Genomic DNA, 64,241 nt, shown 5'->3' on the forward strand with positions numbered 1-64,241 from the left:
TTAAACACTTTTTCTTAGAATCACTTTGTCTTTGAGTGTGTAGATTCTCTAGGGTTCTAGTTGGGATTGTAAGTTGGTTCTCTCAAGGAGATTGATTGGGCTTAATCAAGGCTCTAAAGGAAGTGAATAATCTCATTCCACCTCCAAATGGCATGGGGGTCTTTATAACCGTTCTTGAAGTCAAAGGGGGTTCGTTTGCCGGACGTAGCATTGAAGACTTGAGTGAAGAGATCGAAGGAGTGCACGGGCAATTCAAGGATCCGAAGATTCAAGGAACACCAAATTCAAGGGGTACTTGAAGTTTGGGGGAGATTTGTTTTACATAGGAGTTGAAGAATTAGGGCTTTAATTTGAAGGAACTCTTGCAAACATTGTAATCAACTTTTCATATATAGTGGATGACCTTGGTGAAGGCGTACTTCATCAAGAAGAGTAGACGTAGCCCTTAGATAGGACGAACAAGGGTGAACTACTATAAATCTTGGTGTTCTCTCTCTCTCTCTCTCTCTCTCTCTCTATCTCTCTCTACTTTCATTATAGCACTTTAGTATTTGAATAATTAATTAGTGAATTGCTAGCTTTGATCTAAGTGGTGTTTTCTCAATAGATTAATCTAAATCCGTTTGATTTAGGTTAAAACAATTTCTCTTGGATCAATTAATTGCAATACCAATTCAATTATTCAAATTCATATGTTTTGTTTTTCCAATTGATAATTAGGTTTATTGTCATATAGGTTTGGTTTGAAATTGTACATCATTTTGTATCTTGTTTAAGGATTGCTAATAATTGATTGTGCTCAAAGATTTGTATCGTGAATCTCTCAATTCTAAGATAAAATCTTATTCCACATATATTTGGTTCATTGTTTGTGAATCCTCTAGAAAATTTCAAATAGTCAATTTGATAAAATCGATTTTAACAAATCTTCGAAAAGTTTTTCAAACACGCTATTCATCCCCCCTTTAGCTTGGTAACTACCTAGCCATATAGACCAACAATGTAGGTCTTGACGATCGCTAGGAGTTCGTTGTAACTCCCCGGGCGATCAAGGCGGACAGCTTTCTTCACGTATGTGCCTTCGCGCCGACCCCTTGTGATGAGGTACTTTTTAATAGTCTCATCAGCACCTCGTACTTGAACAACTTCTTTGTTGAACCTCTCAATGTAGTCTCTGAGAGGCTTGCTCTTGCCCTGTACTATGGCCACGAGGGAAGCCACTATTTTAGGATGGGTCCTCAAAGCCGTGAAATGGGTGGTAAACTCGTAACAGAGGCCACTCCACGAATCGATAGAGTTTCTCCTACGTTACAATTCCTCGCCTCAGGGTAGTGACGAAGAGCTTACACTTGACTGCACCTCGTACCGACCGGTAGATGAGGACAACCTCAATGTTTATGTGCTCGTCTAGATTCGTGGTTCCGTCATACGAGCCCATCTGGGGTGGCTTTTCCAATCCGCATGGATTATGAGTTTCGCGGATGCGCCGTTGTTATACCCTAATTTTGGACCTAAAAAATACTAGCTCAATTCTTCTTTTCTTGCATTTTAAGTCATTTGAAATTGTCTCTGATCAATTGCATCTTTCTCTGCATCTTATTTCAATATTATTTGCAAAATTCATGAAAAAGGGCATTTTAGTCATTTCCTATGTTAAAATTTCTTTCAATCTTTGGAAAAATTGTTTGAGTCTTTTCAACTGGTTTGGATAAGTCCTTATTTCAATTCTATGTCAAAATCCATTTCAAAAATTGCATTTTAAGTCATTTTGAGTCAGTTTAGCCCCTAGGGGCATTTTAGTCTTTTCATATGTTAAAACCCTGTTTAATTTCTAAAATTTGTCTCTGAGTCTTTTAATTTTGCTTGCATAAACTCTTGCTTTAATTCCATGTCAAAAACCATTTCAAAATTGCATTTGAGTCGTTTTGAGTCGTTTTAGTCCCTAGGGGCATTTTGGTCATTTCACACAAAATTCTGACAGAGAGAGGTTACTTTAAAGTGCCTCATTTAAGTAATTGGTTCGTTTTAGTCCGTTTTGTCATTTTTAATTGTCTCACTTTTCGTTATTTTCAAAATTACATTTTTTTTACCAATTTTATTTTAATTACTTTTTGGTCCTTTTTGTCATTTTGTATTTTAGTCCATTTGTTAGTCCAAATAATTTTCAGGTGCCACATGTCCCACTCCAATTGGCCCAAGGCTTACCACATCACCTATAAAAGTCAAGGTCTTGGTCAAAAAGTCACACACCAATTATTTTCAATCACTTTCCACAAAATACACAAAAATAAAAAAAATCAATTTCTCTTCTCTCTCTTTTCTTTCCCAACCGTAACCACCTATCACCACCAAAACAAACTTTCTCATCCTTCACCTTCATCCCTAACAACTTTCCACCACCACTCTCTTCCACTCTAACAACTTTCCATCACCATTTCCTCCACCACAACAAACTCTTACCACCACTCAACCACCACAAACCACCATAACCACCGTAACCACCACATTCATCACTTCAACCTCACAAAACCACCACAAAAACCATCATCATCCGCAAACAACACAAATACAAAATTCATCATGATCTCACAACAATCAAAACCGATTCTATCACTCAAATACAACACAATTTCGTTTTCTCTTCTTCCCACGCCATAACTTCATTGTTTCACGAATCCATCACTACGACAACCGAATCCAATTCACGAAGCAATCACGGTCCAGAATTCGCACCATCACCAAACCAGAAACTGATTCCAGAATCAATCTCAAAGCTGTTTCAGAACGGATTCGCGAAAGAGAAGAAGGTTGAAGCGAGAACGAAGGAACCGCATTGTTTCAGCAAGGATTTTCCAGAAGCTGATTCAATTCAAAGAACAAGAACGGAACAGAAGCTGATTCAATTCAAAGAACAAGAACGGAATCGAAGCTGTAAACACGCTTCAACCAAGCCGGATTCAAAGTGAAGAAGAAGTTGAGGTAATTTCCTTCCTCTTTTTTCCATTTAATGTGTGAATTGAAGCTTTTGTTGGAAAATCCGAATTGAAAAATGAATGGGAGAAGAAGATAGTAAAGAGAGAAGAATGAACGTGATATTTGCTCCTGTGTGTTTAATTTATATGCCTTTGTTCCTGTGCGCTCATGCCTACGTCCTTACGGTGTCCCTTCGTATGATCTGGCCAGTGAATCTTGGATCTGGTCCAGTTGGGTTGATCCAACGATCTCTGTGCCTCCTGAGGACCCGTTTTTCCGTTTTGAACTGGGCTTGGGCCTTGACTGCTTGCAATTTTCGTTTTTAGTGAATTTTGTGCTATTTCCACACCGCAAATTGATTTTTACACCCCTGTGCACTCAAAAACGTTTTAAAAAATTCCATAAAAATTCATAGTACTTTCTTGATAATTTTGTGGTGTTTTTATGATAATCTTGTACTAAAAAACTTGGAAAAATAATGTGTTAATTTCTTGTGTTAGCTTTGAAGATTTTATGTTAAAAAGGCTTGTGAGGATTGCTTGGTTTCAATCCCAATGCTTTATATGTGTTTGTGATCCATGATGTGTGACTTTGTGATATTTTTTCTACTGTTTAAATGTGTATGCTACTACATGTGAATATTTTTGTGCTTTATTACTTGTTTTACAAGTTTAGTGTGTGAATAAATAATGTGAAATAAACCTAACTTTTGTCCTAAATCCTTGACATGCTACACTCCTTTAATCCTCCTTGTGAAAACTGATTTGACACTCTTTGGGAACTTGTTGAAACATGAGGATTATCGGTCTTGTTCAAGCCTTGCATTGGTGATGAATTCTTAGGCCTATTTCACATTATTTTTGCTTGTTTCTATGTCAATTCTTTTACTTTTGATATAATAGCTTTTACTTGCTCTATATCTTATGCTACTAACATTTTCATCTCATGTTTCATAAGCATATTTCATCCTTCAATTTTAAGTTTCATTCCTTGCACTTTAATTCTCATACCAATACTTAGAATGTAATACCTAGAAATTCTTGTACTTTACTTTTATGCAATTTTAATTTCTTGCAAGACCATAGAATGTAAACTAGGGCATGATGTAATAAGGACAATGGACTCTAATGATGTACACCGACACAAGCACCGACACATGCACACACATCACATAGATAGCTTTAGATGTATGCTTAGGATATGCATGTTAGATGTATGTTTAGAATTGCATGTTTAGATGAATGCTTAGGATTTATACTTAGAAAAATTGTTTTTTCCAAAAAACTTAAACAATATCACTCAAATCATTTTTCACAATAAACCTTGGGATCAAAATCCCATTGTATTTTTCCTTTCATTTTCTTAATCAAAATTTCAATGAATTTTAATCATACTTTGACTTTCTTTTGCAAAATAACTAATCCCACCTCACATTTTTCCAATCTTATGCCCTTGAGGCCTGATGAAGTAGTTTTACATCAAAAACAAGATAAGTATTTGTATCGTCTCCACAGGGATTAGTGCGACATCAAGGATATTTCAACATCAAATATCATTCCAAGTATTAAGAGTGATTGTTTGTTTTAATTGTAATTAGCTAAACTAAATTGCAAAAAGTAAAAGGTTGAGATTAATAAGGATTGAAACTTGTTAGGAGTAGAGTTCCTTAACCAAGCGTCACACATAACCTAACGATCCATACGAATTCTAGCTTTATAACCAATATTATCACAATCAATTCTAGACTATCCTTCGTGTCCAAAGCGATATAATTGACTCTAAGGTATCGTTTAAACATTCGTGTCCAAATCCCTTAAACGATCACAAAGACGATCGAATAACTTAATCGACCGTGTCCAGCCTGACTAAGTGTCCGAAAGCATTAAACTCTTGATTATGGTGATTATCAAAGATAAACAAACTTGTCAAGAATGACATAACCTAAGATATATTGCTACTCTAGCTCTAGATTCAAGAGTTTGTGTCCAAATCATCTTGAATCTCATTGAAAGCATTAACAACAAGAATAACAACAATAATGAATATAAATTGCTAGAACCATATGTAAGCTTAAATCAAAGGATTACATGTTAGCAAGGATCAAGTACCTCTCATCCCAACAAAGGATATTTAGCTACACATCATCATGGAAGCCTTGCAAGGATGGATTGAAAAGGAAGGAATCATTACACCTTGTGATGTCTCACAAAGGAAGAAGAATCCAACTTCCAAAATCACTCTCACTCTATATGCTCTACCCTATTTTCTCTCTTAGCATCTATAAAAATATCTAATGGAATAGTATATTCTAACAGAGAGGAAAACTTCTATTTTAAAGGGCTGAGTTTTTACACCTACGCTAATAGCGAAATATACGCTATTAGCGTGGTAGGTCGGCCTAAGTTCTGGCCAATTGCAGTGTGCCACGCTAGTCCTTGCCCTGTTTCTTCACCCTTGGTACGCTAATAGCGTAGTCCTCTGGAACCTCTACGCTAATAGCGTCATTTACGCTAATAGCGTATATCTTCAAACCCAGATTCTGCTTCGCTCCAGGTACGCTAATGGCGTACCTCTCTGGACCGAATTCTCTAATAGCGTGGAACACGCTAATAGCGAATTCTTCAAAACCAGCCTTTGCTAATTTGCACTTTTTCATGATTTTTGGTCTTTGCTCAGTGTCTTGAAGCTAATTCCTGCACAAAAGGATAGAGTAAGATATATAAAGCGTAATAAGGCATTTAACGCTTATTTCTCGGCTTTTCCTACAATAACTTGCAGAACAAGTAACAAAAAGTGCTTAAAATATAACATGAAATTAACACTTTTTAGCACTTATCAAACTCTCCCCAACTTAACTCTTTGTTTGTCCTCAAACAAAAGATTGAAAATCAAACAAGTTAATAACAAGACACAAGTACAAAAGGCTTTGAAAATATTTTCAGATGAATGATTTAAAAGTGAATGCACGGGCAAGTCTAAGTTTCCAACTAATCTAAAATTCTACTAAAAATATGAGATGAGTCCTAAGTACAAAGTTCATGTCAAATATTTCAAGACAATAATACATTTATTCACGAACCACACCTAACACACTTCTTTGAAAGTAGATAAACAATTGAAATCAAATGAATGAGGATTATGAACACACATCCGGCAATCAAGTTAACATTCCAATCAAGTTATGTGTCCATCCAAATATCATTTCAAAAGGCATAAAAACATGGATCAAAAGGTCTTTGAGGGTTATAACTTGGCTTGGCTGCAAAATAAATGTCATATGTGGGGCAATTGAAATCAAAAAGCCTAACAAAGAGGAACATTCCTTTAATCAACTATTAAATTCCACAATCTTCCCTACCAATCATTACAAACCCTTGGTGTTTACACATGAAGCACTTTGATCTTGACAACTTATTCTATATTTTTTTTTATTTTTCTTTCTTTTTCTCTTTTTTTTTTCTTTTCCTTTTCATGTACACATTTTCTTTTTATTTTTGTGTTTACAACACCATGTTGTCTTGATCAAAGATAAAATTACGCCATTATACTTGACAAAAGATTTACATCTACCTTCTCTCCCCAACTTGAATCAAAATACACCCTATTTGAATGTTCCCTTACTCTAAGGCAAAAAGACAAATAACAATGAAAATTTAGGGTTCAACAATTAAAAACATATCAGAGTCTTAAAATGCGTCAAAAATGAACTGGATATTGAAAAGTTTAAAGGCAAATTCATCAAGCATTGTACTTATGAATTGACAGTTCATAATTGAGGACTCCGATTCATTTGGCTCAAGTGGGTTAGCAAATACTCGCTCTTCTCACAAGGTAGGCTATTTATGGTCAAGTATGTTTCACTCATTAACAAAAAATATGCCTTAATCACTTCAATGCTTTCACACAATTTAAAACAATTATTGGATTTAACATAAAACAACCGAGTTAAACAATGAATCCGGTCTCCTTGCATATGTACAAACACTTGAGGTTTCCTCACTTTTAGGCTAGAACTAAGTAGTTCACAAACAAATACATTATTGCGAAGAACTAAATGACATGAAATTTACACAAATTACTCGTTTCATATTCGAGTAAAAACCTAGAAAAACTGGAAACTTGTACCTTGGCTTTGCGCTTTTGATCACAACTATGAATCATTATCAATCATCTGAGAATTGAAATTTAAGCAAGAGTGATACAAAAGAAACTTCCACAATAAAATGAAGTACTAAATTAACCAAAAGTGCTAACACATAATTTTAACTAACAAAAGACAACTATATACAATACTAATATGAATACTAACATCACGATACTAATTAAAAACAAAAGTCATCCCACACCATTATCCAAAAAAAATGATTAAAACTGCCCAAACTGCAGCTACTCGCAGTTGCGAGCTAAGAGGCAGTCAAAATTGGTCAAAGACCAAATTGCTCGCAGTTGCGAGCTGTTTCACTCGCCATTGCGAGTTGAGACAGTTCAGAATTCTGCTTTCTGCTATTGGATGCTTTGATGCATGCACATGACTTCTAAACTTATTATGCATTAAAAACAGTAAATCAACTTACAAAATTGGGTTGCCTCCCAACAAGCGCTTGTTTAACGTCGTTAGCTCGACGCCTTTTTCGTTAGGGTGGCCAAAATGAGACGGACAACACATCATCTTTTGAAACCCTACACTTTGGGAGGAATTCCATGAACTTTAAGTACAGATGATGTGGAGTCCATGTCCTCCTTAACTTTGATTTATTGAACAAGGTGCTAATTTCATCAATGACCCGATCGATTTCTACCTTGCTCACTTTCTTCCCCCTTGCTTCCACTAAGTCTTCCTTGATTAGTAACCGTTCCTTTATCTCTACCACCTCTATCACTTCTCCATTATCAACAATTTTGGCCTCCTCAGAATCTGACCGTTCTTGAGGAAGTTCTATTTCAAGTGGCGGCTCTATTATATCTTCCTCAAGTTCAACAACACCTTCTCCAACAATCTCTCCGTCATGAGTGGATTGAATGTTGAATTGATTCTCCATGATTTGTGCTTGCATCAACTCCAACTGTAATGATAAATTCTTCAATCTCTGGTTGGTATTTTGCATGTTTATCATGGATTGTTGCATGAAGATGTTCAAAGTATTTTCTATCATCGAAAATCTCTCATCTTCATAAGAACGTTGCTGATACTGTTGATAGGATTCATACTCGGGTGGAGTATAGAAGTTGCTATAACCATGATCAGCCATGATTTTGTCTAGGTGATGATCCTGAAACGGAAATAACTAACAAGAACTTTTCTTTGTTTATCAAAGAGGGGTTAGTACAAACAACTATCAAATAAAGAAAATATTTGCGGAATATGTACAAATACTTAAAATGATAAATCAATCGTACAATCTATGATATCTAAACACCAATCCCCGGCAACGGCGCCATTTTGATGAAGTAGTTTTACATCAAAAACAAGATAAGTATTTGTATCGTCTCCACAGGGATTAGTGCGACATCAAGGATATTTCAACATCAAATATCATTCCAAGTATTAAGAGTGATTGTTTGTTTGAATTGTAATTAGCTAAACTAAATTGCAAAAAGTAAAAGGTTGAGATTAATAAGGATTGAAACTTGTTAGGAGTAGAGTTCCTTAACCAAGCGTCACACATAACCTAACGATCCATACGAATTCTAGCTTTATAACCAATATTATCACAATCAATTCTAGACTATCCTTCGTGTCCAAAGCGATATAATTGACTCTAAGGTATCGTTTAAACATTCGTGTCCAAATCCCTTAAACGATCACAAAGACGATCGGATAACTTAATCGACCGTGTCCAGCCTGACTAAGTGTCCGAAAGCATTAAACTCTTGATTATGGTGATTATCAAAGATAAACAAACTTGTCAAGAATGACATAACCTAAGATATATTGCTACTCTAGCTCTAGATTCAAGAGTTTGTGTCCAAATCATCTTGAATCTCATTGAAAGCATTAACAACAAGAATAACAACAATAATGAATATAAATTACTAGAACCATATGTAAGCTTAAATCAAAGGATTACATGTTAGCAAGGATCAAGTACCTCTCATCCCAACAAAGGATATTTAGCTACACATCATCATGGAAGCCTTGCAAGGATGGATTGAAAAGGAAGGAATCATTACACCTTGTGATGTCTCACAAAGGAAGAAGAATCCAACTTCCAAAATCACTCTCACTCTATATGCTCTACCCTATTTTCTCTCTTAGCATCTATAAAAATATCTAATGGAATTGTATATTCTAAAAGAGAGGAAAACTTCTATTTTAAAGGGCTGAGTTTTTACACCTACGCTAATAGCGAAATATACGCTATTAGCGTGGTAGGTCGGCCTAAGTTCTGGCCAATTGCAGTGTGCCACGCTGGTCCTTGCCCTGTTTCTTCACCCTTCGTACGCTAATAGCGTAGTCCTCTGGAACCTTTACGCTAATAGCGTCATTTAAGCTAATAGCGTATATTTTCAAACCCAGATTCTGCTTCGCTCCAGGTACGCTAATGGCGTACCTCTCTGGACCGAATTCTCTAATAGCGTGGAACACGCTAATAGCGAATTCTTCAAAACCAGCCTTTGCTAATTTGCACTTTTTCATGATTTTTGGTCTTTGCTCAGTGTCTTGAGGCTAATTCCTGCACAAAAGGATAGAGTAAGATATATAAAGCGTAATAAGGCATTTAACGCTTATTTCTCGGCTTTTCCTACAATAACTTGCAGAACAAGTAACAAAAAGTGCTTAAAATATAACATGAAATTAACACTTTTTAGCACTTATCAAGGCCTCTCAATCTCCATTCTTCAAAATCCCATTTTCAAACTTAAAATCAACCAACAAAAACAAAAACATTTTTGGAAGAGAACTACGGTGGATTTGATCCCTTAAAAGGGTACGTAGGCAAGGAACCAATATTCCTTCAATTCAAATAAAACAAAAATTCAAACGCTTTCTTCTCCCTCCAATTCTTCACTCAGTAAACTCTTAGGTGTAAACTTCATTTTTTCAAATAGCATTTAAAAATAAAGCGCGCGCGTAGAAAATAAAGACGGTTCTTATAGGATACTATAGTCGTTATGGGTGCCTAACACCTTCCCGTAGCGAAAACAACTCCCGGACCTCGATTCTCAAGGGTTTTGCTTATTTTTTCCCTTCCCAAGAAAAAATGAGATATCAACGGTTAAAAAGGTTCAAACGTAATCAATGTTTGACACCCGAAAACCAAGATAAAACAGCCGTGTGAAGGGGCCGTAAGCATTACCACTGCTTCGAGCATCGCGATCATCGTCGGAGCTGGAAGAAGAGGAGACCAAGAGCGTCTGCTCCGCCTTGGAGGGGACCTTCTTGGAGGAGATCGTCTTGGCGGGGATCGTCTCAGGGACCTCCTTCTTGGTGTCCGTCGACCTCGGTTCGGAGATCTCACGCTGAGACAGCGTCTGGGAGATCTGGACCTGGACGGGCGAGGGCTCATTCCCCTTCTTTTACAGGGATAGAGTGTTGCGGAGGTGGATCAGCTGCTTCTTTGATTGCTCAAGCTCATCAATGCGTCAGGTTTGCTCCTTAACTTACGTCGTTTGATGTTTAACCGTGCGGAGTAGGTAGCTGATCCATGACTCCATTGAAGGTGAATTGTTAGCCACCTCGTCAGGTCGTGGAGGACCAAAAGGTGGCTGCTCCTACATCAGAACCGCTGGATGAGAACTCGTTGGTGTGGTTCCCCTCTGTGGGCTAGGATCAGGAGAAGGAGAGGTCGTTTGTCCGTCGCGGTGTTAGACTTGGCTCTGGAGACGTAATGGAACATCGTTGGCAGCCATGGTTTTTTGTATGAAAGCTTTGGTTTTTTGGAAGTAAAAAACGGGGATAGCTTGTTATTTCCCACAAACGGTGCCATTGATTGTACCTGATCAAAAGGTGGTTGTCGGTGCTTCTTTAATGCGGTTGTTGAAGGTGGTGGAATACTTAAGTGGAGTACTGGAACGGCAGGGGGGAGGGGTGTACTTGCAAGCACTTCGACGCTCAAGTCAGTAGAGTTTTAGAATGAGGGTGTAGAAGTGAAAGAGATTTTACCTTGGAGGCTGCGATGAGCCTGCTATTTATAGAGGTGGGTGAATGCATAATCGTTGTAATGGCACACGTGTGTCTAGCGGTTACGAAATCGAGGAAAACGTAACCGCCGTTGATATATTCGCGAGGACGTAGGAAAGAGACGTTACAGTCCGTTTGAATTGGTCTTGGTTGTTCCGTGCACCCCCCCCCCCCCCCCCCCCCCCCCCCGCGGGGAAGGTGTATGTTGCAAGTAAACCGCCAAATGCAGCTTTTGAGCTTGATTTGTTATTGGGTCTAAGCAGTTGGACCTAGGTCTCTGACCGCTTCAGAACAAATAGTACCCTTAAAAAAATAAAACATTAATACTATAGTATTGGATGTACAATATATCGAGGGCCAAGGCACTTGTGCCTTGCCTTGCCTTGGTTGCCTCCCGCAAAGTGCAGCCTGCATGAAGTATTAAACATATTTCTTCCATCCCATAATATTTGTTGCATTTTATTATTTGACACATTAAAAAAAATGATAAAAACAATGAAGATATTTGTGATTTTATTAGTTCATCTTTATTATCTATTGGTATATTCTCATTACAATAAATCAAAGTGAAGAATAATAACTGGAGTATGGCGTTAATTGTATTAGTTGTCGAAAAAAAAAAATAAGGGAAATGATAACTTGTGCCCTCAAGGCACAAGTTAAGAAACCAAAGATAGAAATATTTTGTTGGAAATTGTGCATTCAATATTCTAGAAATTTAAAATCTTATCTTTTCAAAACAAAATTTATGATTTAATTCCACTTTTAGATTCTTAACTTGTGCCCTTAGGGCACAAATTAATACTACCCAAAACATAAAGGTTCATTGGTAGCAATTTTGAAGTGTGAAAAATATTGGATCGTATGTTTTTTATTTCTGTACTCAAAAAGAACAAGTAGACTAGTAATTACGACATATAGGAATGTGTACATGGACCATTATCATTTACCAACCCTATTCTACACAAAAACATTTACCAACCCTATATAACCTGTGTCTGTGTGATAATAAAAGAACCGACAAGCAATTTATTTGGTGTTCTACCTTTTACCATCAATCCAAAGTATATAGGCAGGGGTTTTTATATCACGACCATCATTTGCTAGAAATAGCTTGGTCCCTTATATTGAGAATGGCTAGAATAGATGGCCTTTCTAATATGCCTAATGGACGTGTATGGTACAACCCATTAACGCATGTACCTTAGGTCCCATTCTATATTTCATTACGTGTTTCAATACTTCTACAATTTCTCTAAATTCTCCATTTAAAAAAAAAAAAAATTTCTCTAAATTATACTCCTCCGTCTTTTTATTAATTTTCATTTTGGTCTTAAAAAAAAATTATTGCTTTCTTCATTTTAAATAAGAGATTTAGTTGATTGTTTCATATCTAATGTACAATTTTGACATTTAATATTTTTAATGATATATTGGTAAAAATTTTAAAAAAAGTTGATATTTTAAAAATATTTATCGTGATAAATCAAACATCATCTCATATACTCCCTCCGTCTCTAAATAATAGTCGTTTAAGGTTTGTGCAGAATTATTAAGGAAATGATTAATTGTGTTGATTCCAATGGTAAAATTAATATTATTTACTAAAATACCCTTATTAATTGTAGTTAGTGGAGTAGTTAAGTTTGATGAAATTTAATAAACAAAGGTATAATAATGGAAAACGATAATTCTTTCTTTCATGTAAATCGAACGATGCTTTGTTACCAAATGATAGATAACTCAAGTTTCGGAGACAAGGGTTCTTTTTTTTAAGAAACCGAAATGGTTATACTCCCTCCGTCCCTTAATGTAACCACCTATTTGATTTTATTTTTGTCCCTAAATGTATCCCCCTTTTCAAATTACTAGATGCATTTATTACTTTTTTCCTAAACATACCCCTGATTAATACTACTAACTTGTCTTGAAATATGAATAGTCAAATTTAATACACATACAAACAAAGGACAATTTGGTAATATTAATACACAAAACAGACACATTAATTACACTGACAACTTTTCTTAAGAAATGTAAAAAATGCAAAGAGGGGTTACATTAAGGGACGGAGGGAGTATTAACGGAAAAATGGATGAACCAAACTAAGCACAATACGTGCATACCAAGGTGTCAAAGAGCCTAATTACAAAACAAAAATGCAAATAAGTGAAAGCCAACGACTGTTACCCGGGTGAATAACGAAGACAAAAAGATGAGTTACTCCACCATGCAAAATCGAAACAACGTTGCACAGGATGTCAAAGTCTGAGAAGTTTGACTCCATCTCCTCATTTTCTAGGGGAAGGTTTTCATTGATATTTTACAAAGGAAGAAATATTCTCTCTTTAACTGGCCTTCTAGCCACTTCAATAGATATTTCCTTGTCCTTGCCTTTGGTAGTGACTTCAAAATTGTTTCAGGGCCGGCCCTAGGCATAGGCCGGGGGTGCGACGGCCTAGGGCCCTTGCCGGTAAGGGGGCCCTAAATTTTTTTTTACGACAGAGGGTGTGTATATCAAAGTTTAGTAAAAGGCCCAAACATGTTGAAAGGCTGTGCTGAAGCCTGTTAATGTGTATGACCCTTTTGACTTTAGACTTTGAAGAAAATTTAATATGTTCGACTCACTTGTCTAGTCAAAAATATGGACTTAGAGAGATTTGTTGTTTCAAAGGTTATAGTTCGACAGGCAAGAAAGGGGTCGAAAGAAGATTGGTTCCAGATAAAAACCAAACAACGGTTGCTTTCAAAGGATGCTATTTGAATTTCAATTTAAGAGGTGTCTATAGCCGTTAGTAGCAGTTAGTTTCGAATGTCTCTGTTTAGTTAGTTTTCTAGTATAAATATCAGTTTCTCATAGGAAAAACGGGTTACAATTCAACCATACAGAACACTTACACTCAAATTATCTGCATCTAGAGAGAAACAAGTAACAAGTCAGAATGTATGAATCTGTGTACCAATTTACATTCAATCAATGCAATTTATGTTTATCCATTTAAATTTCTTTGCAATTTACTTGTTCTTTTGAAGCAATATGCTCAAAATATAGTCATTCCCTCTGAATGTGTAGAGAAAATAATTTTAAACAAAATAAGAGGGGAGTGATATTTTTATGGCAGATAATTATAGAAAGTATGTAGAGGAACATTTTAAATTTGATTCTAAAATGTTACTCCCTCCGTTTCAAAATACATGTCCAATTTTTGCAATGTGCACTATTCACTTGACTTACTTTGACCATACTTTTTTACTAATGTATAAATACAAATATTAGCATGTAGGATGTTGTTTGATTTGTCTCGACATATATTTTCAAAATATTAAATTTTTATAATTTTTTACTTTAGATAATTAAAGATATTAACGGTCAAAATTGTGCATTGGCATATGTGAAGTGGTTGACTTGGACATGTATTTTGAAACGGAGGGAGTATTAACATGCCAATTAGAATCATTTTAGAAGCATATAGTATGATATAAGATTATTTAAAAGTGTTAGCAAATGGGTATAAAAAAAAAATTATCTACTACTACTACCTCCGTCCCAATTTAATTGACACAATTTTGTTTTTCACACATATTAAGAAAAATGTATAAATAAAAGGGAAAGTGGAATATATTGTATTGGGAATGATAATAGTAGTATTATTTAGTGTTATATTGTATTGGGAATGATGAAAGTTGTATTGAAAATTGAAATGGGTCAGTTATTTTGGGACACTTTTTTTTAGAAAATGGGTCAGTTATTCCGGGACGGAGGGAGTATTATTTATCTATAACATTAAAAAGAAAACGGAAAATGGATATCAACTCAGGAAATGAATATTGTGATTAACTAAGATTTTGTGGGAAACATTTTGTAAAAACTTCAATGCTTTTTGAGTGCGGTTGCGGAAAATGGATATCAACCTAAAGAGAGAAGTATCCACTATAGATAAAATCCACAAATACCAAATTCGCATATACAAAATACATAATATACAAAATTGTTTTAAAACAAAATTTATGTCAAAGATTTTAAAAAATAAAAAAACTGGAAATCAAAGCCACTAAATCACAAAAGCATCAACAACATATAGAAAAACTCACAGCAGACAAAACATATACAAACATCTATTTGAATATCAGCCAAAAAACTGACAAATTTTTGACATGGTTGATAATCAACATATATAACGCCCAATCTATAGTATATATATAAAGTAAGGTTTTTTTATGCCACGTGTCACTTGCACATTCATTCTCAATATTTTTATTATTTTTTCTATTTTTAAAAACCAATATTCTATTTAACATAAATATCTCAATAAACTTTTGATCTTATGCACTCAATATTTTCTTTAAATTTTTATTGAATTTCTAATATTTTATGTAGCAGAAATATCTCAACAAACTACACATAATACTTTCAACAAAGTTTACATATACATTCTTATTTTATGATTAAAAGACTCCAATTTGTTTATTTGTTTTTAGGAAAAAAAACTTCAATTAGTTATTACTAATCTTTTAGAACTATATCATTCAATTAGTTTTTAAGTTTGAGGGAAGAAAATGTATATATATATATATGGAAAATGTTAACAAGTGCCCTTGGGGCACTTGTTAAGAAGTTTAGAAAGGAAATTTTATCTTGGAAATGATGTATTCAACACATTGAAAGTTTAAAAAGTAACTTTATCTACATAAAACTTGTAAATTATTTCTATATTTGAATCCTTAACTAGTGCCCTAAGGGCATTGGTTAACAACACCCTATATATATATATATATATATATATATATATATATATATATATATATATATATCAACCACTTTCTTCTCTTTCAATCGATTTTTCTCTCTCATACGCATGGGTCACGAAACAAACCCATGACCACATGTTTAAAGGGACCCAAAACTCTTACCACTTGGACTAATTCATTATTGATTTTGTTACACTTTTTATTTTTGAATTGGACATTCATCTCATCATTTATATTTATTTTTATGATATTATAAAATTGTAAATTTAAATAAATTCAATCTAATATACTGACACGTGTATTCATGCACACAAACTTATAAAACTTATTTAATATCTAACCCGGGCAACGCCGGGTCTCTAAACTAGTTCTTATAATATGTGAAGGAAAATATCGGAAAAAAAAAACAACTGAAATCTCGACTTTGCCTATAAGAAGATAAGAAGTGAGAGTAAAAGATAAAATTTTAAAAAGATTAGAGGGTGTCCTTGTGAGCTTAGTTCAGTTGGTAATGCATAATATATGCAAGGTCCGGGTTCAAACCCCGGACACCACCAAAAAAAAAAAAATAGAGGGTCATGCCTACTCGGTGGTACATGTCAACCGCTACTGTACTGTTTACTTGGCGTTGAGCCGTCTTGTTGTGCTATTTCCGTCACAACCTTTACTCTCCTTTGCTTTTAGTCTCAATTTCCCTCTCCACTCTTTGTTGTGTGGCTCTCATATGTGCTCCTTTTTCCTTTTTTTTCATTGCTTTTCCTTTTTTCTATTGATGATGAATGGAGAAAATAAACAAATGAGATAACAATAACATTATTACAAAAATTGATATAACACAGGACAGAGAGAACCCACTAATCTTATCCATAGGTATATGTATCATGCTATTTGCTCTCAAAGATGTGCATGTTTTCGAAAACAACACTTTTTATTCAGAAAAGAAAAGGGATAAAGTTAAAAAACTTGATTTGAAGGAATTATAACAGATGAATTAGAAGGAAAACGGGGAGATAAACCGAGACATGACAATGGAAAAACACAAATAATTAAATTGGTAAATTAGTATTCTACCACATGTTTAATTTGCTTTAAAAGCATCTTCCATTGATTAAATGATTAAAAAATAACTTGAATATGTTGTGCTCCCTGAATGCACCCTAAATAGGAATAATTAAAGAGGATAAAATAACAAAAAGTAGATTGAGAGAGACACCATAACATTTAGGTCCAGCATTCTTATATGTAAACTATGCCAAATTTATCCATAATCAGCCACCAAAAAGAAATGGACAGGCATACTAAAAAGTATTAATCGCACAATCAAAGCCAAATTGGATAAATATAAGTACAAATTACAACATCTAAATTACTTAGTTTAAAAAAAAAAAAATCAGGAAGTGAAATGAGAAGGTAAAATCTATAAAGAGTGAGAGAGAAGAAATAAGATTGTTTATAAAAGTGTTTGATTGGTTTGAATCAAAGTTAACTGAATTAATATAGATACAGTTGTGCTGGGATTGAATTTCATTAAATATTCCTCAAACGTTTCCTCTTAATCGATGGTATATTTTTTATGCATCAGATATAACTCCACCTTTTCCTTAGTGTACATCTCTGGCTAAGGTTAACGATGTGAGATAACATATTAACAACTGACTTCTAGTGCACGACAGCAAAACACACGATCGTTTTTATGCCATATGACCGAGAAGTTATACAAGAATATAGACCGACCCAGGATTTGTCGTGCGATATCACCTATACATAATCTAAACTATGTTCCTTCCTTAGATAGCCAGCCTTACTTGGGTCTGACTAAATCAAAAGATCAATTGTGACACAATACATCGGTGACAAAGCATTAAAAATAGATTTAGATTAAAATTATATTAAAAACATCAATCATATACAACTTGCTATATTAAGAGCACTACATAAATTCCTAGCTATTTACATCCAATCCCAACATAAGAGAGAGCTTAGTTGCCCATGGGTTGCATGACAAACATAGGAGATTTGTTAAATGTCAGAGAAGCATCAACAAGCTTGTCTCCAAGCTTCTCAAGCCCTATGATGGCTTCAGATGCTCTATGCCCTTGTTCTCTTTGTAGTATTATGGGTTTACAATTGATTACATTTACAAATGACATACACCTATATTTATAGAGGTTCTGAAATTTTAGATTCACTAAGCGCGAAAGTGTTTGCTTAGCGAATCGAGGTTGCTTCAAAGGGAGGGAAAAACCAGATGTCTTAAGATATTTTTCTTAAACCACCTTTGCTCGCTAAGCAAGACTTTTGTGCTTAGAGAACCGCCTTTAGATTTTCCATATAGAATCGTCTGCTTAAGCTCACTTTCACCTCAGCATGCATGCTTAGCAAATCGTGCTTGTCTCCATAAGTATTTATAAGCCTCTGGCATAACTCGGTTGTGTGTGCTTGCTTTCGTTTACTCCAAATTGGTGCAATCATTGTCTTAAGATAATTATTGAGACATGACAAATTTAATCAATTTTTTTTTCATTCTTATAAAATAGTGATAATTTTATCCTTGAATTTCAATGATCTATTAATTTTATATGTTTTGATAGCATATCATTAGAGGCTCACAAAGTCAAAATGAGAAAATGGAGAAATTTTATTTAATCAATTAGATTCAAAATTGTGTAGACTTAGTGAAGAACAAAAGGTCGCAAGAATAGAGGCAGACATCCTCTAATGGTAGTCATCTTTTGTAGAAGTCATTCTCTAATTATCGTAAGAATGTAATATCAAAGTGAGTATCATTCTATTTTCATAATAATTTTGTTTTATGTGTTATTATTTGTTGTGTAGAAAATTTTTGTTGCATGCTGCCTTTTCTTTGATTTATTTACATTTGATCTTCCATGTAAACTTTTGTTTGTTTAATTTTTTTTTTCACAACCTTACATCATTTGTTTCATCTTCACACAAAACTCATTTTAAACCCTTAGCGATTAGGAAAAATGATAAACAAATTTTTCTAGCTTTGTTGAATCTTCATCTTTCTGAATGACCATCTTTTTAAATCATATCTTCAGTGAGAGCCCTAGCTTCTTAGAAAACATGTGTCATTTTCAAGAAATGAACAAACATTCAAAGAATCTAAACTCGTGACTCATGAATTTTGTGGAAAACAAGATCCATTATGTATAGAAGAGTTCAAGACTAAATGGAGGCCAACTAGTCGAATGGAAAAGGGGATTACTTCCACATCCTATGATGAAATGATTCATGTTTGACTATTTAAAGAGTGATAGGTAGGATCTTAAGTGAGGATTTTCCAATTTTTAAGGATTTTATGCACTATTAAACTGTTAAGGAATAAGTTCCAAGTAAATCCTTTGCTATAACGTTGAGTCTTGCAAAAATTTAGAAGAAAAATCTCCTTTAACTCCTTGGAGATAAAATGAAGATTAAACTTTGTCTTAGATAATCTGAAGAAGACAGTAGCACCTACATTCCTTCAATCGATGGGATATATATCCCTAGATATGTAACAACATAATGTTCAAATACATTTTTGATAGTGTGACTCTTTGAAGAAAGTTACTAAGAAGAAGAAGAAGAAGAAGAAGAAGAAGAAGAAGAAGAAGAAGAAGAGGAGGAGGAAGAAGAAGAAGGAGGTGGAGGAAGAAGAAGAAGAAGAAGAAGAAGAAGAAGAAGAAGAAGAAGAAGAAGAAGAAGAAGAAGAAGAATGATGATGATGATGATGATGATGATGATGATGATGATGATGATGATGATGATAATAATAATAATAATAATAATAATAATAATAATAATAATAATAAGGAATAATTTTTTGTAAAACATCGGTATGAAAATATTAAGGAATAATTTTTTGTGACCCTATGGTAAAAATAATTTCATTCATCCTCACATTAACCTAAGTGATCATCCTCTAGTAAATCTTCATATTGTCATTGGAGAAATGATCCTCTGATGTAGCTTAGAGGATAGCGATTTATTTCCCTTTGGATTAGTATAATATCAACACTTTGACGAGGAAATGATCTTCTGATCAATAGTTCTTTAAGTAGCAAAGACTTACTTCCTTCTACTGAGATGTTCACTTTGAATGAAAATTATTTTTTCTTCAGAAACACGTATTTTAACCTTGATGTGGCAGTGTTGTCTTGATTGATCTCAAAATTATTACTTGTGGTAATCATTAAAGATTTCTTTATGTAGTTGTTCTCTTATACTTTATGTGAATCAGATATAATGCATTTCAAGTCAAACGATACTTTAATACTTCTAATTATTAGCAATATCACTCACATTTGAGAACAAGCATGTTAAACTTTATGAACTTTATCACTCAAAACTTATATTCAAAACGAACTATGTTGGAAATTTAGATTATAAATAATAAATCAATTTCTAAACTTAAATTCTTGATGAAATAGATTCAACATTATAAATAAAATTGAATTATTCACTTATTGATAGAATGAGTGATTTTAAATCTCAATATTGTGACTTTTTCTAGGTGAATTTAGGAATCTCATTCATCACTTTATTGTTTTAGAAGCAAAAAATTTCCCTCAAGATAAATAAGGTGGTTTTAACTGATTCTCGCTTTCAAAAATATTAGTAATTATTATCTTCTAAGTGAAGATTGATTTGTTAGATCACATATTCCTTTGATAGTTATGTGAAACACTTTCCTATGAGAATAGTCATATATTTGAATTATTATTCATTTACCTTTGAAAAATGCAAGTGTGACTTGAAACGACAATAATTTGCAAGCTAATTGACTCCAATACATGTGAACAGGGTCAACCCTAGACATAGGCTCGGGGTGCGACGACCTAGGACTCAGCCCTGTAAGGGGTCAAAAAAAAAATTGTGTAGAGATAAGGTGTATATTGTAAGGGTTCATTGTATTAGCGCATATATAGTAAAACTTATGAAAATGCCCCAAACACTAACAGATTTAATCCTAGCAGCCCTTCACTTTTTTTTTTTTTTGTAAAACAACTTCAAAATGCCCCAACCACTTACAGACTTAAGCCCAACAATCTTCCAAAAAAAAATTGGTATTTTTTTTCACTCTGTCACTTCTCAAGCGCCTTCAAATTGATCATTTTATTCGATTTGAATTTTATAATTCGAAGCTTATTAACTGTATTTCGGATATTATAATCTGAATTGTGATTAACTAGTTTTTTCAAAACAGTGACATAAATTAAAATGACAAATTTAAAGATACATAATTCAAATTGTCAAGAATTGAACACATTTTTTTATTTGATTAAGAATTCATGATACATTAACATAATATTTATTACAGCAAATTATTTGATCAAGAATTCACAAGAATCAACTGTTTTGTTATTGTTGTTTATATGACTATTACTTCTTTGGAAAATAGATTTGAAGACATTTGAAATGATTTTACATCTCAAAATGCTCGAAGAAACTGCAATCTTATGACTTCCCAATTAAAGTGAATTTTTTTATTTTTGATATTTTTTAAATCAATTGTAAAATCTCAATTGTAAGCTATATATCCTAGTTTTATTAGGACTAGTTTCTTTGAGATACGTTTGATATGTCTACATATAGTTTTATTTAGCTTTGTTAGGTTTGACGGCCACCCCCCCCCCCCCCCCCCCCCCCCCCCCCCCAAAAAAAAAAAAAAAAAACTTTTTTTTGTTTTGTTACTCTTTTGAATTAATAATACTTAATATGTTTTGACACAAGATGTTTTGGAATGTCAACATAGGTTAGATTTTAAAATATCGTATTAAGGTAACTTGATATTAAATATTAGAACTTAGTCTCTAGATGTTGGTTACTTCTTATATATTATAGTTTAGGTATTAGATCTTAGGGTGTATGCATCGTATGCATTGCACCAAAAACAACCACGTACGCACATAACAGCCAAAGCATAACTCTGCAAACATAAGACATAAACAAAACAATCGTACATTTTAAAAGGAAATTAACATTGTTTTCTTTGACTATATAGTTCGTGTATGCATCGTATGCATTGCACAAAGTCTCAACATCACATTGTATAGTGTTTGAATCATGTATATTACATAGTGTAAGCATCATCTGCATTGCATACTGTATGTATTGATCCACTTTTATGTATTAGATGTGAACAAGACTTATTAAAATCATTTTTATATTTTTTTTGTTAGGTCCAACAATACTGTTAAGAGTTATTGTCATTTTAAGTGGTATATACTAAATAATTCCTTCAAAATATAAAAATGTCCTATATTGTTTCATCTTTTAACTCTGATACGAAATACATACTATAGATATACGAATAAATCTACATTAACAATTAATCATAATCAAGTATCATATTGCATTATTTTATTATTGATTAATAAGTTTTTTTTCGATAAGGCCAAGAGAAAGGTTAGGCATCCGGGAGAATCTGAAGCATCCCAACTAGGCTGACACCCAACAGAAGCCCCCATCCTCTACCGCCTTTCAAATACGTAATATTATTAAAAAAAGGGAATATTTACAGAAAGGGGGGACTAGGCCAAAACCCTCAAAAGAAAAAAATAAATATATACAGAAAAGAAGGACCCGGAATAGCTAAGGAAATCTATAATTAGGCATCCCATTCTTGTCCCTTGCAAAAACCGCCAACAAAGAAGAAGGCAACATAGTGAACCACATAGTATACTGGTATCGCATGACCCAAAGCTTCCAAATAATAATATCCATCTAAGTCTTTCTGCAGCACCGGATCTACCGAAGCACCATCCGGAGCCACAATACTACTGACATCTAATGTTTTTTCTTTGATGAGAGATAAAATATGTTCTAGGTTCTCCTCCAAATCATTTCTAACTATCTCATCAGATACATTCTCAAGTTGTATGCTAAAAGTATTATTATTAATAGCAGGGCTATGAGAAATAGGAGTTACCATAGTTGTCTGTGTTTCTACCGGGATGTCATCTGTGGTCAATAATTTCGTCCCCATGGGATAGGGACGCTGCACCAGGCTCCAATGTAGCCTCCAAAGATGCGGCCTCAAGTGTTTTTTGAACTAGAATATCTAAATTCATGGATTGGTGTTGCGGACGTGGGACAGTTTCCGTTTCCTCCTCCAAAGGTGCAGCCTCAATTATTTTTTGAACAGGAACATCTGAATTCGTGGACGGTTGTGGGACTGCTTCTATTTCCTCATCAACAGTTATCAGTTCTGAATCATTTTCTTTCGAGGAGTTAAAAGCTACAGAGGAACCAATGCCCGAAGGATTATCTTTTGTTGGTACCCAAGTAACCTTCTTTGCGGGGACTTTCTTCTTCCCATGCGCAATCTGATCCTTAGGTGTCATTGTTTCCTTTCTAGGATAAAGTCGTCTACAAGTAGTGACATCGTGGCCTACATTCCGACAGTGAGAACAAAAATCTGGTAACCATTCATAGGCCACTTCCACCGTAAAGGAATACCCTTCCCTTTCGACCACAATTTCATGAAAGAGCTTGCGAGAGAAATCCATGTCAACCAGAATACGTGCATAATGACCGAACAAGCACTTGGACGTCGCATTGTCGATCAAAAGAGGTGTACCAACCGCACTCGCAATCTCACGGAGTGTCTGCTCCATCCAATACTCCTGAGGCAATTCGAGCAATCGAATTCACACCTAAGCATGTGTGTTGCGCTGAGTATGCATATTAAAATCTTTGGACCACTCAAAAAACCTAAGGACACCCGGCTTCAAGTTCACCGTACCCGCAGCCCAGACCGGGCGCATATCCATCTCTGTTGCAAAGAAAAACTCGTAATACCCTCTTCCTAAAGACAACATATTCCATGCTCCTGTTGTCTTCCAAAGTTTCTTTAGTTTCCACTAAATTTCTTTGGTCGCATAAGGCTTGTCGCCTTTGTTCAAAACAAGCCTACCTCGCAAATTAGTCTTACAAAAAGTCGTTCCTTTTTCATAAATATCTTCCGTAATCTTGATGCTAACTCTTTCACCTCGAATCAAAGGTTGAGGTAAATTGTCGTTGGAAGCAGCCTTGGTCGAAGCTGTCAAAGCCTGTGCAAATGAAATCACCAGAGAAGCAACTGGTGGGGGTGGTGTGACAACCCTCGCAACTTTTGGGGGCGCTGCCGGAACGAACATCTCAGCCTGCCAGTCGAACATGGCAGCTGGGATCAAAACACGATCAGATGAGTTCAGTTGTGTTGAGAATCTTTTGTCACAAAACAGTGGATTGTGAAGAAACCCACACGATGCCAATTGGAAGAAAATCAATTGTGCACCGATTATAAGCCACCAAAATGGAACCAATAATTAAATTCAAGCACCGATCAGAATTGTAAAGCATAGAAGATCACAACATGAATTCAATTGAGTGATGGAGAATAATAGTAAGAGCTTCACGAGAGATACTATCAAGAATCACCAATTACCTACCACACGTAATCAAAGATGACAACAAGTGGATTGTTATATCATACACAATTGAACGAATCAGGAGAGGTGAAGGATTTCGTCGGCGCTCATGCTAGTGAACAAACAATTTCGTCGGCCTTCAAGTTACCAAATAATTTTACCAATCAATTGTAACATTCTTAACCTCCAAATGTCAGTTTTTAAGAAAACTTTTCAAACAATTTAGAATCTAAAATATAAACAACAAAATCAAAATCCTCATAATCAAATTAAACCCATAATAACAATAATTAGAATAATAAATTCAAGATCCGATTTCACATGGACTAAAGTCACTTGAATTAACATGAAATTAAATATATGTCTCAACATCCAAAATAAATTTTAAAGAGAGTAAATGAGGAATAAGCCTCCAACTCAATGATCTCAAAATAAAGTCACTAACTACTACACTTCTTCGTCCTCCTGAGAAATCACTGTGTATAAAATAAGTAACAAAAGAGAACAAACAAATAAGGTGTTAGTACATTCAGATATGTGTTTACTATTTAAAATTAAAGTATATGAATTAGAATTCATAATAATCACATAGAAATAATAAAAACACTCATAATCAGATATATTTTCTCTTGTTATATAATTCAAATGATTCAATACTCATCATGTTGTACATCATATGTATTTGATACTTTTCCCTAATCATTCAATAAAACTTAACTAACAATCCTACTTATCCAGTATTTTGGGGGATTTTTTACTTTATTTGAATTTTTCCTATATTGGCCCTGTTTGGATTAACTTATTTTAGAGCTTATGCAAAGCAGCTTATGCAAATAAATATACCTTTATTTATTATTTATAAGTTTGTTAATGTAGTTTATGAAACAACAATTTATGAAGGTACAATTTTCGTTAGTGAGAACATATGGATTAAGATAAAAAAAACTTATTTATTTGCATAAGCTCTTTTTCATAAGCTCAATCCAAACGGGGTAATTTTCCAACATTGGATGATAACGTAAAACTACTTATGGATTTTCAAACATGAATTCCAACATAACCTGATTCAATATTCATGACCATGTCAAAATGATCATGCACATATAATATGTTCTTTTGTATTCCTTAGTGTATATAATCACATGCTGGTACTAAACTCATCTTACTCATGTCAGGTACCTTCTCAACATTTATATAGTAACATATATGAGGTTATATGATATGTATGAGACAAATGGAGTGCAATAACATTACCCAATCCAAACATATAAACACAAATATCATAACCATACATAATTCATAATTAAATTATAAGCATAAATCACAAGTAAGTAAATGTGATACACACAACATGCCTTAGGTTTTCTCATTCATCTAAGCCTATTAACTACCCATGATTATGACAATCTCTTAATTTTCTTAATGAAGGTTTCTCACAATGTAAGAGTCAAAGAATCTTAATTAACTTAGTGATTCTAATACCTTCAAACACAATTGAACAATGATGGAGGGTTTTGCCACCAATAGAAGAAGCATCATCAAGCTTTGCAAAAAGAGACAAATAAACTTAATAATTTTCAAAAGAAAAAGTCTCTTAAAGTACCAACAATGTCAGCGTGAAAAGATTTTTCATCCCTTTTGATTGAAAAAAAAACAGAAATGTTATAAAAATAGATAAAGTAGTTGCTACAAATTACATAAATCTATTATCTATGGACTATATAAGTATAATCATTCCCAATTACAATATTATACTCATAAATGGAACAATATATGCATTTTTATTCATAAATAGTTAATAGTTTCTCAAGAAAGCACAATTCATATAAATTACCAAAAATAAGTAACAATTGAGTTAAATAGAAAATAAAAGTATGCTAAATAGGATAAAAAAAAAGACGTAATTGGTAAAAGACCTTATAAGGTTCTTCATCAAAGTGGATAGAGATGAAATAGCAGCTTCAGTGCGACCAAATAGCACTCCATATAGCCTTGCATGCTTGCCAAATGGGAAGACAGCAATGGTCATTTTGATCAATTTCAACCGGTTCAGAAGTAGACTCCATTACATTCGGTTCAACCCGACCCTCATGTTGGCCTTCAGCAGAATTTCCCTCATCAGATCTCTTGTGGGATTCTTGAATTCCTTTTTTAAGAGAACGTAATGCCCGATTTTCAGAGATTGTTGCAAGTCTACGAACTGGGCGAGTTTGACGTCGATTCATTTCAAAGATAGCGGTTTAGGTTTTGGATTTTGAGAATTGTTTAGTTCAGATCAAGGAGGACAAAGATTTAGATTTGGTGACCAAATAAATATAGTAGAGAGATTGAATTTGTAAGGGTTAGGAATGATGGAGCTTACAAAAAAAACGAGAAAAGAAAACGGAGGTTTGTTCTAAAAATATAAAAATTGTCCATTACTAATGTAATTTTTTCAACTATAACCGTTGACTTTAAAATATTTTATTAAAGTTTAAACTTTTAAAAAATATCACGTCAAACGCTTTAATTATTAATTTAGTTTCATATTTCTAGAATTTTGAAAAACAATTAAATAAATAACACAGCACTCAAAAAACTTGGTTCATGTGCATTATCTATTAACTAGCGAAAATACAGACACTCACGTGTCCGTCTTTCGGTTATTTTTATTGCGCTAACGTTTGAAAATTATGAACAATGTTTTTTTTATGAAATTTTGATTTTGATTAAAACTAACAAAAAAATTTAAATGTTTGTTGCTTTCAAGTTATAAAAAAATCAAACTAACCATGATTATATATTTCAACGACACCGACAATAATACAAAAAAAATATAATCTAAATTCTTTTTTCAATGACACCAACAACAATTTTATTATAGAAAAAGTTGTTTAAGGGTATAATTGGAATGATGAAAAAGTAAGTATAAATATACCCATCTAGTTTGTTACACTTTTTAAATGATAACGGTAAAAAAAAACAAAAAAAATAATATTCATATCATGTTTGTTACATTTGTTTCAATGTTTAAATTTATTCTTATCTATTTGTTACATGTGTTATGTAACACCCATACTAAACGTATCTAGAAAGTTTAGTATGTGCATTATCTTTAGTACTAGATACATTAAAATTTACAACATAAAGCCTTCGAATGAATAATATATACAACAAATCACGTTCGTACATTTAGCCATACAATACTTATATCGAAAACATAGTAATACATTCTTGAATCCGTAAGAAATATCTTGCAGCGGGTATGAACGAGTCCTTGCTGATTATCCATTCGGCCACAAGCTTACTACATTCTGCCAAACCAACCTGCTGATCTGAAACAAAAGGATTGGGATGAGAAATAATGTCTTAGTGAGTTCTACCTACTCCTAGGCTATAGGTAACCTCGGGGGAAAACCTAGTGTCACCACGTGTCTACAATACAACCATTCGGTTGATTATACGTGTGTGGAACATGCATACCTAGACGGTCGTGCATACTAGGGCCGTCATAAGTTTCTTCGTATCATAGGCTATAATTCTTGTCTTATTTTCGACATATCATGGCGGTCAAGGGAACCTAAGACCGCTTCGTCAAGATACGATAAACACATCAAGACCTAGTCATAAACCATTCATGACATGATCCTGAACTGGACGATCGGGGAGATACTAAGATCGTCGACAGTATATCTTCATAAACTTATCCTTGCACTTAAGCTTACAAATGTCTCACAACATATCATAATCATCATTGTATTCATAGCCATTCATTATGTTAGAGGTTAGCGTGTAACAAACAACATTATTTTGGTTCATTTTACGGAGTGTATCGGGTGGAGTAACCCCGAGTACAATCCCTTACTTTACCGATTAATTCCTAGCTAAGGTACATCGGACTCCCTCAGTGTCGTGCGGGCCTACCTTGCGGAGTGTATCCCGTCCCCCTTGGCGTGAACCTCTAGTATCCCCCTTGGCGTGGATAACGGAAAGACACGACACCTAAATCTTGTTTAAAGTCTTATTCATGCGTAAATGTCTTATACTTATACTTGCTTGCTTGTTTACCACGGGTCTGTAACCTACCCGATTAGCGATAAAAATACTTACTTACTTATACTTATCAATTCATGGCTTGATATACTTAGGGTTCATGTTAACATTCTAGTTCTCGACGGTCTACGTCGAGGCTCTATGGTTTTTACCCATTCTTAGTTTATCGCTTCCGGAATAACATATTCTCTCATAAGTGCCATTGTTGTTGAAAAATGATTATATGTCTCATGGATTTTCCGTTAAAAGCTCAATTGTGATGGTACATTAGGTTATTAGAGATTGAGGGTTTTCTTTAAGTTAATCAAGGTTAAACAAGTGGTTTCGGATGGCATGACAGGGCCTCAAAGCAAGCTAGCAGTGAAATAAAGTTTGCCAACTCGCCAGAATTTCGCTATCAGCAAAATGGCTCTGTGATGGCCATGCTGAATTCTGGAAATTTCTCTATTAGCCAAATAATTTCGCTAATAGCCAACTGGTTCTGGGAAATTTTGCTATTAGCCAAATAATTTCGCTATCAGCGAGTTTCTTCGTACCAGAAGTGCAGAAAATACAATTGTTGATGTTTTACCTCAATTCTAAGCAATTTAATGTACCATAATCATCCAGAATACATGAAAACTAAAAGAAATGAAATGCATGGCTTTACAAACATGTCTCAAGCAACAATTGAAATCACAAGGGTATTAAAATAAGCATGCATAAGCTAATAATCATCAAGTTTCCGCGCATAACACAACCATTCAAGGGGAGGAATTCTATCTAGAGAACTCACTTAATTGATTCTGCAACAATCACAACATGAGCTTGATTTCCATGCATGCAATCCTAACCCTAGCTTGCTCCAATTTGTATCCAATGTTCTTAGTTTACCAAGACCAAACCCCAACATCATCAATCTTGCCCTTGTGATGAAAAGAGTGAAATCAAACTAGGTCCAAGCTTCCATTTGCTTATAAGCTCATGAGGGAACATAGTGTATAAACTTGTCATGGAAGGAGGAAGATTTAGGAAGGATTGGTGGAGAGAAAGAGAGAGAGGCGTGAGGCATAGAGAGAAGGGAGAGCAATTCTTATTCATCCAACCTAGAGAGAGGAAATCCATACCAAATGATAGTTTTGGGACAAGTAACATTTATATACCCCATACGTGTAAGTACCAAATCGCCCCTTGTCTTAAACGTTCTTAACCTGACACTGACAATTACACCCGTTCTTAACTGACATTGCGTGATAATATCTTCCGTCGTACCTATCTTCCACATACACTTGTCCTCAGACACGTTCGACTGATAAATCTCCAATAACTGATGAGTGGGATATCTCTATTATATATATTTGCGCTATTTTTTTTTTAAAGTACACGTGGCAACCTATTGCTGAAAGGCGCATTTAATGTTATTTTTCATGTACATTTAATGTTATTCTCATGAACACGTAAGGTATGGTGGAGTTTATAATAGGAAAAAAAACAAACAAAATTGGAATCCAAATTAGGTAACCGAAAATGTTGTGCAAAAAGTCAGAATTTGAAATTTTTGTTTAATGCACCAATGTTTTCTTTTATGTTCACAATAAATATGAAAAAGTTTATAATAGAAACGACAATCATAATTTGATGAATTATCCTAAAATGTTATCTCTATTTTATAAGAGTATTTAATGCACATGATTTCAACCAAAAGTGATCAGAATTTTACGGAGAAAATTAAAAGTATTTTACGGAAATAATGAAAAAAGAGGATTATTGTTATTTCCTTAACAAAATTTTATAGGAGTATGTTATGCATATAGTGCTTATTTCCTAATTTCCTAATTTTCTAATAGTACATATCGCCTAACACCTCTGTCGCAGAAAAAAATTATTAAAATTAATTCATGTCATCTTTATCTTTATTATAAACATTTCCCTTCCCTCAAATCAAAAAGTACACATCTTTACATTTCACTTCTGATTTAATGCTTTTTTATTTGTTTAATTTATTTAATTTTTAAAAATTGAAATGACTAAAAAGGAATATTCTATAATTTTGTATACACTCTTATTCAAATCTCACTTTAATTGGCCTACCATTTTAATCTCCACGTTAAAAAAATTATATTACATTGTTACTATCATCACGAAAAATCATCACTTTATTTCTCACTTTTTCTATAGAATAATTTCTCACCTTTTTTTAAAACAAATTCCTCACCTTTTTTAGAAGTGGGTAACTTCTCACTTTAATTTGCTGTAATTTTAATCTATAAATTATGATAGGTTTTTTTTTTTTTGTAGATATAGATTATGATATGTTGTGGATCACCATGTTTTATTACCTTTTTTTTGTCAAAAAAAATTACTTTTCTTTTTTTAAAGTTGTTTTTGGTACAAGATTTTTAAAGTCATTTTTTTTGGTACAAGATTTTTAAAGTTATTTAGTAAGCAATCAATTTAATGACAATTGACACCATTTTTGGTGGGATTATTTCGTTTTTTTCATTTACAATACTACTCCTAATTACTAATTTCAATCAATGGAAATAATTACCAAATTCCTTTGATTGTGATTGTCCATCTGCACTCTTTTGCTATAAATATTGCTTACAATCCTCAATATTTTTCACACGATATTGATACTGCTTCTCTCAATTTTATTTTTTTTGAGGATGCTTCTCTCAATTTCTAAATATCCTACATTCAAACATTTTATGTTTCTAACTATCCATTTTTTTTTAAAATTTTAGAGTTAATTTATTTTTTTAAAAAAATTGTCTTTAACCCAAACATTGTTTGTCAATATTTTTCACACCATATCGATATTGCTTCTCTCAATTTCTAAATTTCCGACAATCAAACATTTTATTTTTCTAACTATCCATTTTTTTTTTCAAATTTAATATTGTTATTTTATTTAAAATTTATATTTTAGTAACTCAACTTTTTTATATTCTTATCTGCAACTTTTTGTTGTTTTTATTATGATGTTACTTCTTTGGATAAAAAAATCAGGTGCCTATATGATGATTGGACAGATTGAGGTAGTAAATATATAGTATTTTTGTGTTTGCACACATATAATTGTTAGGCTTAACCTTTAACTTAATTCTTTATTTTAAATTGATCTCATAAGTATAAAAGTTTTAATTTGATCTTTTATCTTTGTTTTTGTCGGTCAATTTGGTATTATTTCATCAATTTTAAATCTAATTGTCCATGGAGAACCAACACCGAAAGTGGTCCATCATAAATCTTATTAGTTTTTATAATTTTAAACATTTGATCTTTTTTTTTATATAAAAATAGGATTGTTGGATTAAGCATGTCTATTAAAAAGATGAAGAAAGGGATTTTTTTTATTGTAAGGAGGGAATTTTTTTATTGTTGACGATTCATTTTAAGATATAATAGACTTTCACAATCTAATGATCCCTTTTTTTTTTGGTAGATAGACGAAATGGCAAAGTCATTATAAACTCACACACACAAGTGGAGGTACCGGGGTTCGATCCCCGGTCATGGCATCCGGCCTAACAATTTCGGAATTTTTGCCAGTTGAGCTAGGACTTTTGGATATGATCCCTTTTTTATAAACAAAAAAAGGGTTGATTAAAAAATTAAAATTTATGGTTGACCACCTTCAATTTGATTCATCATAGATATTTGAAGTTAAAATTGATTGAATATGACCAAATAAAATGACAGAAGCACTAATGATGGACCTAATTGAGACCTATTTTAGTTAGGAGACAACTTTGAAAGAAAAAAAGGTTAAGGATCAAGTGGTTAATTAAGCCTAATTGTTATTTAAATATACTTTGTTTTTTTTAGGGATTTAAATATACTTTCTTAAATATTTCTTTCAAAGGTCTCTGACGTCATCCAGAAGGTGTACTCAAATATATTTTTTAATATCGTAGACTTGATCTAATATGACAGTTTGATGTAAATTTTTTGGGTGATGAATGATATGAAACTAATCAGAAAAATATATATTTTCTCCTCTTGATTTTGCAGTGTTATGGTACATAAACTATTCATCTATATGTATTATGTATTATCTCTATCTTTTCTTTATAATTATTATGATACTTAAAATAATAAACATTTTTCTTGCTTCAAAATACACGTGTCATCTTTTGTTTGCCTTGACCATCTAATATTTCTAGCATTTAATTACTTAAAATATTTGCTTTTATCATTTTTCTAATTTTTTTTGAATAAATCATTTTTCTAATTGTTAACTGTGAACTCAATGTTACATGATATTTTTTTAGACGAAAACATTTCATGGTTTTTGTAACATTAAAAAATTTATATTTGGTCATTTAAAACAATATTAATTGATTGGGAAAAAACCACTTTACATTATTTTTTCCTTTCACGTGAATACGTTACATTTTTTATAATAGAGTTAAAAAAAAGACGAACTTATGCCCAACAAAAAAGTTTGATAATAGAGTTAAAAAAATTGACATACTTTTTTTTTAAAGGAAAAAATTTGACAAACTTATGTGCATGTTCTTATGTTTTTTTTTCGTGGTTTTTCATATATAATTATTACTACCATTGATTTTTTAAATCTGCAATATTCTCAAAGTTGGATATAGCCACAAAAGCTACATTTGATGTGAAGAACCGTATGAAAAGCAAGTAAAAAAAGCGTTATTTTTTTTTTTTATGGAAAATATTATTTTTATGAATATACCATTTAACTCTATTTAATCAAATTACATCATCATACTATACAAAAACAAGTTTCTAAACTGAGTCAAAGACTCTGCCCTTTTAAAGACTATATTCATTAATTAAATTGTTTTAATTCTACGATTTTTAAATATTTCAACATTAATTACTACGTTTCTTTAAATTTAAATATTTCAACATTAATTACTACGTTTCTTTAAAAAAAAACATTAATTACTACGTTTTTCTTTTCTTTCCTTTTTTGCACATAATGTAATAAATTTCATCACAAATTTTTCGATCAGTACAAAAGTATTGTTTTATTTGCTACAAATATTGTTTCTACATTCAACATTCTTCACACCATTTTTTACTCAAAAAGAAAAAAAAAATTCTCCACACCATTTTGATGTTGATTCAAATTATTTGAAATTCTTTAAAATAATTCAGCGTTTGTGTTTAATAGAATTTTCAATATTTTTTTTAAAATTCTTTATGTAGCTCCAATTCATAAAACTTATTCAATTTTTAAGATTAATCCCATTGGTTAATCTTAGAGTTTGGTTGTTTTCGACGATGATTTGTTCGTAATGTATTGTGTGACAAGCTTGCATGTGTAAGTTTATGTTGCACCCTATCATTTGAAACTATTTATGTTTACAACTCACTGGTCACCACTCTTTTTGATATTAATATATATACACTAATAATAGCATCGGTTTTGTTAAAATTTTAAATAATAGCATTGGTTTTGTTAAAATTCTAAATTTTGAATTCCAATAGCCGTGGCCTAAAAGCCTCAATTTTCTATTCAAAATAAAAGCCTTAACTTTAGCATATTTTTTTTGATCCCTTCGCTTATTTTAAACTTTTAATGTGGTCTCTTATGTTTAAAATCGGTTAATTGGGTCATTTAATTTAATTATAAAGTTCAATTTCATCCCTTAAAACCGATCATTCCGGACCTTTAACTTATCCAACTCAATAGAATGAAAATTATATACTATCATGTCCATCTATTTAGGGGTCAAATTGCATCAACAAACAAAAACTAAAAGATCAAATTGCACTAACTTACATAAGTTAAGAGACCAAATTGATTGTTATCAAGTTGCACTAACTCATCATAAAAAATTGGTTTGTTTAAATTGTAAATTTTAAATATTGATAGTAGTCATAAAAAAAATTATTCAAAATAAAAGCCAAAATTTTGGAAAATTCTAAAAAAAAATATCAAGAACATGGGAAGATCATATAATTATATAAATAGTAATAACAATAAAACTTTTATGAAAATTTAATGATACCAAAATTAAATTTGAGAAATAACCGGTGATTCTCAAATTCCAATTTTACTAATTTTCTACAAAGGTTTATTTGCAAAATATTTAAAGTAGGTCATGTCTTTTAATAGCATAATACACATAAATTCCTTTTAATAACAAAAACTATTTGATGCATTTATGTATAATTTTATAAAGAAAAATGTACATATGATAACTCCTTAATGATCATTGCATCATAATAATTCTCCACGTATAATATTTAATGAAGTTAAAAATACAAAAATCACAATCAAATTCTTTTTAATAAAAAAAATTATCTTGAGGGAATGTTGACTTTGTATAAGGTAGGGCTAGACCTACAATCTCTAAATTCAAAGTTTGTATTTTTTTTTTTTACTAGAGTTAGAAAATTGCAATGAACTAGGAAATGATTTTTTTTTTCTCGCCTCAAATTAATCACGACAATGACATATTCCTTATACTCAATTCATCTCACATCTTCCTTTTTTACTGAAAAAGTTATTGATTTTATTGTTCTTAATGATTGGAATTGTCTGGTCAAAGAAATTAGAATCAATTAACGAAACACCACATCTTTTAAAAATGTCTAATAAGCATGTATTTTGTCAACTCAACATGACACATTCGTGTTTTCCAATGGTTAAATCTCAACAATGACCAAAAATGAAAGAATTTGAATTAATACAAGTTGAATAAAAAAAATGGTATGAAAGCATTGGAAAACGTCATATCATTTTAAAAATTCTAATAAGCATGCATGCATTTTACCAAATAGTAGAACACATCAACATTTGTTTGTTGTTAGAGCCCACCAAATACCTAAAGTGAATAAATTTGAAATGATATAGATTGAATGAAAAATAATGCATGAAAATGAATGACATCCAATTATTAAAATTTAAGATTAAATAAAAAATCAAACAAATGATATTCAAAAACTAACAAAACAATTTATCATAATGATGAGGCTTTCGAAGGAGTCTATATTAGGTTGAAATATCATACTAGGCCAATAATAACCACATAAGTGATATAAACATTACATCTTCACACAAAATCTCAAAGCTATATGTATATGAGTCATCTCACTTATATGTTGTTCAAAATATGTAGAACGTTAACTCACACTTGATACATTAACATCTTTTAATCAAGTGTGCGACTATCTGTGTCTGTAATTTTGTAACATAATCATATAAATTAAAGGAGAGACACAACATGTTCAAAAAGGTGGGTTGGTAGTAAGAATCATGAGAAAAGGGAAATGAAATTAGAAAAAATCACGAGAAAAGAGAAATGAAATTAGAAAAAACAAAATGAATAGGAAAAAGAAATTTAAATGTGGGATAAATTATAAGGGGAAGAAATATGTAGTGTATTTTGTCCATGAGAGTATAGGAAATAGAGTAAGTTGCCAGTATTTTTATGGGTTCGTTAAAGCAGTTGGGAATTTTTGGGTAATTATTTTACCAAAAAGTTAGACTTAATTAAAAAAAAACACATCATTTTAAAATGTTTAACAAACACTTATTTTCTCAATTTAGAATAATCATCTGCATTTTCCGTTGTCACATCCCACTAAAAACCAAAACGGAAGGAATTTAAAATAATAGAGGTTGAAAAAACAAAAAAGCATGAAAGAGAATTAGATCCAAGGAATAAAATTAAAGATATAAATTGACATCATTTCTTCACTCAAAACCTCAAGACATTAGTTATTTAAGTCTTACTACTCATTTTTCTCACCATCTAATCTTGCATCTAATATATTTTTGATCAATATCTTGAATCCAATATAGAACGTTAACTCGCATATGACAAATTAACATCTCTCTAAAGTGTGAGACTATCTGCATCTATGATCTGTTGACATAACCAAATAAGCTCAAACTGAGACACAACATGGTGAAAAAATGTGGGTTGGTGGTGATATTATGGAGGGATGTTTCTTTTCTTTTCTTTTCTTTTTTTGACGGCATGGAGGGAGGTTTATGTTTCTTTCTTACATGAAAATAGAAAAAATAAAGTAGAAATAAAGAAGATGATAATTTAATAGAGTGAGCATTTATTTGTGGGCGTTTAGGAAATATAGTGAGTTGTTGATAATTTTACGGTTTTGTTGAAGGAGTTGAAAATTTTGGGGTAATTATTTTACCAAAATAAAAAAACTTAGTAGACAAATTCTACATCGTTTTAAAATTTCTAATAAACATATATTTTGTGAACTTAGTCGAACACATCTACACTTTTCCATTGTCAGACTCAACCGAAAACCAAACGTGAAGGAATATGAAATAATCGAGTTTGAATAAAAAAATAACATGAATGTAATGACATCCAATAACTAAAATTTAATAAAAAAAAAAATAAATGACACTCAAAAACTAACAAAAAGTTCATCATAATTTTGAGACTCTCAAGGTTTTCTAGAGTAATTTTGATCATCACATTAGCCTATAAACCAAGAAAATGAGGTTGATACTAAATCTTTACCAAAAACTGTAAAACAACAAATATATTAGTCATCTTACTTATATGTTGTTCAAATTATACTCTTACATTTATATAGAACTTTAACCCACACTTGACATATTAACATCTCTTAATCAAGTATACGACTCTTTGTGTCTGTAATTATGTCATATAGTAAAAAAAGGTTAAACAGAAGCACATGTTCATAAATGTTAGTTGGTGGTACTTTCATGAAGGTAGATTTATGTTCATTTTTTTATGAGAAGATGTAAAGGAATTTAGAAGAAAAAATGAATATGAAAACGAAATTTGAACATGGGAGAAGATAAAGGAAAAAAAATAATTATTGTGTGATTTTTCCGTGATAGCATACAGAATAGTGTAAATTGTATGTAATTTTATGAGTTTATTGATGGAGATGGAGATTTTGAGTAATTATTTTACAAAAAAAAAAAATTAGACTCGGTTAAAAAAATGTCAAATAATTTTAAATATCTAATAAACATGTAATTTGTTAACTGAACATAACACTTATGCAATTTTTTATTGTCACATGCCACTAAAACTGAAAGAATTTTGAAATAATAGAAGTTGAATGAAAAAAATTTGCAGGAAAGAGAATGACATCCAAAAATTAAATTTAAAGATAAAAAATTAAACAAATGACATAAAAAAAATAGTTTATCATAATATTGTGACTTCCGAGAGATCCTACCCTAAGTTTGATCATCACATTAAACTAGCAAATATCAACAAGTGAGATTGACACTACACCTTCACCATAAACCTTAAGACATTAAGTATATATGTCATGTCACTTAGACGTTGTTTAACATTTACTCTTGTGTCCAATGCGGAACTTTAACCCACGCTTGACATATTAACATCTCTACATTAAGTATAACACTCTCCGCACCGTGATCTACCACCAGGAAACACTCTCACTTTCCCACAAAGTTGAATCGATATATGACAGTGGCGGAGCCAGAAATTTTATGGAGCCCGGGCAAAAAATTTATCACAAATTTACATGTGACATAATATATAAACAATCATAAATCGAAATAAAAGAGGTTCCTCATTTTGTCAACAAAAGTACCATTTAAAATATCGTTATTAATTGAAATTGATCATGTAATATACGTGAAGTCTGAAAAATGACCCTGTAATTAAATAACATATATTCTGACCATGTAATTCGAGATTCTTATTATTTATAACCCTATAATATACGTGAAGTCCAAAAAAGCAACCAAGAGATTGAATTTTGTCATGATTTCTTAGAGGCGTGTTAAGAACATTAAAATATGGTTTTACACAAAAAAAATTATAAATTTTCGACAAACGACAAAATTAATTATGAATTTTTAAAGTGTAAAAAAACTCAAAAAACAAAACAACGGAAATCTCGACCTATAAATCGAATTTTGAGCTCATTATTTGCAGAGACATCTATAAAAATGCATAAAAAGGATCTATGAAGTTTCATATCATTTTGAAGCCGTTTAAATTTATTTTGATTTTTCAACCAAAACGTGCAAAATTGAAATTTTGTTCCGAGTAAGCGTATACTCACAGGTCAAATTCCTAATTAATGGGCTATTGAGTTGTGGCATATATAAAGAAAGTACAAATTAATTATAAATTGTTTAAGTAATTCATAATTATGGGGGAATAAAAATTCATAATTAATTTGTCCCTGGTTGAAAAATTTAATTTTTTGTGCAAAGCTATATTTTAACGTGCTAAACATGTATGGAAAAAATTCAATCTATGTCACATTTTTAGACTACGCGTATATTATAGGGTGGTCAAAAATAAGAAGAAACTCAAGTTATAATGCTAGAATATGTTTTGTACTTTACATGGTCATTTTTTCAGACATAGTGTATATAACAGGGTCAATTCGAACAATTAACCCTTTAAAAATAAGAGAGATAAACTTGCCATCAGTGTGCTAAATAAAATTAGGAGGTAAATGTCTTTTCTGAGACCTCTTTGCGTGTGAGAATTTTTAGATTTTGCCCAAAATTTTCTTTTTTTAAGTGAGTTAATGAACTATTGGGTTGTAACATATATAAAGAAAGTACCAATCGAGCCCAGGCGAGTGCCCGGGGTCGCCGGGAGGTGAAACCGCCCATGATATATGATACCACCATTGAACCTTTTGAGGGATCCGACACTTATGTGGATAGAGCCATTGGAGAGAGAGAACAACCACACAAGTGAGAATGATCCCAAATCTTTACCCAATATTTTAAGGCATTAACTGTGAGGGTTTTCTCACTTATATGTTGTTAAACTTCAACTCTTATATTCAATGTTGGATTGTGACCGACCAGTGGCGGCGCTAGAAAAAAAAGGTAGGGTGGGCCATTAAAATTAACCATTGAAAAATTGTTTAAAGCTTCGCAAAATAAACCAATAATTGAATTATTTAAATTTTTCAGGTGGGCCACTACATCACTTTGCGGGAATTTGGATCAACCGAAACCTAAAACCGACATAAAATTGTATGAAAGCTCGCAAAATAGACCTATAATTGAATTATTTAAATTTTTCGGTGGGCCACTACATCACTTTGAGGGAATTTGGATCAACCGAAACCTAAAACCGACACAAAATTGTATAAAATCTCGCAAAATAGACCTATAATCGTTGATTTTTTAATTTTTGGGGGTGGGCCGTGGCCCACCTCAGCCCATGAAGGGCTCTGCCACTGTGACCGACACTTGATACATCACAAGATTCTCTCTCTTTCAAGTATGATGAAATTCTAGCCCGTGCATGGCACGGGTCTCCACACTAGTTACATGTTATTTGTATTGAAAATTGAAGGTATTTTTGGAAAGAAAAATTCAACCCAAAAGTGCTGAAAGGGTAGTTTTCTTTATATATAGTATAGATAATTAGTTTTATGTAGCTCCTTCAAAAAAATTAGCTTTATGTATATCTTATTTTAATAAATTAATTTGAATATATTTATTATTTAACTTATAATGAATGGAATAGGAATAAAAATATTATTGTTTTAATTTATAAAGTTAAGCAAATAATTTTGTCGAAAAAAAAAGTTAAGCAAATAATTTAATTTAATTAGATAATACTTTAGCGATTTTTGACTTCGACTGAGAAAGGTTCAGTTGAACCTTATCTCCTCTATAACATCATTCACATAATATCCGCTCTTTCTTTTGCACTCAAAACTTTTCAAGAGCAAATTTATTCAACTCATAAAAGAAATTTCATCAGAAGACTTGAAAAAATATTTGCATAACTAAAACAATTAAAGGTATTAGATTCAAAAATTTAAAGTATAAGCATTTCCATCTAAATTATCTTGTAAAAAAACTAAATAATCAAAATCTAAGTACTACCTATGAACCACTTACTTAAAGACAAACTTTTTTACAAACTTAGCAATTCTTGGAGAAGTTTTTCTCAATGGGTCTTCAAGACACGAAAGAGGCGGAATTTCTATGACAGTTGTTGTTCTGACATCCCATTTGTCTTAGAAACACAAGTAAATGACTAAAAAACCCATCGGTAGTTAACTGATGTCGGTTTTCTAGTTATAAGTCAGCGGTAGTTAACTACCGTTGGGGGTATTTTAGTATTTTACTTGTGTTTTTAGGAAGTTTATGATGTTAAAAAAGCAATTGTCAATTTCTATCTTTGAAATAAGGAACCAAGTAAATAGAAGAGTACGCCTTAAATATTATAGGGTAGAACAGTTGTAATAAGTTTGATATGAGATTTAAAATTATGTTTGTCAGTAACCACCCCTACAAGCAAACCAATACTCACAATTTATGTATAAAGACTATGAGATAATATTATATGGTAGAACATTTTTAATAAGTTTGATATGTCTTCCTTTAAAGTATATAAATGTTATCATTTGAAAGGGATGATTGAAATCGAACAGTATTTCTGTTAATTGTTGGACAAAGTCATCAAACTCAAAACGCTGGAAGAAATGGATTCATATAAATTATCAAGGAAGCAATTCAGAAAGTCAGTATGTGACAGAGCTCAAGTCTTCATGATCTTCACGACTGTAATGGAAGGAGAAAGATAGCGATGAAATATTTGTCTATAGTCCATAAACTTCTTGAAGTGTTTGTCAATGTCAAACTATTACCTTCGGAGAGGGAAATTCAGTTTTCAATAGACTTAATTCTTGGATCGGGACCATTTAGATGGCACCATATTGTATGTCTTCATAAGCTAAGCAATGTAACGATCATGAACCATTATCCTTTGCCAAGAATCAATGATTTGATGGTGCTTGCGAGTATTTTTAGTCTAACGAAAGTCAATCAAATCTGAAAAACACAAATAAATGTTTGATTGGTACGACTATGAGAGTTTGAACAAGATAATAGGTAGACTCGTGAGTTTGAGTGTTGTTTTTGGAAAATGTCTCTGAATTAGCTTCACGTTTTATCCTCGAAATTGGCTAAGAATGGTTTGAGGTTGAATTATTGAAATATTAAAAGACTTGGATATAAATGATGATTCAATTAAAAGAAGTTGAAAGTAAAAAAAGTGTTAAGTTAAAAGATTGAAATGTAAAGGACATAAAATAAATGACAACATTGTAAATGGCATGAAATGTAAGGTGTAAAGAACGCAAATGAATTGGAAAAACAATGTTTTGGAAAATAAACTTGCTGAAAATGTAAAGTGTAAAGTACTTTAACTTGAAATTACAAGAAAAATAAAGTAACTTAAAAGAGAGTGGAATGTATACTTAAATTTACGAAAATCTTGAGTCTGCTTCAGGTTAGGAAGGCTTAAATATTTGATCATTTGTTCTTTATAAGAACTATAAAGAAAGAAAATCAAGTAACTGCCATTCATGGAGATTTCTTTGTTGAGCTATTCCCAGATCGTGTGTTGTGGATCAACACATGCTCCAAATTTGCTCTTCATCGACTGGTATTCTGTCTAATTTAAGTCTTGATAAACCATGTGCTTGAACGGTCGACTACCTCCATTACACGTGTTAAAGTTCTTCATCTTATGCAAATGTGTCTCAAAAGTCATATTTTTTTGTCAATTCCTCGGTTATACTTGAGTCCTCCAGTGTTTTCTTCAAAAAGTTTGAGTTTATGTTGACTCTCAGTCCCCTTCAACAAGTTGAAATTTCGCTACATGTTCCCTCCATATTTTGTTCGTTTCGAAAACGATAAAAAAAATTGATGGTTGACAACTCGACAACTCCAAAGGTTGTGTCTTATGTGAACTAACATGTTCTTCCTGGTGTCACATGTCTAATCAAGAATCACATCTTTTGAATATTGCACCATAGGGTGATTAGTACCTGCACCATTTGGAAATCTCGAAACTAGTTGTTTCATCATTACACAAGTTTGAGTATTTCACTTGTCAAAAATTGTTCCACCCAAGAATTGAATTTGTGTTCTTCTAAACAATTTATTTTTCATTGGAGGTCATTAACCACTTGAGTCCAATACATGATTGTCAACCCTTATTGTGTGAAGTTGTTGATGTCGTGATATGAATGTATTGGAAACATATTGTACGTTTGAATTGGAATTGTGTCCATGACATTGTAGTATTTTTTTTTTACATATGCATCCAATCAAATCATATACAGTGTCGGTATCTTAACTTAGTTTCTAAAATATCCAGAAATATTTATATAAAATTACTTGATTGGATGCATTTGTATAAAAGTTTTACATTGTCGGTTTATGCAAATCAAATGTGTTGTTATAGTTGTGGTTTCCATTTCTTTCATCAAAATGTGAATGTATGCTGATCTTACATAAAATACATCATTTATAACTATTGATGAAATAAAATTATGTATAAACGGTAAGTGCTACGCATCTCATTTCCCTGAGCTCGCGGGAAGAGAAATAGCAAAGAACATATTCCAATGTACAATTGAGTAATATACAACTAGTGAAATTATATACCATACTCATTCAATTATACACATTCTGTGTGCTTTTTTGCATTTCAGACTCAGCTCTCCTTATATTTTCAATAATGAGTTGAACTCTGGTGGACATTTCCTCCGTTTGCTCCTCAATATTGTTTATGAAGCTGAGTAGTTTTTCTCTATATGCAGCACATAGTTCATCTTGTCGCTCCAACTCCATAGTAAGTTCAACGATTTTCTTATCTTTATCGTCCTAAAAGTAGAGGGAAAAGTAAATTGAAACAGTAAGGATCAACATATCAAGTAGATTTGGAAATTACAAGTTAATATCAGAAAGTTGCAAAGACATTCCTCTCCATAAGAATCAATTCTAGCGAGACCAAGAAGTTGAGTTAATATGCTTAGCTTTCTTTACACCTTTATGTACCAAACACCGAATTTAATGTAATAGAACATCTAACACCATTTACTAGTCCCCAAATATATCCATTACTTCATAAATCCTAAGTTCGTAACTATCTTTGGTATCTCATGTTTTATTTAAGGGAATATTGAATAAAGCTACAGCTTGGCTTTAATATCTTTCTTATTTGAATATTTACATTTTATCATCATTGTAGTTGCTACTAATCTCTGTTAACTTGAAAGATAATTCATCTCTGCCTCCTTGCACATGCAACTCCAATAACAGTAGTGAACACTAACTGTACTTAGAAAGAACATGAACGAGACCGCTAACTGTACATGCACTTTCTACTCATGTCACATACATGCACAAGCAAACAACAAAAAATAACTTGACCAATAATCAAAGAACAATAAAGTGAAGATTTGAAGTAACCAAGCAGATATCTGTATCAATTCTTCAATATCCCCGTCTTCAAGACAAGTACCAGACATGTTAAATAGCGGCGCTATAGCCCTATTGCATAACGGAATTTGAAGAAACCACTATTTTTCCTCGATACGCTATTAAATACAAAACATTGTGAAATAGCGGCGCTATAGCACTGTTGCGTGGCAGAGTTTGAACAAACCGCTATTTTCTGCAGTCTGCAATTGACAACACTACTACCAGAAAAACCAAAGGAAGATGATTGATATCAGAGCTTAAACTACAATGGGGTTCTGTGATGTTTAAATGGCAGAACTAATTTTCCACACTTCAATTTCCAGTTTATCAGTGAATTAGTCTAAAATTTCTTAGCATTGTTGATGCTGAACTTTTTTACAAGGTATGGAATGTAATAAAGGCTGACCATTTTAGACTGTTTAACAAGGATCATAGGCTAAAATTGGAAAACTTTGATAGAAACTGATACCAAAATACAATAGAATCCCAAGATATTCGAGAGTCTTGGATCCCTCCCTTCCCAAATGTTCAAGAGTTGGGTCTCTCCCAATACTTTACCAAATAACTGATCCCCCCTTCCCCCTTGTCCCATAACTTTGCTATTTATAACACAAATACATAACTGCCACACATAACCATAACTGTCCTAATTAAAACAATATACAACTCCCGCCTAATTATAATAAGATATAGCATAACTGCCTTATTTCAATAATCAGAACCGTCTAACAGACTTTAACAGTAATTTTTAAATCTTCAGTTGGAGGCAGCAGATGAATTCCCCGTGATTTTGCTGCAAATGAACAGTCATTTTGGGGGATACTTAACAAACTTATTGACCCGCAAGATTGAAAATAAATCTTACCTGAAACTCCTGTTTTGGCGAGTACATTATTTCAAAGACAATAGTACTTTATTTGATTGTGGGGATAGTAACGATGTTGTCTGTCAAACTTAGGTCATGTTCTTCTGGGCTGTAAATGAAGGTATGGCCATAGTCACATAATTCGTGTAATCAAGGGAGAATTGCGAATTGGTACGTGAGTACCAAATTCGGTACTTCGGCGTATTGGTACGCACAAACCAGCGAACCAAGCGTACCAAAGCATGGTTACCGGTGATTGGTTGAAAAAAAGGTTTAGACTACAAAGTAAATATAAAATGAATCACCATGAGTTGAGGGCTGAGTGAGAAGAACATGAACAAAGAGTGGAGAGTGAGAAACTTGGTAGAAGAAATTAGGTAAAAAAAATACTTTTTTTTTATAGCTCACTATATTTATTTAGGTATTATTACTACTACGAACCGGAGCGTACCGAAGCTATATACCCCTATACGTACCGAATTCTTCTCCTGTCGCGTACCGCGAACCCGTACCCGTACCGCGTACCGGAACGAACCGCGAATTATGTGACTATGGGTATGGCTGTAAATTTGCATTACACTTGCTATGAATTTTGCATGCATTTCTTACTTATTTTGACATGTTTCATTGATTCTCGGCACATTTTTCTCTTCTGTGTTTAGGTTATTGTGTTTCACTTTACTTTACATGCAGAAAAGAGGCATCTTATTGTGAAGAATCACGTGAAGGAATGGAAGCAAAGAAGGACACATCTCTTAGAGGGAAATGTTGTCACAACCGTGACCTGTGTTGCCATAGAAGAATACGAGCTTTAGTGACACCAGATCTTGTCACGGCCTATCCACGACACATTCTACAAATCATGGGAAAAGTTTTTATCCTGTGTTATCAATCTCGGATAGCGGCACAGCCAACCCCAAAACTAGAGCGGAGCAAGAGCGGTGCAGACGTTATTTGGTGGCACGGACAATAATGTTGAAAAATATATTTAGTTGAGGATTGAGAAGATATGAAAAAAAAATAAAAAAAACTTAATTGATTATTTAAATTAATTGATTTTATATTAAGGATCGGACACAATTAACTTGTTTAAAAATTGAAAAGTGAAAATGGTAAAAAAAGAAGACCCAGTATTAACTTAGAGGCCCATATGTTATTTCATTTTGTTCAGTTACTTTGCAGCCTCGCCACTAAGGAGATGAGTATCTACTCATCTATCAGACTCGATGATCCACTACGGGATAAGCTGGTTTCAAAACGCACCTCATGCCACCTCTCCGGTGTGCACCTCGTGACTCCTCTCTGGTGGGCACGTAACTATGAATGCATGGACATAATATTTTTCAATAGGTATATGAACTTCTAGTCACATGTTACTACTCAAATATACCATAAGTAATTTATCGCATGCATAAATGATTTCATATACATATACATTCATTTATTCACCTTGGAAATTAAAATCATCAGACAGGTATGAAATACGGAGCAGATATACATAACAATTTATTATATATAGATGTATCTAAAAATGGATAGGTGCCCTTACCTCAAATAGCTTTTCATCCAAACAAATATGTCTATTGTCCCTTTAATTTCTTTTAGTCATCAAAGTCCCTCCAAGTAAAGGTCTTTCTTTCTCCTCTTACTCACTTCCCAAACTCTTACAATCTCACTTTACTCTCACTCAAACCTCACTTGTCTCTCAAAGTTCACAACACCAACACTCAAGGAAATGGAAAAGAAAACTAAAGGAGTACAAAGAGAGATGATCGGACTCGAGATAAAGCAAGAAAGATATAACTCAACTAGTCTCTACCCAAGGAGACCACGACGTTGAAGATCAAGAATAAGGCCAGGATTTATTGTTACTATTGTTATTTATTTTATTTGTTTAGATAAAACCTAACATTATTAGAAGTTTTCTTTTTCTAAACTTAACTAACACTTCAAAATTACTTTCGATTAAGATAAATTTCTAACTTGGATTAAGGTTGTCTTATTTTAAACACGTCTTAATGTTTGTCTCTAAATTTCTACAAAAATTTCTACAAAGTCTCTTTTATTTTTATGTCCTTTCTCAAATTTTGTTATGTCCGTTAAAACTTTAAACGTGCAATCTAATAAATTTATCAACAACGTCATGAATATTATTTTCCATTGTTTCTTGAATCAAAATCAATCATAACGCAGACACTGTTTTTAACGGGCTAAAAACATAGTACAACAACTTTTCTTCTAAACTTCTTAAGAGAACTGAATAAGAGTATATGACTCATTTATGTCAAAATAAAAAAGAGTATAGGGGTTAATTTTATTTTTATTTATACATGTATTTACTTAGTTTAACTAAAACTCCAGCCGGGATATATATATGTTTCTAAAGTTTTTAATTCTAGAAATAGTATCTTTAGTGTCTGACTATCCTTTTTAGGTTGCTAACTAAATCATGTATTAGACTTAAAGTAGTAAAAAGATATAATTTTAAGTTATCCTTAAATTTACCAAAAGTAGAAGATATATTCATAATTCATAATCTATTTCACACCAAAAATAAGTTTCTTTTCTAACGTTCATGACTACAATATTACTAAATTAATTTAGAATATTTTGATTTACAATCAACATAGTTATATTTTTTCATAAAAGTATATGGGCTACACGTTCGGTGTCTCTCTAAGAGTAGACTTCAGTTAACACACATGCATGTGCGAGAAGTAGAAAGGTAATGAATATTACTAGAAATCAACATGTAAAAATGTAACATGTAATAATAATGAACTATACATGTCAACATGTCATACGAATTTTCATGCGTAGTTGATTTTAAGTTAATCAAGAAATGTTAACATATCAATATCCCAAGGGCCATAGTATAAAAACTGAATTGAATATAGACGCTGTTTGGATAATCAAGTTAATTAACGCATATAAAGTGCTTATGTGTAAGCTTCTCCTATTGCTAAACTCCATTTCTCTAGGTTAGTATTTCTGTTTTACTATCTAGAGAGTATCACATAAATATTTCTCTTGGAAGCCAAAAACTTTATTATATATGATAAATTTTAAGGTAAAAAAAAATAAAACAAAGGAACTATTGTAATCTGAACATGAAGACCATTATAGAGTGAGATCTTGGAACTTATGAGGTTGATTTATATCCTTATTAGAAGTTTGATTGAAAAGTTCTAAGTATTGGAGCTATGTTTGGGTTTATGATTATTTACATATTTTGTAAGTAAAGGAAATCAAAATCAAAGATAGAGAGGTTTCAAAGAAAACAAAGTTCATGAGTTTCAACTAGATTACTCTTTCAAATCAAAAGTATCAAAAATCGGTTTTAGAATTTCCAATACACAATTATTCTTAAGTAGTATACACACTTTTAAGTTCCAAACCACGAGTCTCTAAATCAAAGCAAAACATAAGAAAATGAAATTTCCTACTCACTGGTGCTGCATAATCGTATGGTCTCTAAAGCTAGGAACATTTTTATTTTATTTTATTATTTTTATTTTTAATACAATGATAGGTTCATATGTGTCACTGAAGCTAAGTCCAAAATTTTGTTAGAAATTACAAGTATAATGTTGAAGGAGTTAGACTAGTTTGGGTTTTATAAAAGGAAATAACTCTTGAACTTGTTAATTAAATCCTCAAATCATTTGACTGATCAAGGCTTAATATTGATAGCAAGTTGTAAAGAGGAAAGGAGCTTCGATAGAAAATGGAAAGGGAAAGAGCAAAGGAAAATATATGAAAAAGTACTTATATGACCAAACTAACCTTGAGCTTTTAATTTGGTTATGTCTCTGATGGTGTATAAATATATGTATATAGAGGTGCAAAAATTTTGTAGAAGAGGAAAGAAAGAAGAGAGGAGGAAGAACATAGGAAGAAACTCAAAAGAAATAACAAAGGAAGAATAAAAGGGAGAGAGTAACGAGAGAGAAGAAGAAAGAAGAAATAGAAAGAAGAGATAAGAGAGATGAGAGGTTTAAGGTTTTGTAGATAGAGAAGTAGGAAGAGAGAGAAGTAGGAAGAAGAAGAAAGAAGAAAGAAGAGAAAAGCCTTTGAGATTGATTGGCGTGGCTTGTGTGTATATACATCTATGCAAGTGAAAGAAGTTACATAGAAGGGTTAAAAAGAAAGAAGAATGAAGAGATATGGATGAAGGAAGAAGAGAGAATGACGAGAAGGAAGAAGGAAGAAGAATAGTCAATAGATATAAAAGAAAGAAGAGAGAAGAGAGAAGAGAGAAGAATGAAGAGAGAATAAGATGATATGAGGGAGGAATTGTTTTTCTCTGATGGTGTGAGGTTTTGAGAGAGACCAAGACTTCTATATAGCCAAGTGGGGGTGGCTACCGTAAAAATATCTTGCCCTATTTTGTTTTTATTTTTACTTTATTTTTCTACTTCTATAATACTAACAAGATAAGAACAAGGGAAAAATAGTTAAAATAATCTTTTGTTGAAATATCAATTTACATTTGGTTCTTTAATTACTATAAGTTCTAACAATTTTCATTAACCATAAACACTTAGTTACTTCTAAAAACTCATCATGATTATTCTCTTACATTCATTTTTATAACACGTCACATGCTTTTAAACACAAATGATCGTGGTTGACAATAATACGTGATGCTGATAAAAATGTCTGAAATCCTTTTTACCGATAAAATAACTTTTTATTCGAGTATTCTATATGACGTAGTTTGATCATAATTTCATTACTACTAGAAAATTATTTTCACTACATTAATCTATCATAAATAATTTTATGAGTCTATAAAAAAAAATTCATATAAAACGGAGTTTGTTTTAAAAATTAAGCGTGATCAAATTTCCGTTTGTTTGAGGAGACTGAAAATTAAATACTCGAGAAAATTTCCGAAAAACTTATCATGAGTCGCTATCGCGACAAAAACTACAAAATATTCGAGTAGCGATAAAAATTCGTCGTTGAAGGTGTTATTTATTTTTAGTTGAACAACAATTAAAATAGATATGGGAACATAATATTATATTATTAATATTTATTTATTTTCAAAATTACGGGTCTTACAAAATGCACCATAAAATTGACAGTAAAAATCACATTCGACCATATTCAAAAAACTTCAATATATGCAATAACAACTCATAAAAACCAACATAGTAATAATCCTTACAAAAGTTTTTAAACATAGCTCTTTATCGTAATGATGTTCCATCCATAATACATATAACCATCCACATATTATTTTTCATTATGAATGGAACATCATTATGTTGAAAATTGGGTTTAAAAACTTGTTTAGGCAATATTACTATGATGGTTTTTATGAGTTGTTATTGCGTATGTAACACCCTAAACTCTTTAACGCAATAAATCATGCAATTATTCAAAAGAGTTTAGATGCTACATCTTTAATTAATTCAAAACATGCATAGCTATGCTTTCAAAAGTTCATAGCGGAAAAACCATCATACAAATTTATCTCAACAACATAAACAATTCTCAATAACCATGTCATAGGTCTTATAATTTATCACCAAATAAAATCTCAAATATAAATGATCACCAAGTCTCAGCAAGACATAAATAATAACATAAATCCGACACCCTAATCAGAGCCCTAAACTAGACCCCGAGCATAAGAAAAAGAGGAAGCTTCAAAGCTAGTTCTCAAAGCAACTCACAAGCAAAAGCAAATCAATCCTGCAAGGCATCTACTCATTGATACCAATAGGCAGGCAGTCAACCAAACGACAATTGGGGGTTAGATTATATTCCACAAATAATATATAATCAAATGAAAGTAAGGCAACATATTTATTTTCAATGATCGATAATTAGATACTTAATTAAATCACTCAACCATGAATTTCCACATCAACATTTTCTCAAGCATAGTAAAACAAGTACAAATTCACCTTTTCACATATTCACAACATTCACCAAATTTCATCAATGCACATAATCATCATTTTACATAGTCAAGTATGACACATTTCACCAATTATCAAGTGCATGCAATGTTCTAGACACTTCTACATGCATGTGGTACCAACTAGATTTTGGAGATAATTTTACCGTATGAATCCATACCTAACGTAAAGTACACCTCCAATACGTTATTTCACCAAAGCAATGTAAAAGTACACCTCCATTTACATTCTTCATAAGACTCGACATAACCATGAATGCATGGACTTCAAACAAAGACTCGACAATGCACATATCATCAAACTATATTATACAATTTTCACCATCATATAATATATTCATCAATTCACCACCATTGCATTATCAATTATTTACATCCAAGTCATAATTAACAAAGAGTCATCACCAAAGTCATCCACAAGATTTATCACCACAAAGAATCGATCATCTTTTCACATAACACCATTCACAAATAGACAATCATTCACCAATCATGATCACCAACACACTATACACCAATCAAACATTGATTCATCCTCATTCCATCATATTATCATGAATACAATTCATTTATAAGTTATGGAAACATAAAACTCAATTTTGGTAGAGTTCGTCTATTTTCAATTTCTTTCACCAAAAGAAGGTATTCATGTTCAAATACATCAACATATCATATTCACATATCACATAACATCACAGTAATGCATTCATGTTATCATCATTTCATAATTCCGGTTATTTCCAAATATTTACCAAGTTTGTCTCAATTTCTTCATTCTCCAAAATCAAACCATTTTCAAGGTAAAACCAAGTTATAAGCTCAACTATACTTTGCATAATCTTTCTAAGTTCATTATTACAGAAATCAAGTCATATTCTCATCACTTTATTCAAGAAAAAAAAGTTTCGGAAAAATCCCAAGTTACGTTTATTTTTAAACCATTTGTCTCAAGAATTGTGAAACCGAATTTGATCCAAGTAAAAGATGTTCCAGTAAGTTTATAAGGTAAAACAGCAGCCAAACACGTAAAAAAGGAACACACTGGGGTTTTTGGAAACACCCCCAACTATCCGAAACGCCCAAAATTATGGGTTTCATCCTTAACAACTCCCCACGGCGGAGACAGGCTCGCCAGGTGAGTTACACAGAACAGGGAACCCAGATTTTTGGGTTCCTCTCAGGAACACTCACTAAATTTTCCCCAAAACCCTCATTTTGATCCAAATTGACCCCAAAACATTACTCAAACGTCATCTACATTTATCATGCATCAAAATGCCATCAAAACGACATTAAAATGAATTGAAACACAAGTTCATATCACCATTTCATCATGAATCCAAAATCATCTTCATTTTTCAGCAAAAACTCATATTCTCTCAAATTGATCCAAACTTCACAAACAACACCCACAAATCAAACCCCAACAACATACAAACATATTGAATCCTATACCAAATTATTTGAAACATGTTTGAACATTAATCACTTACAAAATTCATAGTTTACACTTAATTGAGCAGAAATCATCAAAACAACTTATTTCAAACATCAACTATGAACTTGAACATATAAACACTTCAATCCCAAAAAAATTCAACATACCCATAATTACACATCAAATAGGAGCACGAAAATTAACTTAAAAAATAATCAAATTCACAATTCATTCAAAAGTAATTATGACCCATAAGCAGAAAAGGAAGATCATAGCTTATTTGATGAAATAGAACTATCCCCCTTACCTTAAACCTTCAAAATCTCTAGTTTAGGCTTCACTCTCCTCTTCTAGCTCCTTAGCTCTTGCTTTCTTCTCTTCTAAGTTCCTCCTCTTCTATTCTTCTATTCTTCTTTCTATCTCTCTACTTTCTCTTTCTAGCCACTCTAATGTGAAATGTTTTTAATTCTAATTTTCCTTCATGAGTTAAATATATATATATACTACTTTTCAATGGGGTAGGTTACTAATATTCATAATGGGTCTAAAACTCTTACTAATAAATTCTAAAAGTTACTACTCACTAACTCATTAAACATCGAATAATTACTATCACGAAATAATTACCACAAGTTACTCCTAACTTAGTAAAAATAATTATTCACTCTAAAATACTAAAATATCCTACATTCAAAAGTTACTAAAACACTCTTGCTCAAAAATGACTAAAATACCTTTCTCGCCTCCAAAATCCACTAATCCCAAATCAAACACATGCAAGAAATTAAATACATATAAACACATATAAATAAATAATAAAATAATCCTAGCGAAAAACGGGTTGTTACAGCTTATATTGAAGTTTTTTGAATTAGGGATCAATGTGAATTTTTGTTGCCAATTTCAGGGTTCATTTTGTACATAAGTTACAAATTTTAGGACGGATTTTGCATGAATTCCATTGTCATGAAAACTGACATATTAACACACAATTTACCTCATACTTTTATTTTCGTTCAATGATGCAGAATCACTTTATACCAACAATGGAGACATACTTAGTGTGAACCAACTAATTTTTTCAAAAGAAAGAAAATACACAACAATCATGTATATACTCTAACTAATATGCATACAAAATCATTTTATACCAAAAATGCATACATACTCATTTCCATGAAGCGAGGTTATATGGTGGGGAAAAATTATCAGTTGTAAAATCTGATTCCATAAAATGAAATGGTGAATTCAAATAATGGGCAAATACATGTTTACCGGTGTTTTTGGTAAACAAGACACTAATTTTAAAATGTTTATTGCAGGACCAAGCTAGAAATCCTATGACATGTTGTGCAATGTTTTTCCAGAAAAGGTTTGAATTCCATCATGTTCTTAAGAATAAAGGTGAAGAAGATGAGGATCGATGTTTAATTCGACCGAATTAAACAAGGTTTTAAGATTTAAAAGTAAAACTTAAACTTAAGATGAAAACAAAGAATTAAAAGATAATTATTCAATTTGCATTAAATTAATTTGTACATCAAATCAGTTATATACATTCTTGTTATTCTTTTTTCTCTCTGTGCTTGGATAATTCGAGCGTAAGAACTTTTGTTTATGATTTCTGACCCTTATTTCCTATGAAAAACTTCTATAAATACACAAGTAAAATAACTGAAAACCAATGGTCCTAAACTACAAATATTTGACAGACTTGACTTGTTTCTATGTGTCTTGAATCTTTGATCTTGACTCTTTAGAGAGAATTCGAATTTCATTTAGTCTAACTCAAGTACTCTGAACATATTAACATCCACCATGCGATATTGAAAATGCAATTGCTTCCAATTCAAACCGAATGAACTTCTCTTCGACAAAATCATTTCATGTCGAATACAAGCTTTTAAAAATATAGACTTGAGACAATATTGTAAGTGTGAGAAATAGCGACAGGTGGTTAGAAATTGATTCTATGTCAATGTTTAGAAGAGTATCGAGATCCACCCTTAACTTCTTGATCAGAAAGTTGGTTAAAGAAAAAAAAAACTTGAGTTTAAGTGTTGATATGGTGTCGGTGTTTCCCGTTAAATACTAAATTGAGTGCGCAATAGTTTTTGATGACCTAAACTTAGGAGACCTCAATGAAGCGTGGAAGTTCATTAAAGAAAATATGATCATTATGTTTGACACATTGGTGTAGTTGGAAACCCCTACAGACGGCCAAAGATGTCACATGCAACATCTTCATATCAAGGCTCATATAAAAGGGAAACCAATGAATAAGTGTTGATAAATGGGGGAGCTACCATGAATATTACTCCAAGGTCCATGTTTTCATTGAAGAAAACATGATCACTCTGTTTGGCACATAGGTCTAATTGGAAATACCTACATGTGAAGAAATAGATCTTCTACAACTTATACAGATCATGGCTCCTATCAAAGAGAAACCAAAAAATAAGTGTTGATTGAGGGAATTGAAAGTGAAAAAAACACACAAGAAGTGCAGCGGATAAGGCAGAATGCAAAGATAAAGATATGTTCTTAAGACTTTCCCTTGCTCAATCACAATTGACTGAGACTCCTAAGTGCTCAAGGTTTCACCAAGAGACTTATATGCTCAAGCACGCAGGCGAGAGACTTTTTAAAATGTTTACACAACTGTAAAAAAGCTAATTTGTTCTTAAATTGGATTTAACAATGGTAGTGTAAACTGAACAAATGAACAGACTCATTAGGATTTCTGAGATATGAACTTCAAAGCTAAAATCTTAAGTGTTTTGCGCTATTAGATTTGACAGAGCAACGACATAGAAAAATAACAGAGTCTTGTTACTTCTTCTTCATATCTTCAGTGTAACGCCCGTCTTAATTATTTAATTGATTCAATGAGGTTTAGAATATATTTGTAAATATATGCTTATACGATTTATGATTTAAGTGATCTACATGATTTATATGTGTGAATTATATGATTCATGAAGCTGAGTGGTTTATATGAATTATAGATAATTTATATGAAGAATATGTTTTGTGAAGTTATGATGTTGGTGTGACTTATTTTATTATTAAATAAAATAAGATATGAGAAATAAAATAAAAATATTAGAATTTGGGCTGTGATGTGAAAAGAGTATTCTTATAGGTGTAAAGAGAAATTAGAAGTGAGGTTATAAATAAAAGGAGTTAGGTTGAGAAAAGTTTTAGGCAGAACGTACGTTTTTGGAGAAAAAGGGAGAAAAAGTCAGAAGAGAGGAGAACAAGAGGAGAGCTGCAATTTTCTGCAATAACCAGGTAAGGGTGAGACTAGCTTTCAATATAATTAAGGGTATGGTTCTGAGAATTGAATTTAACATGATTAGGTTGAGAGTTGGTGAGAATTGGGATTAGGGTTAAATGACCGATTTGATGATTAAACCATGAACAGATGTTAGATTGATGTAGAAATGATGTATAGACCTTAGATGATTCATAAGATGGTTATTAGAGGCTGTTTAGTGGTTAGAATCAAGAGATTAGATGAAAAATTGAGAATTTCTAAAATCTGCCCGATTACTGTAGAACCGTCGCTCGCCTCGCGAGCTGAATCACTCGCCACCGCGAGCAGAGAGAGAAAAGGAGGTCCAGGAGCTATGTTTTGCTCGCCGTTGCGAGCAAGTGAGCTCGCCTCGCGAGCAAGGCAACTCGCCACTGCAAGCAAGCCTACTCGCCACGGCGAGCAGTTACCCCATTCTGCCCAAAATTGTTTCTTGCGATTTTTCGCACGTAAAGTCTTGAGATGACCCTTGAGTTGGAAATGTAAGTTGTTAAGAAGTTGTAAACTGTCCAAGAAGCTTAATTAAGATGACTGAGATTAATATTAATGTGACATTGTTATATATGTACTATTTGGATTATTTATGATGTTTATATTGATGCGATCCACTCTTTAATGTTGATTTGATATTTCAGAACTGTTTATGTGCTGCCTACGTTGCTATTTCCTGTTGACTGACCTGAATGTCATAAAAGTTGCAAGAGTCGGTCTAAGTTGTAAAGATCTAAGGAGTTGTCCATGATTATGAGTCGTATGAGTTGTTCATGTTGTTGTCTAAGTTGTTGGAAGTTTGAGTTCATTGCATACTCATTAAAGTTGGGGGCTTTAGGCCCGGCAGCCTTTGTGCTCACACGTTGAAGAGCCTAATTACGCTCATTTATGTTGTTGGCTGGTACCACATGCATATGTACGATGTTAAGTTGAAGTTGTTGTCGTTGATGTTGAAGTTGTTGTCGTTGCATTTGTCGTTGTTGTTAAAGTTGTTGTTGTTGCATTTGTCGTTGATGATAAGTTGTTAAGTTGATAAGAGTTGTTTTGTCAAGTTGGGTCGTGTTGTTGAGTCAAGTTGTTAAGTTGAACATGATGTCTTATGATGATTATTAGGTGATAAATGATAATTGTTGTTGATGTTCATGATGCCCTGATGATGATATTTTGATGATGATGTTTGATTATGATTTAATGATGATTTTTGCTTAAGAATTAGAGTTGATAATTGTTTACGAACTAATGATGATATTTGAAAATGATAATTGAATATGATTTGATATAATGCTAAATGATAAATGTTTTATATGTAAATGATGATTTATGTTGTTAAATGCACTTGATGAATTATATGTTTAATTTATTGACTGTGAAATCTCACCCCTTCTGCGTATATGTTGCCTCGACCGTGGGTAATGTGCAGGTATTAAGGACTAGAGGCGTTCGTGAGTGGACTCCTCACTTTGTGTCTAGGTGCTCTGATATGTAACGGGATGGGGCTTGCTTTCATGAACTTTTATGAATAAACATTAACTAAGACTTATGAGATTTCTGATAAGGCCTGTGTGCCAAGACTTTTATTATGTTGAACTATTTTCCGCTGCAACAGTTTAAGATTTTTATGATGTTGAATTTGAAGGATAATTATTATTATCTGTTTTTAAGATTTTTAAGTAGTATGTGACATTCCGTTATGAATTAATTACTCTGATTTAAATGAGATTTTCAAGTTGGAAAAAACGGGGTGTTACATTCAGCTCCTTATATAGGCAGTAATTTGAGAGATGTTTTAGAAGAGTGTCAGCGCAAATAGAGTCGTTGAGAAGCTTCAATCAAGAACGTTGGCCCTTTTCCTGATATGGATAATTCCGATGAAATGTCCTTTGAATTTCCTTTGTTGAAGGAAGAATTATTCGTTGCATTCTTGTTGTTTTTGAGGTCCTTTGTCTGTTTGCACACATAGACAGAAGAAGACAAAAGAATTGCTTTATCGGATACTATGATAGGGACAATTCACATAATAAGACAAAGCTTACGTGAATTTTGGGTCCCTTATATCCAAGTATGCTAGTCGGGTTATGAGTCTGATGTCCTATGATAGAGCCAAACCGCAAGCGCACGGTCTATCGAAGTAATAGTAGAAAAAGAGTATCGTTCCGCTAGGGAGTTATGAATTCGATTAACTTTTAGAGAATGATTAGAAAAGAAGAAAGATTATAAAAAGGGAGGTTTAGTTGCTGAAGATAAATAACAATAATAATAAAAGAGCCTTGGGATCATTGGTTCATCATAACAACGAATCCTTCACAAGCAAGCCTTAAACTTATAATTATGCATTAATCTTAATTTCTAAGGACAAGTTTCTCTTTAGCATATCACAGCTTCTCTCGAACTGAGTGAGTGTATTCCTCCAACAACCACACCTATTCTCATGGGTGATTGCCTTTGGGACCCTTGAAGATCGAAACTTTATGTGTCCCAAGGTTTGCTAGACTATTCTCATGTTTCGCAAACCTTGTCTAAATTCACTTGTTCGGATATCAAAGCTCCGCGTTCGCTTTATGAATTGATATCTGTGATGATGAATTAACCATTATCAAACCCTCCGCGTTCGCTTCCACAGTTTGATAATAATTAATTCATGTTAAAACGGTGAATTCAGATAAGAAATTAAGGTAACATATAATTAAGGTTTAAGGCTTGGCTTGATCCGGATTACGTCATTAGACTTATCCAACAATCCCAAGACAAAGAAGTCTACTCACTAACGTTCATTGTAGACATGGGGGAAGAAGAGAGAAAGCAATAAAGTAAAAGAACAATAATATAAAAGTGAACTTTTATTCCAAGAACAAAAGATGAATGTTTATGATGGAGTGCTACTCTATTTATAGCTTTAAAATTGACTTAAAATCTAAGCAACGACAAGGGCAAAGCAGTAAAACTACAACATAGTAACTTGGGCTCGAAGAAAAGCAGCAAAAGAGGCTTCTGGGAGGTGGCACGGCCGTGCCACATGTTGGCACGGGCCGTGCCAAGCTTCTGACTATGTGGGAATATATTTTTGTCCCGTATCTTTGTATTTTCGCACTGTATTTGCTCCAGTCCTCTTTCTTTTGCTCCAAGACACCTTCCACCATATATTCATTCCTAAAATATAATAAAAAGCAATTTAAAGTAAAACATTCAAAAAGGAAATAAAATGCAACAAAATAAAATCAAATCTTTAATAAAACTAAACTCAATAATGCATTAAATTAGACTAATTATTGACTCATCAAACTCCCCCACACTTGAATCTTTGCTTGTCCTCAAGCAAAAGGCAATAAACATAGCAGCAACAAAAGATTAATCATGGCAATATTAAGAACACATGTCTCAAAAGAAAGGTTTTGCTTCAAATACACTAATTACAATTTCAAACATTCCTCATGAACCTATTCTACCCAACATCAAGTCTCAAGTGAGTGTGTGTGTGTGCAGTCCAACCCTTTTCTTGCTCCTGTATAAGACAGATATTATGAGGAATAGGTTCTATCCTTAGTGCTAAAGTAACCGAGAAAAGTCCTTTCTTCATTTCATATAAGAGTGATGGGAATTAAGTTAAAATTAAATTAGATTAACAATTAAGCACAAGGGGCTGCAGATGCTTAGGGGCTATCTATCCTCGTAGGAAGTCTTCTCGGATGTAATTGTCCTTTCCCCCTAGATTCAAAATCACCCTAAGCAGTGCTGCAAAATTTTATTTTATTTCATCTCCGCGTAGGAAGTCTTTTTGGATGTAATTGTCCTTTCCCCCTAGCATTGACGAATTTGTTTCACTTTAAGTTCAAATTAGGGAGTCACCACCACAATTAGGAAGTTAGGGATTGTCCTTTCCCCCACATGTTGGTGCCATTCTCCCGCCCCATTTAACTTTAACAATTAAGAGAATATAACAATATAGCACAATTGATTAATTTCCCACACAAACTTATACTACTTTTACTCTGAAGACTTTAAACGGTCTAAGTTAACATTAAAGATAGAACGTGCTCCTTAAAATACCTATTCATACACTTGCTCAAAGGTTGCAACCGGGTGCTTTTCTCATTGGAGAATTTTCACAATAAAACAAGATATGGGTATAGCAAGAACACAAGAAACACAAGAAACTACTTTCATGTACAAGAAACAACCTTTAAAAAAGAGACAAAACAAAAAAAATTATGCCTTATTTTACATTAAAAACAAGCTACTTAATCATGTCTTTCACCATAAAACAAAACAAAAGAATAAAGTTCAAGGGAGTTTGAAAACACTACGACTCTAGACACTTTATTAGCCCCCCCCCCCTCCACACTCAGGGGAAGCATTGTCCTCAATGATTCAAAGAAAAAGAAATTAAAGAAGAAGAAGTAGAGGAAGAAGAAGAAGAATGAGTAGAAGAAAGAGTAGGAGAAGGAGAGAAGAGATAAGGGAAGATAGGAAGAGGAAAGCTCACAATTTGTTCATTGAGTTCCATAAGGTGGACTTTGGAGGGTGAAGGTGTTGCGTCATGTTTTGGAGCATGTGATTATTTTCTTCATTTATTCAATTGCTCCTTTGGACATTGTTCCTTTCAAGACCTTGACCTTGTTTCTCGGTGCTTATTCTTTGAACTTTGGTTTGCATCTATGCCCGCCGTTCATCATTATAGCTTCCACCGGCTTCTTGTTCATGGTGCAAGTTTGCACCTACCTCCTCTTCATTACCATCATCATCACCATCATTATGTACCTGTGGGTTAGTACCAACATAAAGCAAATTTTCTACCACCTCCGGATTAGTTATTTCCGAATTAGATAGAATAATCAAACAAATTCTCCATTCATATTGGTAATTGTGAGTAGGGTCATGTGTTCTAAGGAAGGACAAAATAGTATATAAGTCTAGATAATAGTTCCCCTCTATCCTCTTGATCCCTTGATTCACACTCACCCCAAAATTCCTAGCAAGAAAAGTGATGCTTCCACCTACCATTATATCACCTTTATCATTCGGTTTCTTTTTAACAATTGAAACAAGATAATCAAGAAAATAATAGCAAATGTTAATATGATAGTTATAAAGCATAGTCCACAACATAAACAACTCATTAATCTTCATCATTCCTACCTCTTTCCTACTTTATTATGCATTCATGCCTATCTTTGGTTTTCATTAAACTCACCGGCTTCATGACCATGATATTTTTCCTCTTGGTGCAAGTTAGCACCTTCTCCCACATCATAGTACAAGTTAGCATCGTCTCCCTCATCATCATCTTGCTCACTAAGAACCTGCACATCATCAACATACAACAAATTTGCTTCCACCTCGGTGGTAGTCCGAGATGGGTTAGGAAGTAAAAACATAATAGGCACATTAAGCTTTGAGTTGGTGATGGAGTGGTGGATGAGGTTTGATGAAATTTATAGCAATGAGGGTGTCCATGTTAAGTCTATTGTTTCCCTCAATTTGTTTGATCCCCTCATCCTCACCAATGCCAAAATGCCTAGCTATGTATGTAATGATGCCACCCACTATTATATCTCCTTTACCGGCCGGTCTAGTACCGACAAAGTCTAGGTAATTAATCAAATAAAAGCAAGTGTTGACCGGGTGGTTGTAGAGCATTGCCTATAACATGAACAGCGCATCGGTTCTAGTGTTTCCAAGCTCGGTTCTACCCCAAATAGTGCAAGCCATTACCTTTTGGAGGTACCTAAGTACGGGGTTGTGAATGTTGCTAGCTTTATTAGCTCTAGTGACAAAGGACCAAAGGCCGGTGATACGTTCCCAAAAGACAGCGGGTTGATAGTCAACCGGCTTAAGGCTAGGATCCCAAGAATCATGGATATACCCCTAGTTTGCAAAACCTCAGGCATCACAAAAGTGCTGAAGAGACATATCATAATCAATATTCATTAGCCTAATGGAAACTCTATGGTTAGGGTTATCATAATTCAACCTATCTGTAGTAAAAACAATGGAACTCAAAAATTCATAGGTGAAATTCTCATAATCCCTCATAGGTTCTAACATATCAGTCCAACCTAGCCTTCCTATCAACCTATAGACATCATTTCTAAGCTCTAGCATATTCAAAGTGTAAGAATCAAGATATCGAGAAGGATGCAAGGGTTTAAAGATTAGATTTTTATACCTATCCCGTTGTGAGTTGTCCTTAAACTTGATCCCACGATTCTTGACTTGTGCTTGCTTCTTTGAGGGAGGTCCTCCTTGAGACCTTGCTGGTTCCTTACCACTTCTTCTTGAAGCCATTAGACCTTGACCTTGGGTTGACTTTGTGTGGTTTGGTTGAAGGTTAGGGTTTTGGAAGATTTGTGGTGGAAAGGATTGGTTTAAGGTTAGGGTTGATGTTTGAGTAAGGTTTATGAGTTTGATGATTAAGATTGGTGAAGAAATTGGGTTAGGGTTTAATGGTGTATGAATTTGGTGTTTGGTTGGATGAAGGTTGGTTTTGATTGGTGGTTAAGTTTGGAATGATGAATTGGGATAGTTTGGTTAAGAATTTCTTGGATTTGGTGGAGTTATGGAGGTTTGGAGGTTGGGGGTTAATGGAGTTTTTAGAGAGAAGTGAGTGAATGGGGAAGGAGAAGAAATTTTTTGAAGGTATGTGGTGCAGAAGCTTGGCACGGGCAGTGCCAACATTCTGCCAGTTTTTTGGTTTTGGGTGGTTTTGGGTTGGCACGGCCGTGCCAACATTCTGGTCACGGGGGCTTCAAAATTTTCAGTTTTTCTTGAATCATACTTGGACAATTACCTACAAAACAACTTAAAACAAAGAAAAACAAACAAAACAAAAGCAATTAAATGCGTGGGTTGCCTCCCACGAAGCGCTCTTTTAGTGTCATTAGCTTGACGGTCAATAGGTTTCTCTATCCTATACCCAATCTTTCACGAAGGGACAATGGCAGCAAACTGACACTATCTCCTAAGTCACACATGGCTCTTTCTATTTTCTCTGATCCTATGACACATGGTATGGAATAACGCTCTGGATCCTTAAGTTTAGATGGCAACTTATTTTGAATTATTTCAATTAGTTTCCTAAACTGCTCATCTAACTTAGACTCATCAAACCCTTGTGGTAAAGGAGTGTTTGGATTATATGGTGGTGGAATGTTAAGCTTTTCACTCTCTACTACAACTTTCTCACTGTTTGGTTTTTCACTCTCTACCTCAACCTCAATTGTCTTGGTTTCTACAACAGGGTCCTCTAATTTCTTATCATCCCTAAGTGTAATAGAATTTATCGGGCCTTTGTGGTTGGTTTCAGTTTGATTCGGGAAGACTCCGGAGGGTTGTGGGGAAGAGGTTACTTGTTGGGCTACTTGAGGGATTTGAGCCTCAAGCATTTTGTTGTGAGTAAAAAGAGAATCCACTCTATTGAGAGAGTCATTCAAAATTGCGGCTTTGACTTTAAACTCTTGGTTATGCCTGATGTTATCTAATTCAAAATTTTCTATCAAAAGTTCCAAGTCGGATTTTTGAGAGACTCCTTGGTTGTTAAAAACAGGTGGTGTTGCTTGTTGTCCAAAAAATTGGGGGTTTTGAAAAAAAAATTGACTATTCCTAAACCCTTGGTTAAATTGAGCAACTTGCTCAGGATTTCTAACAACACTACCTAGTTGACATTCAACACCGGTATGACCAAATATTCCATAAACTCTTGAAGGAGGCAAAACAGGGGTAGAAGTCCATTGATAGTAGTTTTGAGCCATGCCTGAAATCAAAAAAAAAGTTAAAAGATAGAAAATAAATAAATAAATAAATTAAAAGAGAGGAAGAAAGATATTTTTTTTTTAGGAAAGAAAAAAAATATAAAATAAAATAAAATAAAGCAAAATATTTTTTTCTTTTTTTATATAAAATAAAATAAAATAAAATAAGGAAAAAGATTTTTTTCTTTCTTCAGTCTAATCACTATTAAAAAGTTAATCAAATTACAACAACTCCCCGGCAACGGCGCCAAAAACTTGATAGAGCCAAACCGCAAGTGCACGGTCTATCGAAGTAATAGTAGAAAAAGAGTATCGTTCCGCTAGGGAGTTATGAATTCGATTAACTTTTAGAGAATGATTAGAAAAGAAGAAAGATTATAAAAAGGGAGGTTTAGTTGCTGAAGATAAATAACAATAATAATAAAAGAGCCTTGGGATCATTGGTTCATCATAACAACGAATCCTTCACAAGCAAGCCTTAAACTTATAATTATGCATTAATCTTAATTTCTAAGGACAAGTTTCTCTTTAGCATATCACAGCTTCTCTCGAAGTGAGTGAGTGTATTCCTCCAACAACCACACCTATTCTCATGGGTGATTGCCTTTGGGACCCTTGAAGATCGAAACTTTATGTGTCCCAAGGTTTGCTAGACTATTCTCATGTTTCGCAAACCTTGTCTAAATTCACTTGTTCGGATATCAAAGCTCCGCGTTCGCTTTATGAATTGATATCTGTGATGATGAATTAACCATTATCAAACCCTCCGCGTTCGCTTCCACAGTTTGATAATAATTAATTCATGTTAAAACGGTGAATTCAGATAAGAAATTAAGGTAACATATAATTAGGGTTTAAGGCTTGGCTTGATCCGGATTACGTCATTAGACTTATCCAACAATCCCAAGACAAAGAAGTCTACTCACTAACGTTCATTGTAGACATGGGGGAAGAAGAGAGAAAGCAATAAAGTAAAAGAACAATAATATAAAAGTGAACTTTTATTCCAAGAACAAAAGATGAATGTTTATGATGGAGTGCTACTCTATTTATAGCTTTACAATTGACTTAAAATCTAAGCAACGACAAGGGCAAAGCAGTAAAACTACAACATAGTAACTTGGGCTCGAAGAAAAGCAGCAAAAGAGGCTTCTGGGAGGTGGCACGGCCGTGCCACATGTTGGCACGGGCCGTGCCAAGCTTCTGACTATGTGGGAACATATGTTAATATTCCAATTGTTCTTCAATACTTTCTTATTATCAAAACCCTAGATGACTTGTATGAACCATTCTTGTTCTAACAAAGTTTCTTCCTTGACAAGATCTTTTGGAGAAAATGGAATCACAATTGAGGATCGCAGCCAATACCTCGACTATATTCTTGCTCCATCAATAAATTTTCCATGCCCAATGGGACAATAATGTTTTTACCACTAAAAAATTC

The 64,241-nt window shown here is 32.9% G+C and overlaps 1 protein-coding gene across 1 annotated transcript; it reads right to left on the reverse strand.

Moving 5' to 3' along the window:
• Positions 1-22,806: 22,806 nt before the first annotated feature.
• LOC146906775 (uncharacterized) lies at positions 22,807-24,009 on the reverse strand. The gene is made up of 3 exons (XM_085728953.1): positions 23,766-24,009; positions 23,590-23,657; positions 22,807-23,475 (listed from the first exon to the last, which is right to left on the reverse strand). Exons 1-3 carry the CDS (start codon positions 24,007-24,009, stop codon positions 22,807-22,809), a joined length of 981 nt encoding a protein of 326 aa, XP_085585079.1.
• Positions 24,010-64,241: the final 40,232 nt, after the last annotated feature.

This window comes from Medicago sativa, chromosome 7 (genome assembly GCF_051527215.1).
Source record: "Medicago sativa cultivar Bolivia chromosome 7, Bolivia_mono, whole genome shotgun sequence".
Classification (NCBI taxonomy): domain Eukaryota; kingdom Viridiplantae; phylum Streptophyta; class Magnoliopsida; order Fabales; family Fabaceae; genus Medicago; species Medicago sativa.

Excerpts from the sequence above, each read along its gene's own strand:
- LOC146906775 (XM_085728953.1), bottom strand. The coding sequence starts at position 24,009 with ATGTTCGACTGGCAGGCTGAGATGTTCGTTCCGGCAGCGCCCCCAAAA. Across the intron at positions 23,658-23,765 it reads TTGTAAGACTAATTTGCGAG|GAAGAGGGTATTACGAGTTT; the intron begins GTAGGCTTGTTT and ends TGTTGTCTTTAG. Across the intron at positions 23,476-23,589 it reads CGGTCTGGGCTGCGGGTACG|GAGTATTGGATGGAGCAGAC; the intron begins GTGAACTTGAAG and ends GAATTGCCTCAG.